Raw genomic sequence first — 56,159 nt, 5'->3', positions numbered from 1 at the left:
GGTTCCTCACATAAGGATCGACCAGAATTAACGAGCTAACCCCCTACTCGAACACACTGCTCGAGTGAGGTTCAATCGTCATTTCCACCTTCCTATGAGAGGAACTGAACAACCATACCGGGCAGAGAATCAGATAGAAAAAAAATTCCATATTGAACTTGTCATCTTCCCAGAATGGATTGAAAGAGGGAATATAGTTAAGTCAAAATTTGACCCGCATTGATAGGTCTGACCTAAATTGATCGTCCCAAAATTAGCCTGATCGATTATTAAATGTGTCGAATTCAAGCATGGACTAAATAATAATAAGATGTTTCCTGTGCAAGATAGTAGTAGTCTGATGGTTGTCTGTTCGAGATAATCATTAACAAACCAATCGAATAGAAACATGTCCATACCCTGGCCTACAAGGGCCGATTACCTTAACAGGTGGAATTGTGGAAACAATGCATGGCCTTAAATTGGTTGGGACCGATTAGGCTCAACAATTGACACCCCTAATATATGCTGCCCCATCATATTGACATTATATACGCCAATTAACAGGTGGAATTGTGGAAACAATGCATGGTCTTAAATTGGTTGGGACCGATTAGGCTCAACAATTGACACCCCTAATGCATGCTGCCCCATCATATTGACATTATATACGCCAAAGGAGAAACCATCGCTTTCTATGAGTGTTAATATAAAGGGCCACGTAGCGACCTTTTTTCCAAAGGGTTTATCTTCTTTGTTTTATTGAAGACATAAATGACAATATATAAAAATTTCTAAGTAAGTTCATAATTATCCTTTATCTTATATGTATTACAACAGATGATGATAGACTCAAAATAACAGTGCATGATTACAAGGAGAATACCCCCTCCCCCTCCCCTTCAAATTTAGAATAAGGCACTCCCTAATCTCTACTAATAAGAGACTCATTCTTAGAATAAACTAAGAAATAAAAAAGAGGAAAAAGGGGAATAGCTCTACATCACTTGAGACAACAAAAGGAAGAGAGGGGGAGGAATATATCTACCCAAGAAGAGTTGAGGTTGTTGTTTTCACTTTTTCCTTTCACATAGCATAAGCTAGCCATCCAAAAAAGACTTAAAAGTTTAAAAGCACATTATAGACTACTATAAACATGCATTTCGATCAATTCTTGCCACAAGATTCATAATGTGGTTGATAGACCTAACCAAGTGACTAAAATAGGCTGGCATGGAGGATGTGGACCATTTAACCTATTTTCACCAAACGTTAAATGGATCTGCCACTTCCACAAGCTAGTTGATGCTCAAGCTTTATATCTATTTTCAACTCATCCTCTATTCACTTTTTTTTGAGAATTATCTTGTCAAAAACATTTTGTCACATGTTTAAATAAAGCTTGAAAAACAATTTAAAATTTTCCCTACCAAATGACTGCAGAGCTCAACATATATGTTACCATTTCAAAGAATAATTGAAACTAAGGGTGCAAAGTTTGATTTGGTGAGTTTGAGCCCGGCCAAAGTCGGCCCTAAGCCCAACAAGACATGGGCTAGGCTTCTCAATCCATGGCAGGGTTTTCCATCCTGCGGGTTGAGCCGGGGCTGAGATTTCTAAGCCCAGGTTTAGGGTTGGGCCGTTCTAGGGGCTAACAACAGTGCTTTCTCCTATTAACCCAAGGGCATTTTATGGTTGGATCATATAAAGCCTTGGGAAATGCTTTAAGAGTTAACTTTCTACAAAATGGTTTGACTGAATCCAAGGAGAAAGATGATACCATGGTGGGCAATATTTGGTTTGGCCAGCTCCTGGCCTGGTTTTAGCCTGAACAACCTAGCTCGAGATAGGCCTGAAAATATTGTTTTAGGGCCGAGCTGGATCGGCGTCAGCCCATCTCAATGGTCTGCCCCAGCCTGAGCCCGAACTATATATAGGGCTAACCCATATATAGTTTAATCAACCAGGGCCTATGATGGGCCTAGTTCCAATATATGCCTGAGCTTCTTCTCTATTCTAGCCATATTAGTCAGAGAGTGAAAGATTGAAGCATAAGAGTGAGATTGTTTAATAACAGTTGCAGAATCATAATTGTTCATAGCAGACTTATGATCTAAAAAAAGGTATTGCACCATAACACATTGAAAATTAGTTTTCTATGATAAATTTAATAAAAATGTAGAATCTTCATTTAAAAAATAAAAAACTATTCTCTTTAACTACTTACCAAGAGCCTTATCCTGAATCCTAAAAGCTCTAACATAAGAAGAGACAATAGAACCAATCCACAAATTCCCATTGTGCTCATTTGCTTCACTAACGGCTTCCAATATGCTTCCATCATTAGCAACGTACACTTCCATAACTGATCCATTTTCATCGAGCTTCATGGCTTGAGAATGAGTGATAGACAACATTTGTGGAGATGGCATGACATGTGGCCCTTTTTCACAAGGGTTCACTGCCACCCAAAATTTTCCTCTTGCATTCCTTTTGATGTTATCTGATTGTCCCGGGAATTGGATGAAGACATCAAAAGTTATAGTTTTGGAACCTTGAAGCCAATATCTCAGGACTCTATCTATACCTGCCTCTGCAATAAGGACAAATGTGCCATCACTACTTACAACAACTCCATTTGCAAAGGCAAGCTCTTGGAGCAACACATGTCACCTTCCTTGTGCTTGGGTCATATTTTATTAGCCTCCCTATCTTGTCATCACTAAAGATTGCTTCCAAGTGTTGCCTACAAGATAGCCACACAATTATTTTGATATGCTAAATCCCAATCTTTGAAAGAGTTACATAACTATATAAAGAAAAGAGTATAATTACTTGGTTACCAATTGTTTTGGTTTCGGTTATTTGGTTCAAGATATAAAATACAGAAATCAAATCAAATTGAACTAAGAATATGAACACATTTTCAAAAATCAAAATCGAATCAATTTAGTTTGATTTCGGCTTTTATTTGGTTTTAGTTTAGTTTATATCTTAGTTTATGTGTTTGTTGAGTTAACTTTGTACATCTTGACCGGAACCAAAAAACCCTTATTTTTAAGTATCATAATCCACCATTTTTTTTTTTCCAAACATTAAAAAAGAATAGAATCTATCATCCACAACTATTGAAATATTAAAAAGGAATATAATTTTCTCGATTCTTTATTGGGAAGGACAATATGCTCCTCCTCCACTAGTCTTGGCCGTGTTCTTCGACTGCAACTGAGCCGACTCAAGAAATTTGGGTACAACTGATGATACCCAGTTGGGAAATTCATTGAATGATGGTGCTTCAGGAAGCAATCAGATCGACAAAGATGGGATAACTTAAACCACAGTTGGGGTTGCCATTGGAATAGAGTATGAATTTTTTTAATCTGGTTAATAGTAGAACAAAGGATGCTGAGAGTGAAAGGGAAGCCATGACTCTGTTTTCTTCCCCTGCAAATTCTGGTCTTCAGGTGCTCAACAACGACTTGGGTATGATTGTTTGGAAGAGGAAATCGGTATAAAATCATCTTTCACTTGAGAGAAATCTACTACTATCACCCTAATCATCTTTCATAGAGAATAGTATCTAATATTCTAATCCTTCAATGCCAACAATAAAAATAACTAATAGAATAAAAAAGAAAAGAAGAAAATATTACCATTTATGGAATCGAGTGCTAGTATCTGCGAAGTAAACAATCCTCGTGTTGGGATCAATGTCTAATCAATTAATAAATATTAATGGAATTTTTGCAATACTTCGAATAAGTTGGGTGGCGATTCCACCATTAGGTCCCACCATCAAAAAGCCGAAGGAAGAGTCTGCTATATATAGTTCACAAGTGACATTGTTGAACTGTAACCTTAATGGCCTTCTGCAATAAGCTTCCAAATATAAGTTATTTGAATCATTACATATGTAATCATTCCTGATACAAGAGAATATATAAAAAAAATAAAAAAATTGTTAGTTCAACTTGATCAAATAAACATGTTTGTTGGAAATAATAAATCTTGTGTTGCTTCTAAGTTGAGTGCAGCATATGACTTTACCTGTATCTTGAGGTGGCAAATTACACACAACCATGCGCAGGACCTTCCCACCTTAATATTCTTCCATCCGACATTCCCTACTCGAAGGTCCTCGACCTTGACAGCCGAAGGCATTGCTTTCCGGACCCATAACCGAATTTAGAGGAAAAGTGAAAAAAGCTGAAGAATAAAACAAATTTAACAACATGATGATGAGGAAGAAGGAAAGAAAGATCGATCTACGAACGACAGCCATGTTTCAACGATGCTCTTTGTAAGCTTTGAATCAATTGCTTGCTCAGGTTTTTTTGAAGGAAGCCTTGGCTAGTTATTTATAGGTATTTCAGACTATGGGTCGGGTCGACTGGGTAACGTTGGAGACATTCAATGCGATTAGAACTTTCCTCAAATCCTTAGAGAGGTTTGAGATTGGATAGGATTAGAAGAAAGGAACATCTCGTTTTGATTCCTTGGTTTTTTTTTTTTTTTCCTGGGTAACGTGGGAGAGATCGACTTTGGGATGAGAACTTCTCCTAATCCTTAGAGAGGTTTCAGATTGGATAGGATTAGAAGGAAGGAACATTCGTTTTGACTTGTTAATCGGACTCTTTACCCTCTCTACAACCCTCTTCTCTCTCTCTCCCGCTCCCACAATCGGATGTTCTGAACCTTCTTCTCAATTTTTCTTTCCTAATGTAATCACTTGAACTTTCTTTTCTTTTGATGTTGCAGGGAAAATTAGAGAGAAAGAAAGATCATATGAGAGTTTGTGAGAGAAGTTCAACAACAGGGTTTCAAGAGGTGATTTTCTAACTTACATTTTTTGTTTTTCAATTTCTGATTTTAGTTTCATGGGTTCCTTCGATCTGAATCAATTCATCAAATCTATATTTCTCTGCTGCTTGATCTAATATTTTGAAGTTTGAACCCAATTCTGCAACTTGTTTTTTTTTTTGGGTAAGGAACCCAATTCTGCAACCTTACAATTGGATTAATCATCAATTAGATTGGATTATCTGGTATTAGTAATCAAACGACGGCGAATGAATTTGAAGAAAGGGAATTCATAATTGTCTGCAACCTTTCAAGAAAGGGAATTCATAATTGTCTCTACTGTCAGATCTACTGTCAAGCACAATGAATTTGATAGAGCACATTGTTTGGGATTTATTAGCAATCCCAGGAGATTTAATGTTGCTATTACTCATGCAAGATCTTTGCTCATAATTGTTGGAAACCCGCATATTATCTGCAAGGTATAACCCTCTACATCAACTCTCATATTTTCCCTCTCAATTTCAATGTTCTTGTCATATAGGGTGGGCAATAGAAAATGTCTGTTTCATCCATGGATATTGCATTAGATATTCATTTTCTTAAGACCCATATGTTTGACAATTAGTTTCTGTAGATATGGAGCTATGCTTGATGGTGTTCAAAATGACCAACTCTTCATTTCCCTTCCTTTTCCTTCATCATCATAGACTGTTCCTCATTTTGTTAGGTTTGATGTCTCTAGGATCCACAGTTTGTTGCTTATTCTTTTGTTTTTCACAGATACATAAAGTCAGTCTATTGGAAGCTATGAGATCTGCATGCTGCAGAGCTGCATGTTTATGCTGTTACTCATTACATGATTAATCCCTGACTAGGGATCCTCAATTATAGTCTACAAAGAGTGCAATTAAGCCCTAAATTACCTTTGATACCAGTTGGCTATTGTAAATTAGGAGGAGAAAGGCTGATGTATAGATCCAGAAAAATGTTGACAGAAGAGAAGAATTAGTATCAGGGTTTCCTGTAAATTTGGATCAGAGTTTAGAGTGGTTAATGGTGGATGGTAGGGACAGGCTATCGTTAAACAAACATAGGGAATTGTGAAGTTATGTTTGGGGGTCGGTGGAGGGAGTTAAAGGGCTTGACAGCTTTCTACCATATGGAAATATAAAATAGAAAGTATGACCAAGTAGCCCAATTGCCTGGTGTCTATGTGTGGGGGGCTGTTTTATTAGTGAAAGTTAAAAGGTAAAAAAGAGTTGGTCATTGGGACTGGTAGGAGTTACAGAAAATTTAAAGCAAGAAGTAAGGGAAGAAGATAAATTGGGGGTTACCCAAAAATGCACCTAGAGCTGAAAGGCCTTCCAAGTATTTGTGACTCCATGTTCTAGCACCGAACTCTGAGATGAACCAAATTATTTCTATTGCTAAAAACATGGCAAGGTATAGTTTCTCTTTCAATAGAGTTGCTGTAGATGAGAGCTTCAACTAATGGCATATATAAAGGTGTTTGGTAATCGCATCTGGACTTGATGGTTCCTTGAATGTTAAAATTCCTGCAAAAAGGAAAGGCAAGGCTATGACCCAGTGAAAGTCCTGCTTTCATAGGATCTCAAGAGGGCTGGACTGGAATCAGTTATAACCTTTGGTGTTTTTTGGACGAAGTGGCTACCATCCGACTCCAACCCACATCTTCAGGCTAGAAGACCAAATACCAAATAATGAAGAGTCAAAATAGTGGTAAAGTAGATTGATGGTTGAAGAAATGGACAAAGTCCAATACATGATGAGCCATAAGTTAAGTAGGACACTTAATTTGAGAAATGGTCAAATCCAGCGGGCATCCTATCTATTGAAAGGTTCAGGTTTGTCATGATATCCCTCCATGTTGCTCAAAATCAGGAACCCATTTGTGCTAGGCCTAGTACCACTCTCCACTCATTGTCCCACTCTTTTTTGCCTTTTGATAGATTGACATTGTTCAAACTTAGATTAAATGAATAAAATGGCCCAGTTTGATAGCCTCTTTCACTGATAACCACAGAAAGCATATATACTATAAATATTCGTTGGATTTCTGGGCTTCACCTTTTCTATTTATCCAATTCTTGGAGTTCCAAACTTCCAATACAGAACCATAAGTTTATAAAAGCATTTTATTGGGCTACAGCGGCAAACCACTTGGAATGTAATTGATTCAGTTTGATTTGAATTCAGAATGAGGACATTTTAAGATTTCAATAAGTAAAAGTCATTTCTATTTCATTTCTGTTTAGGTAATGATTTCATCTCGGGTGATAAAATATGAGCTCAATGTACACTGCAAAACCAAAATGAATTCCTTTTATCCCATGCACTTGGCAGGCACAGCCTCAGAATTGTTGTCATAAAATGGCTTAGTTTCCTATGGGTGGGGTGCTCAAGTGGCTGTGTGCTACTGGTCTTTTACTTGTTTTTGTTTGGCAGGATCCATATTGGGCTAAGATTTTATGGCATTGCTCCGGCAACAACTCTTATCAGGGTTGTCCTCTCCCTGAAAGGCAAGAGCTAGAGCTAGAGCAAGAGCAAGAACAGGAGCATCCAGAGGAATATTGGGCTGGTGAAGACAATCCACAGCCCTCTGACAGTGCAGAATGGGGTGATGAATCCTTCCAGGTAGAAGAGACACCTCAGCCAGTTACTGATGAAGCTGAATGGTCAGATGGCTGGAAGTAAACAAATTCCTATGTCAGGAGTGTGGCACTGCAAGATTTCTTTTACTGCCCTGGCACCCCCCCTCCTCTCTCTGTCTTCCCATACACCTTTTTGTCTTTTTTTTTTTTTTCCTGGTTTTCTCATATTATTAAGAATCGTTTCTTTTTTAGTAAATACCATAACCTTAAACAGGGTAATTTTAGATATTATAATCTGGTCCATTTGGTTAAAGATGTTTCCATTTATTGGGGTGAAAGTGAAATGGGGTCGACCTTTTAGTATATTGGGTGATCTTGAGCTGTAGTGTTGTTTGCAATGACAATCTATGTGACAATTTCAATACATTCTTGTTTGGTAATGAGTTTCTAAAAAAGTGTTATTATACTATCACAGAGCAATTCACTCCTCTACCCATCATCTGGATGTACTGCAGCTTGTGATGGAATGCAACTTGTATTTTGACAGAAAAATGGGGTGTACTTTTTCGTATATTAGATGATCTTGAGCTGTAGTGTTGTTTACTCTTTAACAATCTAAGCTACAACCTCAATACATTTTGGTAGAAGCTAAGGGTTGCTGTTTTTGACTAACATCATTTTAGGTGAATCTGCCCCAAGTGTTGGTGGTGTAGCTGAACTCTGATTCTGGTGGACAAGTTGATCGATGGAGCTGAAGAATTTTCAGAGCCTGCAAGTCAGTGTTCTGTTAACTATTTCACAAGTCCCACAACAGAATCACCACTCCCACACTTTTTTTTTTTCTTCCATTGAGACATCATCATCACATATCATGGTGTGATTGGAGTGCAGATCTCTCCGATTGCATTTCAGTAAGCAGTAATCAAGGAAGACCTTTGGAAGTAGAAACAAATCACTCCTTTTCGATATTATTAAGGGTCTTATACTCTTATGAGTATCTTTCCTTTTGTTTGATCAGTTTCATTCTGGAGAACTTGAGCTAATCTGCCTACAGTGTTGCTGCCTAAAGTAGGGGCAGTGAATTATCAACAGGAAAAACAAATTGAACTCGTTTGAGATTGGATAGGATTTGAAGGAAGGAACATCTCGTTTTGACGACTCCTTTGTTTTTTCTTTCTTTTTGCCTTTTCCTGGGTAACGTGGGAGAGATCAACTTTTAATGGGATTAGAACTTCTCCTAATCCTTAGAGAGGTTTGATATTGGATAGGATTAGAAGGAAAATTTCGTTTTGACTTGTTAATTGGACTCTTTCTCTCTCTCCTCTCGATTAATTTCAAGATTGGGTCTAAAAACTCACTCATCTATTTTGCAAAAACTTTGGAATTACTTGACGGACAAGTTCTTGAAAATCCTTATGGAATCTACAATGGAAGAATATGGTTCGGATCAAAACTAGAAGGCCACATTGATACTTGTACATGGGATGGTTTGGTTTCTTTGCTTGTATTACTATTTACATTCTGAATATTTCATTCAATCTGAATCAATTCATCAAATCTACATTTCTCTGCTGCTTGGTCTAATATTTTGAAGTTTGAACCCAATTTTGCAACTTTTTTTTTGGGGTAAAGAACCCAATTCTGAAACCTTACAATTGGATTAATCATCAATTAGATTGGATTATTTGGTATTAGTATTACATTCCAGTACAGATATAACCAGTCTCTAGCTTTTCCCTAGTGCAATTTCAGCTCTATCAACCCAAATTTCTTTACTGTCTCATTGTTCAAATGAAGAGGAGGGCAGATTGAGAGCCTTTGTTCATGAATAAATCACCCAAATCCCAATAACTTGTTCTTGTCAAAACTAAACCTTCAGCCCTGATTCTTTTAGTGAGTCTGGCAGATTTGCTTAAACTGTGCAATGACCTTCATTTTGCCTGGTTTTGGACCTTCAGTTTCTTCATGATATTTATGATTTATTGTTTACCCTTTGACCTAGAATCCTTCTCTAGAGAGTCCTGAAGGGCGTGTTTGGTTGAAGGTTTCTGAGGAGTCGGATTCGACGGGATCTAGATTCCGTAATTTTTTTCGTGTTTGGTTTCTCAGAACACGGTTCCGTGTTGGATTCCAAGAATCCAGAAGAATTCATTTTTCTGTGTAATTTTAGAATCCACTAGAATTCACCCCAAGGGGCGAGTTCTAAAATGATTCCAGGTTTCTGGTCCCTGGTATATAAAGGTGTATTCTTGTGAGTTCTAAAAATCGAGACTCAAACCTATCTCTCTCACGCCTGAAACCCCTCTGCAAATCGATTGAAGCTCCATTGCAAGGAATCGTATCCTCTGAAGCTCGACTCCCTTTCTCTGCAACTCCATCGACTCCTCCACACAGCTGAGCTCGTCTCCCTCTCTCTGCAACCCCATCAAGTCCTCCATAAGGTAGCTTCGATACCTTTTTTCTTCGCTCTCTATTCACCCCTTCTCTCTCTCTGTAATGAACAGCAGGCGGTAAACCTGCAAAACCTGCAAACCAACTCGTCTCTCACTATCGTTTTGTCTCTATAACCCTAAAATTTAGTCATTGGACCCTCGTCTCTTTACCCTCTTCTCTCTCTCTCCCGCTCCCACAATCAGATGTTCTGAACCCTCTTCTCAATTTTTCTTTCCTAGTTTAATCACTTGAACTTTCTTTTCTTTTGATGTCGCAGGGAAAATTAGAAAGAAAGAAAGATCATCTGAGAGTTTGTGAGAGAAGTGCAACAACAGGGTTTCAAGAGGTGATTTTCTAACTTAGATTTTTTTTTTTTTTTTCAATTTCTGATTTTAGTTTCATGGGTTCCTTCGACACTTTGTTTGCTTCATGTGCTGGTTATGTGAATATTGATATGAGTGTATAGAGGTGTCATTTAAACAGTCCCTTTTTTTTTAAGAAGTGTAAGATTTGTATGTTAAGGTTTCTTTCCCTAATTCCCATCGGTTTAAATCTTGCTGGTTCCCCATTGAGGCCTAGCAATATATATATATACCAAAAATGAAAAGAAAGAGGAATTTTTTTATTGGCAACAACAAAATATGATTGAATCTCCCCATACAGGGCTTAAAAAATCATTAAATATATTATATCTCAGTAAATCAATGTCATGCCAACGTACAATAATACATGATGCAAATATCATTAAACTTGTTGCTTAGTTTGTTTCCTTCTAATTTTTTCATATAAAGCACAACAATAACATGAGGAAGAATACTATTAAAAGCAGGTGTTCCTTTCAGTCATCACTCTTTTGTTAATGGATGTTGTTTTCCAATCTTTTCTATTTCATTTCACTAAAATTCCCCCCCCTTTCTATTTCAATTTGATGGTTAATTAGGATTTTTGTAGGGATTTTCTGGAATTATTACAGACTTGTGCGATCTCATTTGCTCCTTGTGGATGCCAGCCAGCCCCTTTCCCCCTCCCCCGGTTCTGATTGTGTGTGTGTTGGTTGAGGTCTTTGTGGCCTCAGCCACTGTTTTACTAGGAAAATAAAAAAAAAAATTAAGAAAAAGAAGAGGAAGACATAAAGAAAATATATAAGTTGAATCATATCACATTCTCTTCATTTCCTTTGTACTAGAAACCATAGTCCACTGTAGGATGAAACAACATTTGTTAGCTATAAGACCTTGATCTCATGGAGAGTGACTTGTAGCAGAGACTAACAAAAAGCTATCTAGAAGGTTGATTGTGAGTGAATTGGTAGGTGTGTTGTTTCAAAAAGCCCTTCCTCTGGAGCTTACTAGGGGTGATTGCTAATACAATTGCTATTTTATTATTGAAAGATTCCTTAGATATGGAAACAAAAGAAAAGAGTTGTATGACAACAATCCACTCTCTCTTTCTCTTCCGTTGATGATCTCAGTTAGGGAAGAAGCCTTTTCAAGTATAGAGAACTATAATATTCTCGCTGCTTTACCTTTATCCATGAGATGTTGCTATAGTCAATAGATTTGTGGCTTTTAATGAGAAAGTCATCACTTTGTGTTGGGTTATTGGCCACACCTTGGTTCTGAGTTCTGACTTTCCTTGTGTATATGTTGAGGCCAGGTAATCAATAAAGAAACCCATAAAAAAATTAAATAAAGAAATCCTACCCAAAGTGGTTCATTGACAAAGCAGGTTATGAAGAAATTTTCCAATTTCCACGCACACGAGGCCAACTGAATTAGATGAGACTTTGTGATGTAATATTGATTATGACAGCCAACTTTTGGTAGGGGATAAGCATTATGGAAAGCTAATGGTAGATGAAAAAGTGGATTTGGTGACTGGTGAAGGGCAGAACAGGGTAGTCTTTGAATCATTGTAAAGCTTTGCATATTTTTTTTACTTTCTTGCATTAATAATGTTATAATGACGAGGATTAGCTCCTTTATGGAAAGCTAATGATTGTTTAGGAATCTTTCATACCTAAAGAGACGATTTTGATTGATCAGGAATCTTTCATACCTAAAGAGACCAAGCAAGGATTTAATAGATATCTTATCTTCACTTTGTAATGTAAATAGAGTTATTTCTAGCCATTTAACTGGACTTGTCATGTGCAGCTATTTTATTGAGCAACAGGGGTGGAGGGAAACAACTATAGTTGGTTATGGTTTCTGGTAAGCAGCTTGTTCAGGGTAATTCAGTCATCAGGTTAGAGGAATATATTATCTGCCCAACATTTTGTTTCAATGGATGATGACATAGCTAGTTGTCTGTCATTTTATCCCTATGCAGGATGAGATGGTTAAGTCTTCGGAAAATTGGCTGGCCAAACTTGGGGCAAGGAGGGATTCTGTATATCTGGGCGTTTGAGTTTTTTTGGCTAATTTTTCTGTAGCTATTTGTCTTGCAACACTGATGTTCCTTCTTTAAGGCAACTCTGCAAATCTTGATATCCCCCTGGAGACAAAGTTTATGTACCTAGAAGGCTTGAAAGTTGAAACGCCATGCCATGATTAGGCTACCAGATGTACAACTCAAGGCTGATGAGGTGCGGCTTTGTTGATTTCTCATGGAACCTGTCTAGGCTGAGATCTTAAGACTCATTAGCCCTGGGGCAGAGGTTGGACATTTTAGTCACATCGGTTCCAGGCATTAATTATAGATTTGTGACATAGCATGTCTACCAAGCAAATTTGCGAGCAAGTTCAGTACAATTGCAAACTGATGTAAAATGTGTAGTTTTGATCAGGTTCAGAGACGTTCCATTTGTTTGAGTTGAAATATATTTTCTGGAATATCAAATATTAGACTTTGTGTTTATTTTTGTGTTCCTTTTATTTAATATCAAGGAACATTTAGGAGAATGGAAAATTGAGAAAAGGATACCCGTATGATGGAGGCAGTGCCCCCCAAGAAGTGGCAATTGTTTGCGCAGAGTTCCAACCATTTTTCAATAAAATAACATTCCAAACATTTTAGGGAAAGTTGTGTCCAGTTTTTCTTATTGAATTTAAGATTGTACTTATTTTTTTCTACCTTGCAGTTTCCTCTTGTTTCAATTCAATTGCTGTAAAATATTCCATGTTGTAACAAGTGAATCTGGAATGAACCTATTGCATTCTATATATTAGAAAAAGGATAGGAAGAAGAAAGTACTTTTTTTTTTTTTTGGGGGGGGGGGGGGGGGGGAAGAGAAAGGACAAGATGTGGGAGTCTCAATTGGAATTGTTCCATTCTCCTTCAATTGTGGCAATGCTAAGGTTTTAGAGTGTTACCTTCTGATTAATAGGATTATAAGTTTGGTAATGTACTTCAGTTATGTTCTGAATTTTCTTTTTCCACAAAGACTAGAGGAGCATTTTAGCTTGTGCCTATCTGTTCCTATACCCTTATACCTATAAAGTTGTTTCCAACTGAACTGCCAAGAAAATTATTACCCCTTGTTTTCACATTTGGTCCGGATCAATCCCTTAAACTGGGTTAAACTGAATGCATTTTTTTATTCAGACTACAAATAAGGCCTTAGTGAAGGAATCATATCATGAAGTCTAACTGTCTTATTCAACCCTTACTTCCTATATCACATGATGAGGTGTTACAAGAGGTAACCCTAATCCTTCGATGGGCATCAGCCAAGTGGTTTTACATAAAGAATCATCTTTACTGTGTAGTATACAAATAAGATTATGTGAGCAGCATACAAAGACATTGGAGGAGATCCTTGATGCTGTAAAAAAATCTTATTTTAACAAGTGAAGTATTATGAGAAGAGGGAAATAGAAGATGTACGACAAAAATGTTATATGTATGTACTTAAATTGAAGATGGATATGGATTTTTGATCATATGTACGTACTTAAATTTAATGGAATGTACTCCCTGCTTGGTTGTGACCTATTGCTATGAGTTTTGCTTTGTTGAAGTAATATATCACCACTTAGTACTAATTTTTAAATTAGTATGCATACATGAAAAATTGGGAAAAACTTTTTTTTTTTTTTTTTTTTTGGAGAGTTTTAATCTAATTTTTTTAATAGCTTATTTTTTATAAAATCATATTAAATGTGTGTATATGTTGTATAAAAAAACAAGGTTAAAATAATGTTTTCAAACAAAATTCAAGTAGAATCTCAGGGTAACCAAACAAATTTTCATATGGATTCAGAAAGAATCCAACTGATAGACTCAGAGTAACCAAATAGTTTTATAGATGGATTCAGAAAGATTCCATCTGACAGACTCAGGATAACCAAACAGTTTTACAGAAGGATTCCATCTGACAGACTCAAGGTAACCAAACAGTTTTTTTTCTTTTCTCGAATACAAATCCACATGAACCAGATTCGTAAGAAGTTGATCCAAAATTAGAATCCGACTCGTTAGACACCTTCAACCAAACACGCCCGAAAGCTCTTTCTCCTCCCCCCTCAATTTCCCCTTGAACAATCTTATATCTATAGAAATTTTTTTAAAAGGGCGTACCCAATGCAAGAGGCTTCCGTCACTGTGGGATCCGGGGAGGGTCATAAAAGTACACAGCCTTACCCCTACTTTGAGGAGAAGCTGTTTTCTGATTTGAAGCCACGACCACTAGGTCACAATGGAGCAACCTTACCATTGCGCCGAAGCCCGCCCTCTATCAATTGAATTTTTTTAGTTTGCATAAATGATCTTTAGCTTTAGTACTTACCTTTTTATCAAATCATTGGATTTACTGATCAATACTATCCAAATTATTCCTTTACCCCTTATTTTGTGTCTATGGTTTGCCAGTGGCCATATATAGGTCATGTACTCTCTTCCTATTTTGTATAGAACATCAAACAAAAGGACATGCTCATGAGAGATAGGAGAACTTGAAAATTTTATTATGAATTCCTGATACTTCATTCTTGAAACATCTTATAGAACAAAATTTAGAGAATAAATTTAACTAGTCTTGGTACAATTAGGCCATTCCACATTCTTATGTGATTGTGTTTTCAACACTGGATTGTTCTCAAAGAAATTTGACGGTCGGAGCTCAAATGCCCCGCTTAGTGTAGGCATCACCGGAAAATCTTCCTGATTAGGAACATGATGAAAGCCTAAAGTGTACCACAAGACAATGTCCTTGTTCTCAATTTCTCTGTTCCTGCATTGTGAACAAAACAAACAGATTCAGTCAAACCTTGATGTAATGTGTTAAGATCCAAGAAATATGGATATCATTAATGTATTATTACCTTTGACTCCAAATGGCTAGAGTATCATCTCCATGGCTCTGATCAACATATAAACCACTTGCCCACTTCTCAGATTTGTTATAGGGAGTGACCCATACTTGGTAATTGGTAAAAGCCCCTCGGATCTGTGGATAGTCATCATCAGAGAGAAGGGGAGCCACAGGAAAACCTGGAATGAGACGGTAACCATTGTGGTTCCCCATTTTGGTTCTCTTATTAGGATTCACTACCAACAGTTCAGTTTGTTCCAAACCAAGCTTAATCCGTGCATCAGATTCATGTTTAGCCACTTCTTTAACAACTGACCAATAACTTTTCCTTGGTGAGTTATTGTCCATCACTTTGGTTGTCTGCAATTTGGACTTGAGGAATGAATTATCCTGTTCATCAATGTCGAGGTCAAGGTGGAAGGTGAGGAAGTGATCATGGTATACGCCTATGGTGTTTTCTGCTAACAGTGTTCCGTAGGCATCTTCTTTTATCTGGTCAGTGTGAGTGTATGTCACACTCCTCACTTCTAATATACCTGTAAGCCCAACCTGTGAGGAAGGAAGCAAAGTGTGGTTAATACATTTTAGAATGGGTAAGAGTTCTCTGTGGGGGAGCGAGGCCCCTGCACACAAACTGGGCCAGTGGGAGTGTGTGACGACTGACGACATCAACAAGGCAGTCATTACGGCCTTTCATGGGGGACGGAGCGATCATTTTGCCCTCATGTGTTTACGCATAAGGGGTACATTCCCCCCCGCAGAACATTTCTCCTTTAGAATTTAGATAAATGGCATACTCAAGCATAGTAGGTTTTCTTTTTTTTTTTTATGCTTTTGGTAAGAAGCATAGTAGTTCAAGGGGATGAAATTGGGGATGGGATCCATTTCCGTCGATTCCGATTTCAATCAGATCAGAATTGGCTTAAATCGGCTTGAAACCAGCTAGAATTAGTTGAAACCCTTAACTTGGAATCTTCAAAAGAGGATTGCATAAATCAGCTAGATTCGAGATTAGATTAAGATGGGAGGGAAGGCTAAGACAAGCCAACAGATCTACAACTACCAAGGGGGATGGGAGGTTGGGGGAGGGGGGAGAGAAACGGTGCCTTAATATGGCACAAATGTGACTAGGATAGTCGAACCCATGACCTCCTTGAGGGGGGAGGGGAAGCACTTCAACTGGCAAGCCCTCAACCAACCAAGCTAGTGGCTGTTCACGCAACCCTCTTTTGAAGATCCTCGAACCATGCCTCCAAGTGAGGGTGTCAAAACCTAGCCTTACCGGTTGAGACAATTCAAACTGAACCGATCCTTATTGGATCCACTTTGGGCTGGGGTACTATACACCTGAAACCAAACCGAGTCAAACGAAATTGACAACACGAAACCAAAACCGGGTGAAAAACTGGACCGAATTGAAACCAAACCGTTATAACCTATTACCAGCCCGAAACTCATTAAAAACCATATTTTTTCCCAACTAAACCCAAACTGGACCAAAACCAAAAACTAACCCAATAACAAATCTATTAGAGAACCTAGAACCAAAACTTTCCTTACTTCTTTTTTTTTTATTTTTTTATTTTCGTATTCACCCTTATCACACCGAAACCGATTCAGCCCGGACCGAAACCAGCCCAAACCCACCAATTGACATTCTTACCTCTAAGTCATATTCATCCAACAATTTCTTTTTAAAGGGTAAAAATGCACTCACCGAAACTTTTATGGTGCCGCTCTGCTTGAACTCCCAATCAATGATATAGTCATAGTTGCCAATGGTTGAAACCATCCTCACTACTAGGTTTATCTCTGGTCGAACCTCCCTTATCTGCAAAAAACCAACCCGATTGGTTTATCCATCAATCACCAGTAAAAATTACTCATAACCAGTGAATTGAATTTGGGTTTGGATCCTAGGACTGCTTACCGTTTCTCCAGGAATGCCGGTTTCTGTATGCCGCCACATGATATCTCCGGCATACCGTTCAAACACACATATAGCATTTTCAATCTTAATGGGCTTCCCATCCTGCCCAGCATAGTACCCATCCATGAATTCTGCATTGGCTGGGCAGTCAGTTTTGGGCTCAAGTGATACTGTACATAGGCCCAAACCGAATTCACCTGCATCAAAAAAGGTCTTGTAGTACCATTCTTCCGTTGGATCCATGTATGGAACAAACAGCTCCGATATGTATCCTCTATACAGCACATGCCGGAATTCTTCCTTATTAAGGTCATAAATCGATGCTAGCGATATAATTGAACCTGCTCGGGCATCGAAGCTCAGGTGAAACTTCCAATCGGCCCACCTGATTATGGCAACAAAATAAGAAGGTGTTCTTCATCAGTAAAGCCCATTTTAGATGCCTGAATTGCATCCTAGCATGGTTTGTAATCTCAGATCAGAATCAGCCTAGACCGATTCCAAAAAAATGACCGATCCTACCTGGTATTAGTGGATCAGTCAACTCATTCGGATCGCCTGAATCTCTAGATTAGATCGGTATCAGTCATTACAAATCTAAATTACTAAGAAAAGGGGTTGGTTAAAATATTCTTTCTTCACCACGTGTGAAGGAAAACTTAGGGATGTAAATGAATATCCGAAAAAATATCCATACCCGATCTATGTTTGAATCCATTTAGGGGTTTCTGAATCCGGAATTTTGGTTTAAATATTAGAATCCGTCTGAAAAATAATCGGATTCAAATATTTCCATTTTGGACCGGATAATATATGGTCAATTTACCATCCGATTGTAAAATGCGATTAGTTTAATATTTGTAAAAAAATGATATATTACTATATTACTCTTATTATAAACTATTTTATAAAGATATTTCGGTAATATGCCTAATCCTAATTTAGAAATCGGTATATAGATAAGATTTGTTTACTAATCGGATAAGATAATATCTGGATATCCGACAAACTCCCGAATTCGAATAAGATATTAGTTTTTAAAATTCCATCGAATATCAAATGGATACGGATATGTCATTCGCTAAACGGATTCAAATTCGGGTAGTAATAAATCCGAGCTGAATCCGATCCGTTTACATCCCTAGGAGAACTAGGCTAGCTGGATTTAAAATGAAATTGGAGTTTATATTGGTTAAAATGGGCCACACCCCAATGCGAAAGTATATAATCAGGCCCCATCAAAGATCATGGATTTGAAAATTTTGCTCCCAATGTGTTTTTATCCTTTACTAGCCAACACTCTTGACTCTAACTGGGAAGAATGAGGGACCTGGCTCCTGTGCATCCGGGCAGTTGGGCTGCATGTGCAGCACCAGACGCAAGACGGTGTGCTCTAACCACCTTATCCGAGTAGGGGTAAGGCGGTCAAAGCACATTGCCTTGAGTCTGGCGCTGCACATGTAGCCCGGCTGCCCGGATGCACAGGATCTTTTTCGAGAATGAGGAGGACTGACCTGATAGTATGACCGGTTATGTTGAACCCCGGTCCATCGGGTTGCACAATTGTGGTCCGACCAGCATTTTGACCAAACGGCGGCTTCTGCTGTGATGATCGATAGTCAGTCCCTTCAGCTTTGGGTACCGGAACTGTGAACCTATCGTCATATTCCGTTATCTTCATGACGTCAAGGTCAACCACCACTGTTATCCCTTCCAACGGTCTAGCGTACAAATTCACAGTTCCGTTCAAGTAATTGCAGAGAACCTTCACTAACCTCCGTTGCTTTTTCTTGTTCATCTCTCCAAACCACCCAACCGAGTAAGTCCCACAAACTACTTCCGATAAGTTAAGCCCTCTCTTGCTAACCGACGCCTTAAATGGTGCGTATGTTAGTGGTAGTTCAATCGCGGCCATTTGTTCTGCAGCGGTCATTAAAGGGTATCCATAGCCTTTGTAAACCTTGTCGGAGACAATTGAACGGGTTGATAAGTCCAGCGTGATTTCGTGGGTCTGGTTGTTGTTTCGGGTAATGACGAAGGCCCGGCGAGGTGGGGTTTTGGTGGTGGTGGTGGTGTTGGCCTGGTTTGATAGCCATGAGAGGACAGTGTGCTTGTCTGGCTCTTCCAGTCCTACGTACTGGAAGGTCAGATTCTGGGTCGAGCTTTGCTTTGATCCTATGATTATGGAGCGGACTTTGGAGATTTCAGATGGAGTGAGTGGGTCTAGTGGGTGGAGATGATGGCTTGAGGAATGGGAGAGAGATGGTAAGAGAGATAAGAATAAGCATAGTATCTTGAAGATCATGAAGATGAAGGTGTAAGACATGGCTGTGGAAAGCAGATCTCCGCCTTTAATGACTAAAAACTTCCAGAGATCTTATATAGGAAGATATTGATTGCTTCCATGTGGAGCGGGAGATTGTTGGGTTCCATGTAGAAGGTACGTAGAAGTAATAATCCCACATCAGATGTGAGTAACCTGACATCGAGACTCATAGGTAGTTGGACATCCTCATGCTAACTTATAAGGATGAGTCTGAACCAATTTGGCTCTCCTCTAACAGCTGTGGCGGGAGCTAGAGGGTCCAGCCGAACAAGACAAGGGGGGTCTTGGTCATTTCACAGGTAGCACCCAAGTGGGTCCCTCTGTGAAATGACCATACGCCCCCCCCTATTTTTGCTGGGCTGGACCCTCCAACTCCCGCCATAGTTGGAGGAAAGCCATATCCGAATCTGAACCTTGAAGTGGTCCCCACACCTTCCATGGGAGATCAACTCGAATGATTCCTACCCAAGTCCCTAATATATTAATATATGGTTTTAATTTGACTGTTCTTCCTACAATACCAAGAGGAAAGAAGAAAGAGAATAATTTCAATGTAACATTTTGTTTTCTAGTAGCATAGGGAAGTACCCAAAGTAGGGGAAAAAAGATGGAGAATTGACATCTATGTGATTCAGATTCTCAAGAATCTTTTTAGTCTTCTTGTTGGACTTCTCTATTGTGCCGACAGCCCACCGCTTTCACTATAGTTTGTAACCCTAGCTTGTGTTTATGATGAACAATGAACTAAACTCAAGCCAGAAATATTGTGTCTATAGCTTAATAGTTGAAACTTGACAATTCAAAGGAAGGATCACCACGGCAGTACTGTAGCTTGCTTAGAGAGACTTTTCCCTTCAGTTTATATTGAAGTTTGATCCAAATCCACATTATGGAGGTGAGTATATCCTTAAAAAGAGTTGAATTTTCTTCCTTTTAAGTCTTCTTGATTTATTAAGATTGAAAATTTGGCTAAAGAAGACAACAACTAATCCTTCCCTCCCCCTCACGTGGTTTTCAAATTTGACCTCTTAAGTGCTAGCCTAATGTATGGCATAATTTTCTCCCACGTAGAAACCAAATGCTTAAATATCATATGGCCGGGTTGTTTCACATATATTTGATTATGATAGGTGCACGGATAATCTAAAATTAAAATAAGATAAAAGAATCGTGAAACCGTTTAATTTCGTTCTCAGTTCAAGCATTCTTCTATGACATAATTTGCTATGCATTCTCATAATAGATTCTCAGTCTAGCTAGAATGAATTTTGAAGCAAGGAAATAGAGAAGAATCAAGTTTTAGAATCAAGTCTAGACCCATAATCTATTTTAAGAATGCATAACAAACGCAACCTTAATTAATACATGAAAATAGAGGTTTCTCATTGGAGTGCAAAAAAAAGGGACCGGAGACGAATTAGTTCCTTTTCTCTAGGAGAGAGAATGCCCATGTGAGTCTTGTCTCATTATGAAAGAAGATGTGAAAAAGAATCCCCACTCCCACATTGTGGAGATCTTTTTTCCCTTAATATAAATAGTCAAAGAGCACGAAATTGTGCATTCTACATCTACATCAATTTATTTTCTTACATCTCCTGTTTCATTGTCTTGTTTTGAGGAATATTCTACTATATGAGATCTAATTCAATTTTTGGGATTCTTAGACATTTTCCAGTTTCAAATCACTTTGGACTCAATTGTAGGAATATTCTTTTTATTTTTTTATTTTATGAAAGTGTAACCACACAAACCACAAACCAATTCCAAAAGATTAACCGACTTTTGGGACCGTGGAACGGCGGATATACACAACACACACCACACTCAATTATAAGAATAATCTTTACTTGTTTGTTAGTGGACTTTCTAAAATATACATGCATGCATCGACAACACTACATGCCATCTACATGCCATGTTCAGATGGTGTACGTAAAAAAAAGAATAAAAAAGTATGACTAGATTTTTATAAATGTTTCTATGAATATGGTCAACACTTTAACTCTTAATTTGAATCGATCATTTTAATTGGATTTGGCTCAGGTTCACGTATGAGGATATTTTCGTATGCCTGTTCTCATACATTCTCACGCTTTTCTTAGATAAAAATGAGGTCGGTTCACTCTGAATATGAAAATATCCTCATCGTGAACCTACGAAAATATCCTCATACGTGAACTTAAACCGACCTCATTTTCATCTAAGGGATTCTCATACGTGAACCTGAACCACTTCACCTTGCATGTCATATTAGAGAGTCTAGAATACATGGTAGACTTAGGCGGAAGTAGCTAATTTTGTGAGGTTGACAACTAGACTTGCCAATAAGTCGTCGCTGACTCTAAGGCAACTAGACAATCACCATTGTCTATTTTAGAGAAAAATTATCTCTTGGCATTTATTTTCTAGCTTCTTAAGTTTTGTTTGTATCAGGATTGGTAAAATATCCTAATTCTAACTTGAATTTCTCTATATAAATATGTCGATGATGACTACCCAGAAGAATTATTTTTATTGGTTATTTGTGTTACCTGTGTACCTTAAACTTAGTGGTTTATGACAATTATATTGCTCTCTTTAATGTCTGTCATATTAGTTATCATTGACGATTAATCTATATTACTTTTGGGTGTTAATGGTAACAAGAAAACTGCAAAGGTGAGAGTCCAGTTCTTCTGCACGTACGTGTGAGAGGTAACCACCTATTTTATTTTTTCTATTTACGAAAACATAAAAAACAAGTGGTTACCTCTCACATGTACATTCAGATGATCCATTCTCTGAAGGTGATGGGCATGTGGTGGAGGTGGAAGTGAATTCGGAGGAAAGAAAGAGAAAATGCTGCTATAAACCCTCTTCACACCCACCTGTGGGATGCATTGGAATGGAATAATCACAAATCGTAAGGCAGTAGGTGCATACTGGAGGATGGAGCTCTTCTCCAGGGAGCCCAAGGTGCATCCAATGGCTAGGCTGTGCTGCACGCATCTTGACGGTTGACTGGCATGCACCAGGGTATGTAGCCCAATTGTTGGATGTCCCCTGGGCACTCCCTCGGCGTTGGGCTCCCTGGAGACGAGTCGGATCCGATATTGAAAAGTAATATGAGGATTGGTTGGGGAGAGAGGGGGATGGTATGTAATATTATTTCTCCAGAGGAGGCAGTGTAAGATTTCTTCTTAGGTAGACTAGCATAGTCCAATACTGTTTACTAAAACTGATTTAATGGTGTTGAATTCTATAAGGGTCTTTTTGGTACCCATGGTTGAATACATTGAACTTGAAACCAGGATAGCTTTGCCCTTCAGGCTCGAAACCTCATACAAAAAGGGATATTTTGTGTAATGACAAAATTATCCTTATTAATGGTTTTTGTCGTAGGATGATTTGTTTTTCTGATAAAGATTTTGTCTCTTGTGTACAACATAGGATGATGAGGATTTATTGTCACCAAGATATTTATCCTAATTGTTTTTTGGGGAGAAACAATGCTACCTAGTCGCGTAGCACCGTCTTTGCACCCAGACACAGGGGTGCGCATAATGACCGCCACACCTCTTGGAAAGATGGAAATGACTATGAATGCGACGGTCATTTCGCACACCTGTATCTGGGCAACGTGCAACCCTGTTTGAAATAGTAAAACTAAAAAGGATGTTTTGATATTGTTTCAAACTACAGGGGGTGTATGTAATTTACTCTTTTTTTTTTTGTTACCCTTTTAATTCAGAAACCAATCCAATAAACTGGATCGATTTGAATAAATTACCCAAGTACCTCTGGGTCCAGCCAATTTGAAGCAGAATCGGAATCGGTTGAACTACAGATTTGGGTTCATCCATTAAAACACGGTCGGACCACAACTGAATCAAACTAGGGAAACCTACTAACCTGATCTGCGATCAAGCCATCAAAGCACTACACCTTCCATTCCCACGTGGCTAAATATATCTCCATGTTCTTGACACCTCTAAAGGCATTAAAGTTTCTGTATTAGTTACATTATAAAATATCATTTCTTTTCCCTCCAATTTGATCTGAAAGAACGCGGCTAGTGTCTATGAAGACCTTCCACTGTCGGATAGGAATCCAACTGATACTGTCCATTTACCAAAATAACCTTCGAATTCTTATCCAACTGTCGAAAGATCTAGATAGGTAGCACATGCCGACGACCGTTCCAAATCCGACCCCAATTTTTCAAACTGTAATCTCTGTTAAGGGAAGAAAAAGGGTTCTTCTCTCATCCTCTGGGAAGGTCTAGAACTCCCAATTCCGAGTTTCCCAGAATAACTTTTTATGTGGTTTTGGCTTAAAAGGCCAAACTCATAGCTTCTGGAATGAACTTCTCTCTGTTCTCTCAAATTGATTCATTTGTTTTTCCATCTCCATTCATTGCTTAATCTGCTTATCGTCTGTCATTAGTTAGACTCCATTTCTGATCTCCTGCATTTTGTTTCTTCTTCTTCTTCTTTGATTAACTTCTATTTAATAATTTTATGTACTGTTTTGTTTCTTTTTTTAATTATAAGTAGCTCAAATCTATGAAGTGCTTATGCTTATCAGTTCAATCATCATTGATAGGATTGGGTTCGTCCAGTTCTCTGTTTTCTCTTCGAAATCTTTGATTCTGCTGGATTAGTGCTTGTTTTGATTAATTTAATTATCAGTTTCTTCCATCTAATATTTCCTATGCATGATGTTTTTTGTTTACTTCGCTTTTTATCGGGTGGAGGGTTCGAATGCATGGATTTTGTTGGATTCCCATAAACCATATCGAGGACCTTGGATGTGTCTTAATATATATCCTTGGATCATCTCTGCACTTAAGGTTTTGGGTTGGATTCTTAAGTGGTATTTTGTGGATTATCTCATTATATGTAATATCATATCAAAACGAAGTCATCAAAACCAGGTCCGTTTGTTGTTCTCTTTAGATATATCACATGTATGTCGAAGCTATACATGATGTGCAATTTTGAGATGTTGGGAGTTATAAAGGTATAATTCTACATTGTTGGTTATCTGGAATCTTAGATGTGCCTTAATATGAAGACTTTGGGTAGTACCTTCAAGTGGTATATCATGGGCTTTTTCACTATATTTAACATGAATTGGTGGGAACTAAAGTAACCTAATTTGGTTGGTTGTTTGTTAGGTGTTTCTAACTGATCTTTATCCTTAATTTGTTTGCCTAGTGGAGTCAATTCTTTGCAATTGATTTGGTTGCATCATTTAGCAAGAATAGCCGGATGACAAAGACACCGTTGTTGTAAAATAAGCAGTCAAATTATCATACCTCGTACCTCATTGACACTATATTAGATTGGACCCTTTACTCGCGGTGAAGAGAGAACCTCTTAATCCCCAGGATTTGACCTTCTAATTGGCTTGGGAAAGGCTATTAAGGCTTCGTAAATAAGTGGTGGGAGTTAATGATAGCATTCACCTATTACATTTGGAGCATATTTTGGAAAGAGTATAGAAATGTTGGATCCAGTGCAATATAAAAATAGGGAAAAAGAACGCTACTTGGTCGCATGGTTTCTACGCCCAAACACATGGGCACGTGAAATTGCCGCTTAGCCCCTGGTGAAATAAAATAATCATATCGAAACAAATGCCCCTATGCACACTCCCGTTGGCCCCCATATTGGTGCAAGCGCTACACGACCAGATACCGATCTCTTGCCCATAAAGATAAGTATGTGCAATGGGATTCATGGGACATGGATTAGATAACTTATGGCCAACTAAAGATCTATCTAAGACGTCATGGCCATAATCCTATGGTATCTTCATATTTTTCATTTCTTTGTGACAAGAATCCCTTATACTCGTGTTCCCAGTAGGTTAAATAAAGTGTAAAAGGCTATGAAATACCACTTGGAGAGTCTAATCCAAAATTTTACAGCATTAGATGGAGAAAGCTCTTCAAGTTTATGAAGGCAAAAAGGATTTAAGCAAACCGATGTGAGACTGTCTCTATAACTCCCAATGCTTCTCTCATGTTTTGGCATAATGAGACATTGAAAGATAATGTAAAGGAAAGAACTAATGAATCATGGGCTTTGATACCATATTGAAGGTTCCCACCCAACAAAGTCTTTAAGGCATAATTGAAGAGAGCTCCTCAAACATATGGAGGCACCAAGGATTAGAACACAGCTGATCAATATTAGTGTTTCACTGCATGTGCTAGTGCTATATTGGTGGTGTCAAACTATCATTTGGGCATGGAACTAGTATCGTGAAAATGCAAACCTAGATTTTGATCTTTGCGCTTTGGCAAATTTTGGTTACATTGTGCTTTGGATAATTTCCATATCAAGACTTCAGCAGCAAAGATCATGTCTATGCAGTTGTAAAGAGAATGCAAGTTGGGATGTGAGGGTTATTAACAGTACTTGAAGGAATCTCATGTGAAAAATAAGAACTTCTTGTAACTTTTGATGTAAACTCTCACCTTCCAAAAGGAAAACCCTTTTTGTTTTTGTTTTAGGCAAAAATTTTCTGTTTGCTTTTGCACATCTGACCCTAGGCATGAGATGTTTCCCTTGGTGTGTCAACTAAAAAGTGACCTTCACAATTATTGTCTTCCATGCAGGAATATATGGCTGAACCAGCATACAATTTAGCATGTTATAGTGAAACATCTGGGGAGTATAAGCCTCCATCTTCTTCTCCCAAAGTTGCAATAGGAATTGATATTGGAACTTCAGAGTGTCGTGTTGCAGTATGGAATGGATCTGAAGTTGAACTCCTTAAGAATACTAGAGACCAGAAAGTGATGCGTTCCTATGTCACCTTCAAAAACGAGATCCCTTCAGGAGGTGTTAGTGACCAAGTTGCTCTCAGCGAGCATGAAATACTCTCAGGTTCTGCGATCTTCAATATGAAACGCTTGATTGGTAGAATTGACACAGACCCAGTAGTTCATGCTAGCAAAAACCTCCCCTTTCTGGTGCAAACTTTAAATATTGGTGTCCGGCCATTTATTGCAGCCTTGGTGAAAAATGTTTGGAGATCCACAACTCCTGAAGAAGTCCTTGCAGTATTTCTGGTGGAATTAAGAGCTATGGCAGAAGCTCAGTTAAGGCGTCCCATACGGAACATTGTCCTTAATGTTCCTGTCTCATTTAGTCGGTTTCAACTGACACGGATTGAGCGAGCCTGTGCAATGGCTGGTCTACATGTCCTCAGGTTGATGCCTGAACCAACAGCAGTAGCACTTCTGTATGCACAACAGCAACAGCAGATTACACATGAACACATGGGGAGTGGACGTGAGAAGATTGGACTTATTTTCAATATGGGTGCTGGGTATTGTGATGTAGCTGTAACTGCTACAGCTGGAGGAGTTTCTGAGATCAAAGCCTTATCAGGCAGTGTTATTGGAGGTGAAGATATACTTCAGAAGTAATGCATCATCTCTTGCCCAATTTGGACAGTCTCTTTTCAAGTCATGGCATTAATGAAATCAAATCCATGGCCTTGCTCCGGATTTCCACCCAAGAGGTAATCCACAAGCTTACTACTCAGATGAGTGTTCCAATTGAGGTGGATTTGGTAAATGGTTCAAAAATAAGTAGGACATTGGAACGTTCCGAGTTTGAGGAGATAAACAAAGAGGTATTCAGGAGATGTGAGGAGCTTGTACTGCAATGCTTGTCTGATGCAAAAGTGAAAGTGGAAGATATAACTGATGTCATACTTCTTGGTGGGTGTTCAAGCATACCAAGAATAAGAGACCTGGTTTTGGGTATATGTAAAAGGAAAGATGCTTACTCAGGGATGAATCCATTGGAAGCAGCAGTATGTGGTGCTGCATTAGAAGGTGCAGTGGCATCAGGAATCAGTGACCCATTAGGGATTTTGGACCTGTTAACTATACAAGCAACCCCTATGAACCTTGGAATTCAAGCCAATGGCAATAGCTTTGTACCTATTATACATCGGAACATACCAATGCCAGTAAGGAAGGAGTTGGTTTTTACAACTGCGTATGATAACCAGACTGAGGCACTGATTGTTGTTTACGAAGGTGAAGGGAAGATGGTGGAAGAGAACCATCTCCTGGGCTACTTCAAGATTGTGGGCATTCCGCCAGCACCTAAAGGGATTCCAGAGATCAATGTATGCATGGACATTGATGCTTGTAATGAGCTGAGAGTATTTGCTGGAATTATTTCGCCTACAAGCCAACAACCTGCAACACTAACCTTCATGGAAGTGAGGATGCCTACTGTGGAAGATGGCCATGGTTGGTTTGCTGAAGCTCTACTTAAGATGTATGGGTCGAATTTAGACTTAAACACTGTACAGAAGAAAATACAACTCTAATGAGACTTGGGTGTGTTGTGTACTTACATCGTTGCTTATGTAATTTTGTTGTTCTCTCCTTTTTCATTGTCTTTTAGTTTCCAATAACATCTCACTATCTCAGCTCTTTGAAACTTGGGTGTTTCACTTCTATATAGTCTACTGGATTACTTCAGTTGACTGCTGTGCATGAATAACACTGTTCAAGACTTAGCTTTTCATTTGTTACATCTCTGAGCTTGAAATTCTCATCACCCCCCTTTCTTTTGGAATTCATCTTTCTGGTTAATCTGCAACATAAGAAAAAAAATGGCCATCTACTGAAACAAAAATTACCCAAAGGCGAAATTTACAGGAAGGTCGCACTTAGAGGTTTAAATTCAATTTTCAGCTGAGTACCTCAAAGGCCCAATCAAAAATCAATTCAGCTTTTTCTTGTATTGACTTATTTATTACCAGCAATCTTGTATCAAGGATGATCATCCATAAATTCCTTGAAACTTGTCGATAGAAAATAAGTGAGGAGGGGGGGAAGTAAATAATACACAAAGGGGAAATGGAATGAGTCTCTCTTATGGGATTACAATGGTTTAAGGTCACTAGGTAGTAATATACAAAAGAATAGCAAATGATACATGATTTCTACATTAGCCCCCACCCCCCTTCCCCCTGGAAAAAACTAAAATTTCCCCATCCCCATTTGGAAACAACAAATAAAAAATAATGATTAAAACTAATATATCTACATATCTCCCCTCTCTATCCAAAAGGGAAACAATGCTATCCTTATAATCTCTTCAATTCTTTATGTACATTCTGTAAAAATTCCTGCACACAATCTACCCCCCACTCTCCTTATCAACCCATCATATTAACAAAATAAATGAATGGAGTCCTCCAAAATAGAAAATTATGTAGTCTAATGAAGTTGCGCGCATTGAACAAATATGTCCTTTTCATGTCAAACTTCAAGTGCGACGCGGGTCTTGATAGGTTTGAGTTTGACTCCTAGACTCTCTGGTGACAGGAGCTCTGGCTCTATGCACCAATGGCTGGAGATGCTGGTAAGGGTTGAGCCTTGACTTGACAATGATGTAGGAGGTGGCTCCCTATGGTACCCAAAACCCATTAAAAAGAACTCAAGAGGGATCAGCATGGCATATGGATCTTCCTCTGTAACCAGTGAGCCACATGCTTCAACCTGTGATGAATCCAATTGTATCATTGAACACATTAATCCTCCGTTTTAGAACTTGTGATAAAACCAATTTGGCAACTCAAATAAGCATTTTTAAGAATCTGTTCATGCCTTATGAGAAATAATGGATTATTCAAAAGAAAAAGGTTTAAGAATAAGAGAAGGTACAGATTTCTACCTCGATAAAAGCATTGCTTCTCTTGTCCATGTTAGTGCTCATGTGGAGGGCCTCGGAGTGAAACACACTGTCTTCACCCACAAAAATGAGTGTCTTGCATTTTAATTTTTTCAAGCCATCAGTAAGATCGTGCCTCCTGAACAAAATTATTTGAAGATAAATGTAAGACACACCCGATGTTAACATGATAGTTTTGGATCATGTACACTTCCAAGTTTGTCTTTAGACAAAAGAATTGTAAAAACAGTTAAATCATTCACATTGTACACTTCCCATTCTTGTGTACATATAATGCTATATTCAAGGTAGATACCAAACTGTATAAATAATAGCAGGGTCATGATGTCACCACAATATGATGAAATTTTAGGCCTTGTTGCCAGACATTTCCACTTTTTTTTTTTAAAACTAAAGGTCAGCAAGGAGTATAGGGCGTACCCAAAGTGCACAATTCTCCTGCCACTGCAGCAGTCTGGGAGGTCTGACTACCCTTTTCGGAGGTCATAATGTGGTCACAATGCTTACCTTGCACAGGCCACCCTTCAACCTCACCTTGGAAATGGCATGGCCATCAGCCCATTCCCCAACCTCACTTTGGCATGGCCAGGAGAGGTAATTTAATGACAGACAGATCTGAATGTGGTTCGAGCCTGCATGTCCCACATAACATCCCTATGAACAAACTGAGGGCAAATATATCCCACCAGTTGGTCCATCTCAATGATGCTTCTTTCTTTGCCAACATATCCACAATTTGGTTGCTTTCTCTATAACAGTGGGAGATCTTCCATTGAATAGAATCTAAGAAACATTTAAGAGCTCCCCACTTATTGATAAAATTCAAGAGTGCAAGACATTTCCACTTGTTTCTGTTTATAAACAGAAAAAGATCCAGACTGTATTCTTGTTCCTTGTCTGTTTTAAACCCAAAAATCTACCTAAACAAAGTTTATTTTTTAAAATTAGATAATGGAAATAATGTTTATCTGCACCATCTCCAAATATGTTTATTTATCAATGCACGAATTAGAAGAGCAGTGCAGATTATTGATCCAAAATTCAATATCAATATTCTGATATTCAAATTCTCTTAAGAAAAAAAAGTTAGTTCTGTCCATTTGGCTGATTTATCCATTTGATAGTTTGCTCCACAAGGCAAAACACAACCTTTTACAGGGCATTAAGTTCCAATATCTCTTGCTAAAAGGGAAGTGCATGTTGGGTATTATGTTTGATGTCTCGCTAGCAGACAGATGGTCCGGGTCGAAAATGAGATCCTCCATGTAGAAGGGAGGTTCTTTACTTGAAATTTAAAATCACAATAGAGTGACACTGCTTCCCTCAAAATTTTAATCTTCTACATACAAATTTGCCTTTTGACACCAAGGAAGGGTGAAATTTTTTATTTAACTGCATAAGAGGTTCATCAGAGAATCAAACACTCCCTATACCCTGACATTTCAGATACTTTAACATTAAAACAAGTCTTAAGGATGGGACTTGACAGCTCTACAGGAGATCAGCTAAAACTGTAATGCAGAACTACAATGCAAATAAGAGGGAAGGTGGAAGAATTTACTCGTTAATAGCTTGAAGAAAGCGCAAGACATTTGAACTTTGTCTTTCATCCAGTAACTGCATATAAACAACAGAAAATATCATCATCCAATTTGGAAGAAATTGTAGAATTATGAGGTGTTTTTATAATAAGACAGTAATATTTCAGGAGAAACTACAACGCTTTCTTCCAAACAGTCAAAAAGGGTTCCACAAACAGAATTACAGCAAACAAGGGATAAATGCAGTTAAGAGTCAGAAAACACATACAGTGGGTCCCACCTTGCAGGCCCAACCAAGTCAACCCTGTTGGATGATCAAAAGATCCTGCACATCAGGATAAATGCATTGCAAGTTGATCTGTCCACTACTGGATCTGGGAATCCAGACAGATCTGGACTGGGATAGGTCAGGGATTCAGGGTAGATGCTGGGAGCCTGCGATTCCTTAATACCCGGTCTATAGATGAGTAACAAACTAACAATGGAATTCATTCATACCTTCTGCCCTTTCATTTTAGGAGAGGAAAATAGTGTATTCCCTCAAGGAGAAAAGGGAAATCAATAGCCAAGAAAAAAGAGGTTATAGCCGAGACCTAGTTGAGATTTTCTTACCCTTCGGCAAGATTGTACTATGTCAGATTCAGCACCATGCATATCACTCCTACTTTCCTGAGGGGATTTGAAAAGAAAAAATTACTAGAAGAATTTGAATCAGCCACATATATGCCACACCCTAAAGTAATGCCAAGTACCTTACTGAAGTAACGCTGGAGAAGACACTCCTTCAATAAACCACTCATACCATAGAAGTAGAGCAAGTTCAACATCACCTGAAAGTTGTAGAGGTTAATTTATCAAAAAAATCAAATATCATGCTTCTCAATCAAGGATATCTTTTCTCTGGAAAGGAAATATTGTCACATGACAAGCCAATCCACCATGGGTTGTGCAACCTTAAATCTCTTCACGCATGACCTCTTCTCATTGGGTAGTGATTGTGGAATCACACAATAGGACATTAGCCCAAAACTCCTCACATCATTAGATGACCATGACCCTATCCATCCAATCAATGAAATAGCTGTGAACCATTGCAAAGTTTAATCTACCCTATAGGCAAAAGCAATGCAATAGACAACAAGATCATTTTATTGTGAAAACTATGGGATGCCAATCGAAAGTGTCCTCCATGATCAAGACTAAAGACAAAGTGTCAAGTCATAGAATGTTGAAAGAGAAGACAGGCACCACTATCCATGGTGAGCTGATGTCCATAATAGGATTCTGAGTATTGATGAGTATAGTATTGTGATCAAACCTTGTTATATAGCCATTCTTTCCATGAAGGTTTTCTGCAAAGTGGGGAAACAAGGATTAACCCAAGAACACATTCCTTGTATTTCATCTGCATCATAAAAGAATACATGACATGAAACTAAAAATCAAGACCAAAGACTAATAAAAAAGGAAGCCACATTTGCAGAATTTATCAAAGATCTGAACCTACTGCAAAGAGTGTAAGGATGTATGCCCCAGCAGTTGCACCCAAGCATAAAACCTCTTTGAGCCTGATCAAGAGAATAAACCATTAGAAACCAAACAAGATTCCAATTCATATTAGAGGTCATGCAAATATGTTTTGAAAAATCAAGTAAGACGTGGATCTTCCCTAGACAGTGTAAACATTAAAATAAAAAATACAAAGGAAGAAAAAAATATTACTTCATAGATTTTATGAGAGAAGAAAAAGGAAAGGACTTCAAAAGCACAGAATGGAGGGGCTACACCATATGAGTTTTAAAAACTACAGAAGTATGACTCTCTAATGAATGGAAATCAAAATTATCAATAGAGTTTATTAGAAGAAATAGATAATGACTGACCAAACCCTTGAGATCAATCATAAGCAAAGCACATGTATGAATGAAGCTATAAAATTAATTATGATAGTAGAATGTCATCATGAACCCTACGAATAATTAGTTTTTGCCTACTAAGAGGCATAGAGTAAGGTATCAAGGACTCGGTTGGAGACCAACCAAACTGGGAGGATTGTTGAGGATTGCTCGTGACAACAGATGTAAAGATGGGCTGCTCAGCGAAGGAACATCATCCCTACTATTGCTTGGATCAGGTGCTGAGAAATGTAAAAGAAGTTTGATAGTTTCAGTTTGAACTCCATTACTGTAATTTCAATCTCAAAAGTGGATGTCTACTTGCCAAGTTGCCATCTTGCCTATATGGTGTAGTTCACACTAAGTTTATCTTGTGTTGTGGTTGTCTGCATTCTTTTCTGAATGTCTCCATAATCACTTACTTTTGATTTCTACACTTTTAGTATTGTGGCACCTTGGGTGTCTAATGTCAGCAACTTGGTTTTTGGTTAAGGGGGCCCTGCTACAACAGTATCTATGTTAAAAAACACTAAGAAAACCAAGATGCTTAGAAGGGCAAAGGTTTCTTGAGCGGCCCAAATATCTGCCACATGACAGATTACATGAGACCTAAATTTTATGGAAACCCCTGCCTACTAGTCAAGTTTCAGTCCAATAGGAGTTTCTTGAGGCAAAATAAAGCTACAAAAATATAAGGACTACAGATGGTGCATCGACATGCATGGACAGCTGAAAAAAAATACAAAGATGCATGTACTTGATTGAATTTGAGTCCATAATTTCACACATGGTTAATCCATAAGGTAAATGGTGGATGGCCACAAAAACAAAATTTTCATTCTTCCTCTCTCTCTCTCTGGCCTGTTTTCTTTGTTGTTTTATTTCTTTCTTTCCTAGGGGAGGAGGGTACGTAAACCCATGTATTGTCCTTTCCATAATCAGTTCCGTCAACACATAATAATGAACAGACAGCCAAAATCATCAAAACCAACTGCAGCGGCAATCACGTACCCGAAAAGGTCGAGCACTTCAGCAACCTGGTCAGCAAGGTCGTCTACACTAAGCAAGGGAGCATCTGCAGAAATGGTAGCTGCTCCTAACTGGAGGAACTCTTAAACAAATGAGAAGAGATGCTGAAAGGAATTTCAAAAGCTAACATTATGAAAGACAGCAGTGTAGATACTGACCTCGTGCCCAGGGGCCTCAATGTGGTAAATGCAGAAATTGTGAAGCAACAATGAAGCTGCTTCTGGGCAAAAGAAGAGACCTTGAAAGCAAGCCATAGCTGTAAAAACACAGAAAAACAAGTCAACAAATGGTGAATAAATCAACCAAAATTGGATTGAAGTATAAAAATCCATGAAACTATCACACCACACGTACCAAAGAATACTTTAAAAAAAATACTTAAAAGTTCAAACTCAAGTAGAAAGAAAGGGGGAAAAATTTTTTTACAATTGAGAGCAACATCTGAGTATGTAATTAGAGCAGGCTTTTCTTTATCCCCACAAACGAAAACAGAGATGGAACCTTTACTTGTCTCGACCAAACATTCCTGCAAAGTTCAGAATAAAAAATGGATATTTGAATAAAAAAAGTAAAGAGGTAAACCCATTAAATATAAATGGGGGAGAATATATATCTAGAAAGGGAAAATGGAATCCATAATCCACATTAAAAAAAGATATGAAGATTTTTCAGCTGGGTCTGTTAAAGCTGTTACCTTCCCTCCTAAAGATATCATCTCAATATCAATAGAAACAGAGTCGCTTGAATCACCCATGATTCCTCCCTCTCCACCGTTAACACAGCAATGAAATTTTATATCACAAATTAAATACTTCAAGAGACGATAGAACAAGAACTTTCTTCTCCTTCTCCTTCTCTCTCTCTCTGTTTCTTCTGGGTCTCTCTGGTTTCGCAGTCCTCCTTCAATTACAAAATTGAGCAGAAGGAAATAACGGGAATATGCCTCTATGTGGACATATTCGCAATTTTCAATTTTATCTAGATGGTCAAACGATTAGACTGTTTTTTTTTTCCACCTATTTTTATTGTAGCGTTTGTGGCTTAAGTAAATTACCGTTGAAGGCGATCTAACGGTCAGAATGAGGGTTATGCCACATGGAAACCAAGAAAAACGACAACCTCATTTGGTGAGCCGTGGTGCGCTTCATGCCCATGCTCACCAAGAGGTCTTGAGTTCGAGTCTCTTGGCTGGTATCTTATCCTCTCTCCGGTTCGATCTTCCCTTCTATCAACTATATATATAGGGTTGTAAATGGATCGGATTTGGCTCGGATAGTGCAATATCCGCATCCGCATCCGATTAACTATCGAACGGCTTCGGATAGTGCTAAACGGATATGGATACGGAGACGGATATAGATCGGATATTTTATCCGTTTGCATGTAAGTATAGCTTTTTGGATAGGCTATAGTATAGCTTTTCGGATAGCTATAGCCTATCTGTATCCGCATCCGTTTAGCTTTCAGACGAATTCAGATAGTACTAAATAGATGGACACGGATACGGAAATGGGTTTCCACTATTCATTTACACTCCTAACTATATATGTAAAGGTCCCAATAACCACACACCAAAAAACAAAAACAAAAAAACAACCTCAGCAAATCCAATGGAATGGATAGACTTGGAAGTTGGAATCATAATATGCCCACGGGAGTAGCTGATTCTACTTTGATGGTGACGATTCGGTGTGGTGGACCCCGGCCCTGTTGAGTGGACTAGAAGAGTCCAAGGTTTATTTATATAAAATAAACTAGCGCCGTAAATCTGTAAAAAGATAGCTGAACAGCACCTTTTGATGGACACGTGGCATCTTAGGATCGCGACAAAAGAGAATTCTGCCATGAGTTTTAAGTTACAAAAACACCCCTGTCGGTGTCGGCAAATAATAAATTCTCCCTACTTAAAGGGGTGGGCACTGTGGGCCTATGTGCTTAAAGCGCTTTTGGGTCCACCCGTGATTCCGCCCTTCAAAGCAAAAGCCCACCCGTTCGTTGATTATGATTAGAATCGCTTTCGCTATTATTGTTGAGAGGGTAAATTTTTATTGTGTCACACCTCAATTCATTGATCTGTATGTGGGGCATTGGTGATCTTTAAGGGCCAAAGCTTACATGTACTATACCTTAATGTGAGCAGGTTTTATAAACGTCCCTGTTCACAGGGTTCCCTGAAAGGCAGTGAGGCCCCCGCATTGGCACGAGTGCCAATGGGAATGTGCGAGGAAGGATCAACAGGGAGAGATTTCCGCATTTCATAGGTGGCGAGGCGGTCATTTTGTGCCCCATGTTTGAGTGTTGGGGCCTCATCCTTGATTAAAAACCTTTTCTATAGTTTTTGAGGACCAAACAGCTCCCTTCCTCCGGGCCAACTTACAGGAATTACGCTTGTTGCTCAGGGATGAAAAAGTGAAAAAAAACAAACCTGTACAACTACACTAGTGTGAGAAAGCATATTCCAAAGGTTAATAAAGATTAGGGAGAATGTTCTCTGTGCCGCAGCGCAGGCTGCGCCCAGGCACATAGGCAGCCTGCGCAGGGGGGCAAGGTGATCATTGCACCCACCCCCATATGCACAGAGAACAGCGCCCCTAAAGATTAATCCATAGGGGGCAGTTCTGTTAAGGGAAGAGCCATTGCATGTAAACAATACCGTTTCAGTATTTAGGACTACAATCCACGACTAGATGTCTATTTGGAACAGTATTCTGAGCCTGCAATAACAATTTAGAAAAGTAAATAGACAAAATGGTTGTTCCAACTCATATTTGAGCAACCACTGCTCATCATCACTAGTCAGGTGTGTAGCACAGGATAGTCAGGAAGCTCCACCAGCGTAGGAAGTATACTTCCCATCTGAATTGATGTTTTCACTTAACAGTAGTTCAATATAAGATGATGGTGAATACAAGGGTTTTATTACCTGAATCCTTGAAGACACCTCCAGCCCAAGTAGAAGTTTTTTTTCGTGTTGAAAACTTATTAGGTATAAACATCAACAATGAAGCATCTCTGGTTCCGAATGCGGTGGGTTCCCAGAAGTTCAGTTGTGGGTTGAATCCCGAACGGGTGATTTTCATCCCCTTTATCTTGGGAGACATCTAGGAAGAGCATAATAACCACATATTATAAGGATCAATAACCACTATCTTCTACTCTCCCTATAAACCAATTGCTAGTCTTTGTTCAACAACAGCAGCTGCAGAACGAAAGTCGGTACCCAGTGTCAAGTTCCTTCTTGACTGCAGTTTTACATGAACACACCACTAATAAGAATCAGACAATAGTTCAATTCTACAAAGATATGAAAATAGCACACCAAGCTTTAAATCAACACAGCAGGCCTATAATCCAGTACTGCCACCAGCTCCCACAAATGGGAATAAAATATTTCCAATATCTATAAAACAAAAATTTCTATGTTGGGAGAACTATAAACTACATGCATTAAGAACCCTGAACCATCCTTCTAAATGACCAGCCTTGCCTGACCCCTGGAGACACATATCAAAGTCTCCACATAAAAAGCAAATATTTGATAAGAATACCCCCATTCCAATAGGAGAACCACACAGAGAACTGCTGGTAATACCGAAACAAACATGGTATCATACCCAAGCTTCAATTTTTATATCTAAAAGAAAAAAGAAAAATTTACATCACCATATGCCAAGATGACATTCACGTTTCCACCATAAATTAAAAAAAATATGGTACAAAGGACAACCAAAAATCAATCTCAACACAAAGCAAGACCAAATGAAGTATAGGATGACTTGGCTAGGTTTAAACAAGTATAAGCTCTACTATTCAGCATGTACAGGTTCACCACATTCTCCACTTGAAGAGTTACTGCCCAAAACAGTAAAACTATAGTCAAGCACCAACAATAGCATGGATCATGGAATGATTTCATCAATTATATGACATTCCCCAATTAAAGAATGGAAGCACCACAGTTTAGCTGACTACAGGTTAAAGAGTAGCCTGTCAACCCTGAGATAACTAATCAGAAAAGCAGAAACGCTATTACAAATGATGGAGAAACACATGTAGCACAAGAACCTATGACCATGCAGAAAATGAATGGAAATTGCAAACAAACAATCTCCTTGTCCTTTTACCACATTGAATTAGCATATCACTTCTAACTGTTGCATTCAATGCCTCCTTTGCCTGTATGCAAGCCCATCTCAACAAACTTCCACATAATTTTCTTTTTCCTGTTGAAGCAGAGCTCCTAAATTCGTTTTAATGTACTTATTTCAAAATCTTTCCTAGTCTGCCACTCATTCATTTCAACATCATCTCAGCTACACTCATTTTGTGAATGCTGTTTCATTAACTGGCATTTAGCAGCTCTCTGCCAGTTTATCGAAATAATATATATCATACAAACACAACCTATGGAAAAGTTGCATAAACTCTGATTGGGAATTCCAATAAATCAAGAAATTATTGTTTCTATCTAACACTGTCAATTCCTCATCATCACAAGGACTAAAATGGCTGAAGAAGATCATTGCATACCCAAACATTCGCAACAGTGAAAGAAAATCCCCACAGTATGACAAAAAGCTCTTCCACTCTGGCTGGCAATTCTTAACCTGATCCAACAACACTCCCCAGGCCCAGTTGACGTTGGTCTTCTAAATCCTGTCAATGCTATCCATCAACCTGAACTCAGCCCATTTTGGTTGAACGATACAACTCACAAACTCAGAATTCATGGCAACAAAACACCTGTTTTTTCTCTTTTTTGGGTTAGGGTTGGCAGTTTCAAGCCCATAATGTGGGATGATTATCTCAGATACATATACAACAAATAAGGATGAATTGACACCAATAAAGAGTTCAATAGTGACAGAAAGCCGTGTTAGTTGTTACATGCTAGAATTACTTTTGCTGGATGCTAGTGAATATCTTCAAGAGTTCAATAAAACCAGGTAAAAGTTTAGATTGTTTGCAAAAACTGATGACCATTTTTCCTGTGCAATCAACATTTCCTTTGCTTAGGAAGAAGTAAATATTAAACAAGAAAACAAAAAAAAAGTTACCAGAAGAGAAAACCAAAGCAGACAGTCTATCTATCTATGCAGCCACTTGCCACAGGATGAGAAAGGCTGCTATATCTCTGATAAGAAAGTGAAAATGCAATACCATACAAAAATCCAACAACAACAATAAACTCAGCCTTATCCCAACTTAATGGGGCCGGCTACATGGATCCAAACAAAATAGAGTAGGGAAAACTGAGGCCTAAACATAAAAAGGGGAATGAAGAGATGAGAAAAGAGGGATGGGCAAAGAAAAAATGGAAAATAAAAGGAAAGAGGCACAGCCCAGCAAGTCAGGAGAATCTCAGCTAAATGGGGTCTGCTACATGGATCCTTGCCCTCCAATAGGCTCTGTCTGAGGTCATACTTGGTACAAGACCTAGCCTATGCATGTCCTTCCTCAACTCCTATGGTCATTTTAGGCCTGCCCCTAGCTCTTTTAGGCTTTTAGCTCCTTCAATCGGGATCATATCACTCCTTACTGGGGAGTCCCTAGGCCTCCGTTGAACATGACCATACCACCTCAAACGACTTTCTTGGAGCTTGTCATTGATCGGGACAACTCCCAAGTCCGCTCTAATATGATCATTCCTTACTTTATCCTTCCTAGTTTTTCCACACATCCATCTTAACATCCTCATCTCTGCTACACATAGCTTCTCAATATGACACTTCTTAATTGCCCAACATTCTGCCCATCCATCATAGCTGGTCGTACAACAATCCTATAGAACTTTCCTTAAGCTTTAAAGGAATACGTCGGTCACACAGCACTCCAGATGCACCTCTCCACTTCATCCATCCTACTTTAATCCTCTATGAAACATCATCCTTTATGTCACCATCTTTATTTATTATTGACCTCAGATATCTAAAATAGTCACTTTATGATATCTCTCTTTCCTCAATTCGCACCATGTCAGTATCCATCGTAGTATGACTAAAATTACACATCATATACTCCGTCTTCGTTCTACTAATCCTAAAGCTTTTTGTTTCCAAGGTTGATCTCCATAACTCTAATTTAGCGTTAATCTCTATTTTTGTCTCATCCACCAAAACGATATCATCGGCGAAGAACAGTGGGTTAGATCTTAAAAATTGGCAACTCTTTGAAAACTTTGCTCCACGCTTTAAACCTAGAGATCAATGGGTTAGATCTACATAACAACTTAGGGCAGCATTAGAAGAAAACAACATAGATCACTTTTCAAGAAAACTTTAGTTCCACATAGCTTTAACTTTGATCATCAACTAGAGAAAAAGCAAAAATGCAAGAGGTTAAAATGGGTATATCATGAACCATCTCAAGATGGACGAGAGGTAGCCTTTGAAAAAGGCCAAAATACCATTGAAAAGGTTGACCGGGTCAACAGTGGGTCAAAAGATTTTAAAACCAGCCCAAACTTTGTGATTATGTTTTTTTAATCAATAAAATCGTTGTACTTAAAAATGGTTTGAAAACGACTTCATTTGCCCATCATTTCATAAAAGATTTCATTTTTTCCCACATAGGACCCACTTTCAAATGGATTCTAAATTACTCAATTTGGATTTACGGTTTGAAAAGTATGAATTTATAAAAAATTTGAAGTAAATTGATTTGGTTTGACCGAGTCAACACAGATCCGACCCGACCTGGACCGCTGACTGATGAAGATTTGTCTACGCCTAACAAGGTCGAGGCGAAGTCAAATGCAATTTCGTCAACACGTACTAGACGTCAACGAACCTTCGCCAAGAATCAACCTAGAGGCATGATTGTCATGTCTTTTGGTCATTTCCAGACTTCTAGAGCTCAAATTGGACTCTTTGGAACCATATTTCAACCTAGATTGGTTTCTTAGGCTCCAAGGAAGGTTTTGAATCGTTAAAATGTGGTTTAATGTCGACCAAACCTCTAATGGATTGAGATGTACACCTCAAACCTTAATTTTAAGCCTTTGATATTACTGTAGCCATAACTCATCCAATATCCAATGTATTTGGACTAGTTTGGTTACATAATTGTCAAGGCGTCAACTAGGCAACGCCTAGGCTTCCAGGCGCCTTGGTCGCTTAGTTGGTGTCGCCTGGAATTTGGACCCTCTCCACCGCCTTGGGTCGCCGAGACGCCGTGACAACTATGGTTTGGTATCAAAACGAAGCTGGGAGGATAAGCTATCTCCTCAGCTATAAGATAACACCTTTACCCCGTCCTATGGCATCCAAAAATGGAGAGGAAAGGTCACCCTAACTACAAAAAGACAGCTTCCCTTCTATGTTGTAACAACTTGTTGACCCTCTAACTTGAGTTGTGCACGCCCTCAGGATCTGCATAATATATCATTTTAAATCTCTATAAGCTTATTTAAGCACAGCGGGTATATTGCTGCTGTCCCAATTTGGGCAGTGGTGAAATGCCGATTGTTTCAAGTAATTTAGGGTTTGTTTCATGGGACATTTTACATTATTTGTTATTTTAGATCATTATCTACAATCCCTATTTTTTCTGTAATATTTATATTTATCAGGAATTTTATTTTTAGGGTTTGTGATTTCTGGATTTTTTTTATTTTTTATTATTTCATGCATATTTACATTCTAGGAAAATAGGGTATTTTTGGTGCATGAATTTTTATATTTATATTTTTTATGGGGTCATTTTATCTTCTTATTTCTATCCGAATTTTTTAGTACTAATTATTAATTTGTTTTCATTATTTTACTATAAAAATCATATAGTTTTAGACTGATCTCACATTTAAATAATCATCGTTTGCATATTTTAGGCATTCTAGGGTTTCATGCACTAGGAGGGCATTTTAATCATTTTATGTATCTATTTAATTCTGAATTTTTTATTTTATTTTTCATGAATGATAATTTCCTATTTAGCTACCCTAATGTCAATTGAATATGTTTGAGGATTTATTTGAGTAATTTTATTTTTTTGATTCATTAATTAGTAATATCTTATGATTAGTTTCTGGAATGGCATTATTGTAAATTGCATGTTGATATTTAGGTTTTTTATTTTCTGTTTTACTAATAAACAGTAACCTAGGTTAGTTTATTTCATATTATTATTGAATATAATGTTTTATTTGATTAGATTAGATTAGATTGTGTGTACTAACCATTGTCTTGTAGCGCATGTGTAGAGGTAAGTCATCATCCTTCCTATTTTATCTTTCTCGTAAATTTTATTTATGAGAGAGGTTTGGGCATGCCGCCAGCTTTCAGTAAGCTAGCGGCATGCACCAATCACAATGATGGACACAGGAGGGCAAGGGGGTCGTTTCCAAAGGGGGAGGAGAAAAGTGACACATGCTTTTCTCTTTATTTATTTATTTATGTAGATTATGAAGTGGTGCATATGATAAGTTTGAAATATTCATTATTTAATAAAAGTACCAAATAAATGGGAAGACCAGTTTAACCGGGTGGACCGGAGTGCTCACACCTTCCCTGGTCCACAGCCTGACTCTAACCTGATCTCACGGTCGGAGCGGTTCAAATGGAGTCGTGTGTTTATCTGTAGGTCCTAGACCCTAATCTAAGTGGCAACTCCCTACTCCTCTCCCAAGACGAGGATAAAATTCCCTTTAAGAGGGCTGTAAAAATTCACTATTCTCACATCTTGTTAGTAATGAAGGTTGTACACCAAGCACACTATGGTCTCGCCATTGTCATATTTATTGTTTCATGGTTGTTACCTGCATTTCTCCCGAAAATGAGAGATATTATTGGTACACCCTTAAAGTTCCCATTGTCTTAAAAATGCTTTTCTTTCCTTTTCTATCCCTTACAAGAAAGGATGAAGGTGGTGGCACTAGGGAAACCCTAAACCTAACTAGGGTTTTAGGCTCAAAATGCTTGTAGTTAAAAGAAGGTAGATTGGGGTTTATTCTAGGGTTTTGAAATCTGGAACTACAATGATTATCAGAAGTTGAAATGTGAGATCAAAATTAGGATGAATCAGGGTAATTAGAATAGGATGTAAATTAGAGCAGAATAAGGCTCAGATGGGAGAAGATCAATTATTTCACAAATTAAGGCTTAGAATGGACTGAAACTCCAGTCAAGTGGAGCTCCAGGTTGGGCCTAACTAAGACTGAAATCCCAAAAGACTTTTCTCAACTCTATGGAGGTGTGATGGGACCTGTGATAGGATGCAGCCAGAAGAGTAAGGTTGTGAGATGAGTATGAAACAGGGTTGGAACAGGGGTTTTCTGGTGGGGTTCGTGAGGGATAGATGTACAGAGAAGTCAGATGAGGAATAAAGTTTTAGGGCACACAGAGCAGACTTGCGAGAGAGGTCAAGAATTCCAATTTGCAGGTTACTGGACAGTAGGCTAAAAACAGAACATCTGCAGGGTGTGCTAAAGCTGGGAAAGACCAACTTGGCTGATGACTATTGAAGAGGGACCTGTAGAACTTGGGAGAAGCAGAACAGAACTTGAAGAAACACAGCAAAACAGAGCAGCTAGACACTCCTTATGGCCTAGGGATCCACCAACCAGCCAAGAAGAAACCACCCCTTTAAAATACTGTGATCCACCCAGAAGCCAGCAGCGAACAGCAATTTTATTGATCAAAGACTATGCCATACAATGTAGGACCAACCCCTATTTATGGGGAAGGGTTCAGCGTTGTTATTTTGACTCCAATTTCAATACTTCCTAAAAACCAAGACATTAATCAAAATAGAACCTAAAAACAGCAACTAGAAACTCAGTCTAACAACTACACAATATTGGAATCAAACTTCAAGAACCTAACAACAGAAACAGAAACTAACTGCAAATTAGAAACTAGAAGCTCCCAAGCTGTTGCTGCCAGAATCCTCTAGAAACAGGCCCAAAAACAGGGGATCGATCAGCCATTCTTCCCCTTTCTCCTTCTGCGGGCTGGATCAAAAGGACTTACCATCATACAGCTAAATTGACAAGAAAAGGTTGATTAAGCAGTAACCCTCAATTAGGGCACTTCTCAGGGAGAAATAAGAGAAGGAATAGGCATTTTAATGACAGGGAGATCCAGATACCATATAGTCCTCAATTAAGGCTTAAACCTAACGAATCACACAAATTATGGTTGTGCAAGTTAAGGTGCAGAAGAGGGTTAAAAGAGTTGAAGAATTTAAATAAATTTCAAGAGCACTTGCAGGCATTATGTATATCATATGATGGGGAATATGGGTATAAACCTGGGTAGGGTAAATGAACAAGAAAATAAAATTAGGGGAAGACGGTAGTGCAGCAACATGTTATGCTAGCCTATCACAACAGGCAGCCTGCATCTGCCATGTGGCAGCCATTTTGACGCTCAAATTTGGGGAACAGGTAGGCCCCACCGCCCCATATACATCTGTATGACTGCAGCCCAGATTAAATTTTACACGTGGGATAACAAGAAGGTTAAAAGTCAAGGTAAGAATAAAGCAGCTCAATGGGTGAAAATACAAGGGGAGAAGTTCAATACTAGGTGGGCTATATGATGAATTAGACCACCAAATTTGACATGTGGCCAATCCAGTAGGTGGTTTATCTAACCAGTGGATTCCATTGGTTACATGGCCCCTCCATGTGGCTCAAAACGCTGGGGGGGGGGGTGCACATTAATAACATCAGCTTTGCACTTTTATGCTTGTTTTGTTGCACATTTCTCTAAAATCAAATATGAAAAGAAGAAAGGGAAAAAGGATACAGCTTTCGAGCATAACAATCACATCAATAGATTTTAAACGACCACACCTAGAAGGGGTTAAAATCATCATACCTTTGAGTATTGAGCAATTCTCCATAAAAAGGGTCCTTACCCAGTGCTGCTCCTGCCTATGCAAGGTCCTGGGAGGGGGCATTGCTTAGAGAAATGGTAAAAGGTTCAGGCTGCCAGAGCAAATGCACAGGTTCAAGTCTTGAATGTGGCCACTTTATTCATACATTTTTTCAAATTAAAGTACGCAAAAATATAGGAATATGGAACAATAATGCAAATAACATAGTGCATTTAGATTGCATGAGATATTATTACATTTCCAGTAGCTACAACTAAGAGGACATACTTATCATTTCCTCATACCATAGTTGTCATGGCGTCTAGGCGACCCAAGGCGTTGGAGGGGGTCTAGATGCAAGGCGACACTAGTTGTCAAGGCGCTTGGATGCAAAGATGGTCACCCTGGCGATGCCTTGACAACTATGCCTTATTATATATTACTACAATAACTACAAAAATGGTTTAACTTACCAACATGTGAAATGTTACATAATAAACCTGTATTGACCTCCTCCATTAGTCAAACCCACAGTTCACGCCCCTCACTCGGCTCTTGTTGTAATAAGCAAATTAAAATAGCTGAATGTTTATTTAGCAACACACTAAAGGGACGGATTCACATTAATCTAGTTATTTTATTATGTTTTTTTTTCCCTTGATACAATGGTTAGGCCTCATTTTAAATAATTATGTTCCTTGATCACATGTATCATAACTTCTATTTTTTGATAAATAAAGAATTTTGTTCATGGAGTACAATCCAAAAATGATGCTTCAGTGAACCATAGAGCACATACTAGAATGCTAACACACTAAACAAATAAGGTACAGAAATTGTACACACCAGCCATACATTATTTTACTACCCAAACCAGAAGAGCAGCTAGTTCTGATAACTAAAGTTGATCCCTCAAAGTCCTTACTTAAGAAAGCCCAGAAAAACAGCCCTTTTGCTTTATTTACTGTCCTCTAAACTGGTTCTAACGTCCAGCAAAATTTGATCAATAGCATTCCAGGGTTCCAGCCACAACCCTTAAACAGCCACCTTTATTAAGTCTCCAAGAGGTTCAACCTCTTCTTCTCCAAGCCATAGAAAATATGATCACAAGGCTGAATAAAGTCTCACCGCATCTCCTCCACATAAGCCCAAGGCACAAGCGAGTGACAAACTGTTCTTTGTCATGCATTTGGGTCGCACAAGCAAGTGTAAACTGTTCTTCATCATGCACATACGTCGAACAAAAACAGAAGAGATGGTCTTTCCCTTACACAAAAAGTATCATAATAACATGAGGAAGAAAACTTACTGTAATGGGTCCCAAAGGGCATGAAAAGCTGACAAAATGATGCAATGCATACAGGAAAACCAATATCAGAACCAACGAGTGTACCACAAATCCATCTAGCAGGGTCATTCTCCACATGGAATTTCAATAGACAACCAAAGACACAGTAATTTATGCTGGTTTTTAAGAACATAGAATGATCAATTTAAAAAAATGATATCATTTCTATTCTGTTTGAACAGTGAATAAGGAAACAAATGGAGCCTCTCATAAATCACATTTTTATGTAATTCAAACACATCGTTAATGAAAATCATCACTCAGCTAAATGTATTTGTTAGCACTCAACAAGGAAGAATACACCTCTACAGCTCTACTCATTCTTCCAAGCATACAAAATCAGCGAGAAACCAAGCCCTTGTCTTTGGGAATCTTTGAATATCTGTGAGCAGGACAAAGGCAATATAGTAGGATCAGTGGTGGTATGAGTAAAACTAGCCCACAACTTCTCAGCAGAGAGACACGTCTGGAACATGAAAACTGCATTCCCAATTGCTGTTCCAAATAGCCAGTTATGAACATCCCAGAACACTTCCACGGGTAGCCCGTCCACCAAGATTGTCTGGTTGCCCCTGAACTTCCACATGAGGCGCTTCACCTGCATCACAGTCTTACTGCCTATGCGGATCAAAAGGGATGGCTCACTCAGGCCTCCAGTATCACACTCAATTGTGACATCGTGGATCTGTCCGTTGTCACAGAACTGAGCCCTGGTGCCATAGAACCTTTTCCCGCAAATGTGCTCTCTCTTGGCGATGAAGATGGCATTGGAAAGAACAGGAGCCGCGTTGGTCTTCTTGTATGCCTCTTTACTCAAATCCCCAAGAAGAAGAACCATCTCCCGATCGACAACCACAGCCACATAAAACCCCTCTAATGGCTCCGGTCCTGATCCAAATTTAGCAGAGGAGAGATCCCAATATATATCGATTCTACTCGATTCAGCCTCCAAGCTCTTGCACCCTTTTCTCTTGGAGAACAGCCATGGTTTTATATCGACTTTACAGAGGCAATGGTTCGTCGAGTCGTCGATCACAACACTAAGACCTTGACCCATCAGATTCTTGCTCCATGTGATAGTGATCAAGCAAGACCTTCCGCGCAATCTACCCTGATAAACGCAAGTAACTAGATTCTGAGCAGCTTTACTGGTACTTGAAGATGAATCCGCCACTTGAACTCCATTCTCACCGAAACAGGAAGGGAAATCCCTCATCCTGAGACCAGGAACAACCACTCCCAATTTTCTTTTCGCTCCTTCCGTAATTTTATCAGCTAACTATCACAATCTGATCTTTCTTTGGCAGCAGAGATTGAACCCAAACGAAACTAGACTCGGAAGAAACGAAAAAAATAATGCAAAAGGAAAAAGATCTCCTACCTCAGTCAAATAACTAGGAACTCAAGAACCCATCTCCCTGAATGCTTCGAGAACTGATTCTCAAGGTTCTAAATAATCTGGGTTTCAGATTACTGGAGGACCCTCCTTCACAGAACAAGACATCAACGGCACTCGCTCAGGGAAACGACAAGACCCCCGCCCCAAAATTAGAGACAAATTTGGGGAATGTGACCGTAAAAAGGATTTGGAGAAGCAGACAAACATGAGACTTAGACTTGCCTCACTCTCAATATCTCACAATCTCTCCTAAAACCCATCTCTTAAATAATCAAGAAAAATAGATAGGCAGACAAATAGTACTCAAATCATCTATAGGAAAGTATGAAGAGATGCCAAGAGTCCCAGGCGGAGAAAACAGAAACTGTATATTGCTGAAAAGGCTGCTTAAACGACCAAACACTATACAGAAAAGGGAAAAGAAAAAAAGCTCTCTGCACTCACATCATATAAATCAGAGACCTTTCCTTTACCTGAAAGTCAAAAAACAAAAAAAAAAAAACCAAAAAAAAGAAGAAGCTATGATGCCAACTTTCACCATGAGACTACTCCATCAAACCAGATTCTCTTGGAAGATTGTAACAGACAAAGAGAGTTTTTTAGAGAATCGAAACCTCTCCTCTTTCCATGAAAAAATTACTACCAATTAACAATAACGTATTAAATACTTATGGGGTTTATTTGTATTTAATTATAGTTTAAGAAGAGTTTTAGGTGCCAGTTTCAGACTTTTTCAGTAGCCGTCCGTCAGCCATGTCAAATGGTTAATGGAAGCACGAGGTTTCATTTATTGGGAAAGATACCGACCACTCCAGAGCCCTTCTTCCCCATTATAAACCCACAACTCCCACCTCATGTACCTTGACGACCAACCTTTTCCTGTTACGCAAAACAACAAACAAATTGTGCTCACTGGGTAAGTGTGTGGAATTCTTTTTGTATGGAATAATTTAATTACGATGTACATGTAATATAATAGGAGTATCTTCTAGGATTGTATTTGTTTGTGGATTTGACCCTAAAGGCGTAACGGTAGTTGGGAAACCAGCGAAGTTTTAATTGTTAATTCATGATTGTTTATTATCTAAGTTATATATGACATAAAGCCTAAGATGGTTTTTTTTGTTCATATTTTTATCCAGCCAAGACAATCAAAGATTTTTCACCACAATATATAAGAAACCTTAAAAACCCTAATTCATACAATTATCAATTTACCTAATACATATAATTGTCTCAATATCAAATTCAATTATAAATATAGATCCAATAATAATTATGCGAACATGCATAATACAAGACCCAACTCCTAACACGCACATGTATCAATCCTACGTCTGAATTTTTTCATGGTTGCAATTGGGATAATTGAACGGATGGATATAAAGATGAATTCAGTAACATTGGCTTTGAGTCGAAGGTCTTTTTCTTTTTGTTAGTAGTAGAAGGTCCATTTGACCTTCCTTTTCTTGCAACTGATCTCTTGGTAGCAAGGTTTTTAAGTGCTAATCTACATACACTTTGTGATTACTTACTTCTCTTTTGTGACTTTATTTAGCTTTCTTTCTTTTTTATGGTAAAAGTAAATTTTATTTAGATAGAAAACATGTGTTACACAAGATTTCAAAAAAAAATCTAGGTTTAGAAACCAATGAGTGGAATATGGTTCAGTCTTACATGTCATAGACGAGATCTTCCAAGTTAGGGAATGGACACAACCACTAATATCTCTATAAACGAAGCTGAAAGTCCAGCTAACAAAACAAAAAGATATATTAAACATATCCTTCATACTTGATAAATTCACTGTGGGCATTGGAGTGTCGGGCTTGACAATCTAGGCCGTCACATTTGTTTCATTAGGATTTTTGTCATCTTTCTTTTTTTGTCATGATAGATAAGAACTAAATTCACCGAAAACTTACCAATCAGAATCACAGGCTATACTTAAGCCACATTTGCTTCACTAGGATTGTAACCGCTGACCACAAATGGTAACTGATGAGCACTAAAAGTAGATGTTTATGGAGCACTAGGTGTAGACTTTGAAGGAGCAAATAATGTAAACGTTGGTGGAGCTTTAGATACCATAACCGACGAGATATAAGAAGATTGATTGCCACTAGGAGATATTTAACCGTTGCCTAATTGAACAGATTGATGGGCATTGATAGATGTAACCCCCTGTTGTTGTCCTGAAACTGTTGAATCTGGATAAATGTGCTGGCCAATAATGGCAGACTCAGGAACACTACCATTAAAGCCCAATGGCTTGTCACCAGGTGGATGTGTGCTTTGTGGAATAGTGTCCAAATATCTGGTACAATTCCGGTCTTCGACAGTCGGGCCTAGTGGCAATGGCATCCTAGTTGAACCCATAACTATGGTGGAAGAATGTATCGTATAGATTTTTGAATCCTCAAGAAGTAAAAACACGGCTAGCTCTACGCTTCTTTGATTAGGATGACAACATGGAGTTGCATCTATCAATGTTCATCAGTCCGTTCAATTAGGCAGTAGTTACACATCTCCTAATGGTAATCAATCTCCTTATCTCTTGTTGGTTACGATATCTAACGCTCCACCAATGTCTACATTTTATGCTCCTTCAAAGTCTACACTTAGTGATCCACAAACGTCTACTTTAGTGCTTATCAATTACCATTTGTGGTCAACGGTTACAATCCCAATGAAGCAAATGTGGCTTTATGTATAGCCCGTGATTCCGATTGGTTGATCTTCGGTGAATTTAGTTTTTATCTATCATGGTAAGAAAAGAAAAGGTGGCAAAAAATCCAATAAAACAAATGTGTCGATCCAGATTGTCAAGCCCGACGCTCCAATACCCACAGTGGCTCTACCAAGTGTGAAGAATAATATGTTTAATATATCTTCTAGTTTTCTTAGCTGAACTTCCAGATTCGTTTCTAGGGATATTAATGGTTGTGTCCATTCCCTAACCCAGAAGTTCTGGTCAATGACATGTAAAACAGGGCCAAATTCCACTCATTGATTCCTAAACCTAGATGTTTTTGAAACCTTGTATAACACACATCTTTCTATATAAAAAAATACATAAACTTTGTGATTATTTACTTCTCTCTTGTTACTTTATTCAGCTTATGAGTTCAAAATATATATGTGAATTGCAATATTGCTACAACCGCACCATTGGATTGACTTTCTAGTGAATCAAATGGCAAAACCTTCATTTATTGCCTAACTAGTCAATTTTCTTCCCCTATACATATAGATCTCTTTATTTCTCTCTCATTATTTTCACTTCTTTAAGCAGCCAGCCCATCATGGTGATGTGGTGGTGAGTGGTGACAACACCAAAGGGCTTCTTAAGCTTTGCCCAATGCCGTAACGCACGTAAGACATTTGTGATATTGCTCCTAAGAAAAAAAGAGAGAGAGATGAGTGAGGGTCTACGCAGAGCTATGTCTTCCATGGCGTGGTTAACTTTAAAGGGGACCAAATTATGAAAAAGAGAGCTCTTTTTCCTTCCTTCATGGGCACTTGTTAGTTTTCTTCCCCCTTAATTTATTACACAAAAACTAAAGATTTTGATTTTCACATATTCTTCTACTTCTCTATACCTTACGTATCCCTTACTATTGTCAAGTAGTTTTCACATTTATAATCCCATGATCCCATGGTCTCTTCTCCCTCTCTTTCTCTCTCTGTCGTTACTTCCTCTGTTTCTCTCTCTCTCTCTCTCTCTCTCTCTCTCTGTCTCACTTGTCTCTGTAGAGTATCCAATAAAGCTAATAATGGTCAATACGAATGTAGGAGAAGGGTATCTATCCAGATTGATTCCAGGGACAGTTCGTACAAGCAACTTCATCTGCTTAGACTTCTCCAATTTTTTTTACTTTAACATTACCATCCATCAAGATCAAAGGTCTCTGCAACTTGGGTGATGGAGAAAGAACTGTCTTTTTAAACCATAAATGCCTTGAAAACTACTTATTTGGAATCAAAATTGTTTTTAACTTTTTTTTTTTAAACTAAAATTCTGTTGTTTGAAATTTCATAAACAAATAATCTACTGTCACATTAGCTTTAGAGAAATTTTAAGTATCCTTGTTTTGTTTTGCCTTATTTGTTGGGTGGGAGTCCTTTCTTTTTAGTCTTTTCTAAGACAGACAAAGAAAGAGTCATTGTGCCCCACTCACGTGTCACATGTTAGATTAAAACATTTCATAGTTTGCACTCATTAGAGTAGTCTTCATCTAAACTTCGGATCAGACTTAGAGAGGACCGGGCCGGCCGGACCCGACCAAATCGGACCAGACTAGATCAATAAACTTTTTTTTATTTGTGGTTGTGGGGGTGGGTTGAATTGACAAGAAACTTATTCACTACCAAAGACTTCTTCTTTCAGACTGAGTTTCCCTCCATCGATCCCATTCATCGAAGGGCGAGAGAGGGCAGGAATGGGTATCGGGAGGGTATTTTGGAACATACTAAAACCCTAAGAGGAGTTTGTGAACCCTAGGATGGCAGATGAACCGTCCTTTATGGGTGGAGGAAAACTTTGTTCTTTTCTTTTCTGGGAAAATGTGGACATTATAGTTTATTTTGCACATCCAAAATCTCTGATTTAAAACTTGGATCGGAATATTTTGCTTAAAACAGATTCTTTCTAAACGAAAGTTATGTTTGGTATGCATTCTAGGTTGATTTTACATTCTCGGATGATAAAAATAGTTGTTTTTATCATCCAAGAATGTGAAATCAACCTAGAATGTGTTCTAAGAATGCATACCAAATACATCCTAAGGTTGTACTTGGTCTGCATTCTGAGAATGCTTCATCGATCTAGAATGCATTCTAAAGCGACGAAAATAAACAACAATTTTGTCTAAATGGACTTTCGGCATGTTCCACAAAGAGACTTGTTCTTGCCCCCCATTGTAAGAATTTAGAATGAGTCTGCATACCTAATCAATTTTTTGTCATTTCGGAATGCATACTAAACATAGCCTAAGTCTGACTAATTTGAATTAAAATCAATGGAGACCGATCCATACTCAAGTCTCGAAATCATCTAAATTGTCTACTTATTAAATTTTATGTCATTGTTTGATTTTTAAGGTGGTAGGGTTCATCTTATTTTGCATTATTTGTCTTATATTTTCTAAACTTGTAGAATTAGTCAATGTTTATCTCAACAAAATTCTCAATAGAATGACTCAGTGCTTTAATCTCAACAAAATACTCAACCTTTGATTTAAAACTTGACCAGTAGGAGAAGATGGGACCTACCTCTATGTAAGACTAAGGTCCCATTTCATGGTTCTAAGTATCGGTATTGCGGGTGATACGTATTGATTTTGTTAGTCACCGATATTATATCGATAGCACGGTACGGACAAGAGGTAAAATGGTTAGAAAACTCATTTTTTAAGAAATTTCAAGAATAATTTTATCTGATACAATCAATCCAGGCGATACTATATCGGTATCATATCAATTTTGCATGTTGTCGATAACCGTTTCGATACAGGGAACTAAAACCATGTCCCACTTGACCTATCAAAGGGTCAATTGTTGAGGACGGATGGAGAATTATTCTAACCTCATAGGTGCATGACCAAGGCGTTATAAGTTGTAACGTGTAAGTTACTCTCTTCCATTCCCGTTCTTTATTTGACACTTTGACTAAATGGTCTCACATTCTAGAAGTCAATGAACAACCTGGCGCGTTTGGGTTAAATGGGTGAACCGCTTTACCTTTGTAGGGTTTTGTTTTTTGAGCTCGTTGTCTACATAGTGCATACACAGAAGGTTGTTTATTAACTTAATCTTTATATTTAGGGAAAAATAATTAACGGGTCGTGTGGTTCTTGCTCTTAGACACAAGATCACGTGAAATTATCACTCAACCTTTAGTAAAATAACATATCTCATTTTGGTAGATCACCTGATCCCTTTGTGTGCACTCTCATTCTGATAGATGGTCAGATCCCTCTGTGATACACGATTAGACAACGATCTCTTGCCCTTCTATTTATCTTAGCACCTACCTCAAAAAAAATAAAATTATAACCAACCGGGTTAAGTCATGGACACCTGTCAGTCTGTCAAAATATCCAACTTAATCTTGAAGAGAATAATGGAATTTAATGGGTCGTTATCAGACATAAACAATGTATTGTGTGATAAATGAAAATCTGATTTGTTTACCCCAAAAAAAACAATGAAATCTGATTTGTCTTATTCATTGATCTTATTCTTCTTGATAAAGACAAACAAAAGGGTGTAAAAGAATATTTGCATTTAATTTAAATTAATGTCGTTACCATCAAGAATTTGGAAGATTATAATCCCACCATTGGAGGTTATAGTTGTACTATAGGATATTAGATGTCTTCTATCATCCTTTTAATTCTTTTTCTTTTTCTTTTTCTTTTTCTTTTTTTTTTTTTTTTTTTTGGGTATTTCAAGAGTTACAAATTATGTAGCAGATACTCTAGCTAGGAAGGCGTTGTCCATCATGTGTAGGATAGAATGACCGCATTCTATTCCTTGGCTCTCAAGAGTTTGTACATCTGAAGCTTTAGGTAGTACACATAGTCATCCTATTCAATAAATTCCCTCTAAACCAAAAAAAAAATATTATAATCCCACCTTGGTTCAAATTAAATAGATAAAATATACATATGACCCTTGAAGGATGATCGTGATCTAATTTTAGCCTAGTTGAATGGTGATCTCTCTCTCTCTCTCTCTCTCTCTCTCTCCCTTTTTGAGGAAAATGGACTTAACCAAACTGTTACAAGGGCTGTTCTGGTTCAATCTTGGTCAATCCAGTTTCTGCTTCAAAAAAATCCAAGAATAAGAAAAATGGGTTATGATTTTGTTGGCTAATCTAAGCTAGAAATTAATCAATTTTCACTAATTTTTATTAAAAAAAAATAAAGGGTTTTTCTTGAAAAGGGCACTGACCATATATACATACAAAGACTGTATAGAGACATATAAAAGTCATATTGTTGAGTCAAAATACCAAAAAGTGAAGAAAAAGATTTAAGGTAATGAGGGGAAGTAGCTTTTTTCTTGAACCCTTTTGCCATGTTGTGTTAGTGTTGTAGTTGCCAACCCTAATGAGTAACTATCATTCATTCTTAAGAATGAATTTATTTCTTTCCTCTTCTAAAGCCAAAGCCCAAGATGATATCTGGCTTTTTCTTCTTAGAACAACTTCCTCTCTTTTATTCTTCTTCTCACAACACAACCCCCCATGCACTAATGGTCCCAAGTAGTTGTGGGTTGCATGACCCACACCAGCCCACGCTTGTATGGACATTTCATGTGCAAACCATTTTATATTTTGGAGAAATATAATATACTATTAAGCACTCTTAAGATTCATGCATTAATTCCTAATCCAATTTTTTGGTTCCTTTGGATTCAAACAAACCCATTTAATAGGGAAATCTATTATCACAAGAATGAGGTTTTGATTTGACATAAGTGAAAAGGCTGGTTGGTTGAGTGTATTATTAACATAAATAGTCATCATTGATAGAATATTAGGGTTAGGAGTAACATGATAAAAAAGGTGAGAGCATTACAATTACATGTGAGAGATTTTTAAGGAGAAAGATTAGAGATGGACCCTCTCAAAGGCACTTTCTATTAGAATTGACACTTTCTATCTATATATATCCATGATACATTGATCAATTCATATATTTTTGGTTAGGTCTTGGTTCCATAAATTACTAACATATAGGGCCTGTCTTAGCTTTTGCCTCAATAGCTGACATTCTTGGTCTTTGGTTATCAAAAGTGTTTTTTCTGGACCCTCTGTCTCTCTCTCTCTCTCATTTTTTGGTATTACTTTCTTTTTAAAAGAATTTTTAAAAAATGAAAAATATTTGAAGACCATATGTAGTCTCTCATTTTATTTGTTTGCTTGTTTCAAGCTTTCTGAAAATGGAAGAAAATAAATGAATTTCTAAAATATAATGCCCATATAATACCTCTAAAATAATCTCTTCATCACATATTCACAGTCAAATGGTACATGATTAAAATAAATTGCAAAAAAAAAAAAAGTGTAAGAAAAATATGTGGAAATGATTTTCAATGATACAAAGACCTTATAATCTTCATGTTTTTGGAACAATTTTTGTATCTTTTCTCTTCTTTTTTTTTTTTTTTTTTTCCTTTTTAATGTTCTTATTGTTTCCAACTCCTTTTCGCTTCCTTTTAATTGTATTGAAAAGAAGGAATTAATCGTGTTACGGGTCCCATCAAAACGATATTGCGTGTATCAGTTTATGGTAATGATGGGATTAATACAATCAATTTAATCCCTAATAAGTGAGCAAGGCAAGACAAGGCATGTGGAATGTTTGAGGAAAAGCTTTTTGACATGATGTTAAGCCTTTTTTGCAAACTAATAGTAAATATTATAAACCCTTCTTTATTATTACTTTTAAATAAAACAATCCCTTTGTTATAGGCAAAAGATCACCTAATAATTGACTTCATTTTTGTGGTCCTTATTGTCCTATACTACACAAATTAGATGAATACTAATTCACTATGCCTTTATTTCATTTTAGTAACATTCCCAAGTGTTAGAAAACTATTTCACCAACTTTCTATTGAATCGATATGTCTTAAGACATTGATGAGTAATCTTATGAAAAACAATCACCCATTTCATAGGTCAAATTTCAACTTAGATCAAGCAATACTATATCCGAAATTATACCCAAAATTATGAAAATATATATATATATAAAGATACCATTAAATTCCATTATTACATATAAGAAGTTGGTGGTATTTTTATACTTTAATATAACATTGAATCATGCTCAAATGTAAGTTATATATTTTTATGCGAAAATTTTTCCTTCACCATAGATGGAGGGTCATAATTACTCTACCCCTTACAAGACAATCCCACCTGACAGCCAAGAAAAGGATTGGTGAAGAGATTCGATTCTATTTTGATTGTACGAAATTGATGGATGAGATGGGTGTATGAATCTCTATACCATGGACTCACTTGTATATATACGACGATGAACTACCATGTAACATCTTT

At 37.9% G+C, this 56,159-nt stretch overlaps 3 protein-coding genes and 1 pseudogene across 4 annotated transcripts; 1 reads left to right on the top strand and 3 right to left on the bottom strand.

Annotated features, from left to right (window-relative positions):
- Window positions 1-14,723: 14,723 nt before the first annotated feature.
- Window positions 14,724-19,346, bottom strand: LOC122641732 (primary amine oxidase-like). Its single transcript, XM_043835022.1, has 5 exons — window positions 18,526-19,346; window positions 17,012-17,396; window positions 16,799-16,912; window positions 15,092-15,630; window positions 14,724-15,000 (listed from the first exon to the last, which is right to left on the bottom strand). The coding sequence occupies exons 1-5, from the start codon at window positions 19,335-19,337 to the stop codon at window positions 14,796-14,798; spliced, it is 2,055 nt and encodes a 684-aa protein (XP_043690957.1). The 5' UTR covers window positions 19,338-19,346; the 3' UTR covers window positions 14,724-14,795.
- Window positions 19,347-25,950: 6,604 nt separating this feature from the next.
- Window positions 25,951-27,681, top strand: LOC122641612 (annotated as a pseudogene).
- Window positions 27,682-28,578: 897 nt separating this feature from the next.
- Window positions 28,579-44,900, bottom strand: LOC122641660 (protein NDL2-like). Of its 2 annotated transcripts, none has more exons than XM_043834947.1 (11): window positions 44,810-44,900; window positions 33,945-34,044; window positions 33,677-33,774; window positions 33,501-33,589; window positions 32,102-32,162; window positions 31,913-31,999; window positions 31,347-31,424; window positions 31,207-31,263; window positions 30,615-30,670; window positions 29,036-29,171; window positions 28,579-28,860 (listed from the first exon to the last, which is right to left on the bottom strand). In XM_043834947.1, the coding sequence occupies exons 1-11, from the start codon at window positions 44,813-44,815 to the stop codon at window positions 28,621-28,623; spliced, it is 1,008 nt and encodes a 335-aa protein (XP_043690882.1). In that variant the 5' UTR covers window positions 44,816-44,900; the 3' UTR covers window positions 28,579-28,620. The 2 variants fall into 2 exon arrangements, with proteins under 2 accessions (XP_043690882.1, XP_043690881.1); XM_043834946.1 differs by lacking the exon at window positions 44,810-44,900 and adding an exon at window positions 34,213-34,349.
- A 96-nt stretch (window positions 44,901-44,996) lies between these two features.
- On the bottom strand, window positions 44,997-47,264 carry LOC122642442. Its single transcript, XM_043835916.1, has one exon. The coding sequence runs from the start codon at window positions 46,898-46,900 to the stop codon at window positions 45,998-46,000; it is 903 nt and encodes a 300-aa protein (XP_043691851.1). The 5' UTR covers window positions 46,901-47,264; the 3' UTR covers window positions 44,997-45,997.
- Between the last annotated feature and the right edge of the window lie 8,895 nt (window positions 47,265-56,159).

This window comes from Telopea speciosissima, chromosome 10, assembly GCF_018873765.1.
Source record: "Telopea speciosissima isolate NSW1024214 ecotype Mountain lineage chromosome 10, Tspe_v1, whole genome shotgun sequence".
NCBI classification, from domain to species: Eukaryota; Viridiplantae; Streptophyta; class Magnoliopsida; order Proteales; family Proteaceae; genus Telopea; species Telopea speciosissima.
Note: the sequence above shows the minus strand (reverse complement) of the source record. Positions and strands in the feature narration are given on the sequence as shown.

Coding starts and splice junctions, on each gene's coding strand:
- LOC122642442 (XM_043835916.1), bottom strand. CDS start 46,900: ATGAGGGATTTCCCTTCCTGTTTCGGTGAGAATGGAGTTCAAGTGGCG.
- LOC122641660 (XM_043834946.1), bottom strand. CDS start 34,272: ATGGGTGATTCAAGCGACTCTGTTTCTATTGATATTGAGATGATATCT. Junction 31,425..31,912: donor AAGAATGGCTATATAACAAG/GTTTGATCACAA, acceptor TACAACTTTCAG/GTGATGTTGAACTTGCTCTA. Junction 30,671..31,206: donor TAGTACAATCTTGCCGAAGG/GTAAGAAAATCT, acceptor GTTTATATGCAG/TTACTGGATGAAAGACAAAG.
- LOC122641732 (XM_043835022.1), bottom strand. CDS start 19,337: ATGTCTTACACCTTCATCTTCATGATCTTCAAGATACTATGCTTATTC. Junction 16,913..17,011: donor CCGGCATTCCTGGAGAAACG/GTAAGCAGTCCT, acceptor GGTTTTTTGCAG/ATAAGGGAGGTTCGACCAGA. Junction 15,631..16,798: donor GCGGCACCATAAAAGTTTCG/GTGAGTGCATTT, acceptor CCTTCCTCACAG/GTTGGGCTTACAGGTATATT.